The sequence below is a fragment of the Chelonia mydas genome, chromosome 10 (genome assembly GCF_015237465.2).
Source record: "Chelonia mydas isolate rCheMyd1 chromosome 10, rCheMyd1.pri.v2, whole genome shotgun sequence".
Taxonomy (NCBI): domain Eukaryota; kingdom Metazoa; phylum Chordata; order Testudines; family Cheloniidae; genus Chelonia; species Chelonia mydas.
The window spans coordinates 44752523-44822789 of NC_051250.2; the positions used below are offsets into that span (position 1 = coordinate 44752523).

The 70267-nt window shown below is 52.1% G+C and overlaps 1 protein-coding gene across 4 annotated transcripts; it reads left to right on the plus strand.

The window, feature by feature from the left end:
• Positions 1 to 1139: 1139 nt before the first annotated feature.
• Positions 1140 to 51015, plus strand: RBPMS2 (RNA binding protein, mRNA processing factor 2). 4 transcript variants are annotated; one of them, XR_005227110.2, is made up of 9 exons: positions 1148 to 1665; positions 25094 to 25171; positions 27887 to 27925; positions 29470 to 29532; positions 31431 to 31581; positions 32234 to 32382; positions 36494 to 36647; positions 49006 to 49075; positions 49750 to 49824. XR_005227110.2 is itself a non-coding variant. In XM_043523526.1 (8 exons), the coding sequence occupies exons 1-7, from the start codon at positions 1606 to 1608 to the stop codon at positions 49066 to 49068; spliced, it is 603 nt and encodes a 200-aa protein (XP_043379461.1). In that variant the 5' UTR covers positions 1149 to 1605; the 3' UTR covers positions 49069 to 49075; positions 49752 to 51015. The 4 variants fall into 4 exon arrangements, 3 of the variants coding, with proteins under 3 accessions (XP_037766975.1, XP_037766976.1, XP_043379461.1); XM_043523526.1 differs by lacking the exon at positions 36494 to 36647 and having other exon boundaries at positions 1149 to 1665; positions 49752 to 51015; XM_037911047.2 differs by lacking the exons at positions 32234 to 32382; positions 36494 to 36647 and having other exon boundaries at positions 1140 to 1665; positions 49522 to 51015.
• The last annotated feature ends 19252 nt before the right edge of the window (positions 51016 to 70267 follow it).

Here is a 70267-nt window from a genome sequence, read left to right on the forward strand (position 1 = left end):
TCCACTGGCTAAATGGAGAACAAGTCTAGCTACTTGCTTGAGCACCGAGAAACGAGATCTAGGCATCCTGGCATAACAGCGCTGGAAAAATGTATCCTCACGGATCCAGCCCTTATTTAACCCCAATCCCTGCAAATCCCCCCCCCCCCCCCCCATGCTGGAGCTGTGTTTTGGTGGTGCCGTTGTCCTGGAATATGCTGGGGTGTGTATGTGTGTGTGCGCGCACTGTTGTTGTAGCCTTGTGGGTCCCAGAATATTAGAGAGACAAGGTGGGTGGGGTAATGTCTCTTATTGGACCAACTGCTGTTGGTGAGAGAGACAAGTTTTGGAGCTACACAGGTCTTCAGGTCTGGGCAAGATACTCAGAGTGACACTGTGGCGCTGGAGGGAAAGAGTGTCTCTCCCCAACAGAGGCTGATCCAGTCAAACAATTTCCTCACCGGCCTTGTCTTTGTGAGGGGAAACCTCAGGGCTGGATCCAGGGGCTGGATGTGGATGCCCAAGGTGATGTGCTGACATGCAGTAAGCTCCCAGTGGGACAATAGGAGAGACTCCACTAGGTGTATGACACTCCCTACTTCAGGGCTTACGCCAACCTCTCCCTATGGAGATCAGGCTGGCGGCGGGATTGGGGGGGAGGGGGGGTCAGAGACCCCCTCGGCAAGGCTCTTCTCCCTTCCTCTGAAGCATCTGGTGCACTCAACTGCCCAAGCATCTCGGTGGCCCACGGGCTGACCCAGCGTGACCCCGCCTGCAGTCTCTATTTGTGCGGCTCCCAAGCTGGCTGGAGCTGCGAGGGGGGCTGTCGTGGCACCGGTGGGGGGGGGGTGCCCTGTAGGCAGCCGAGTGGGTGGGGGGCGCGGACCGGCCGGTCAGAGCCTGGGGAGCAGGCCGGGATCGGCTTTGGGCGGAACGGGGCCGCTGGCCCTTTAAGAAAGTTCAATCGTGCGAGTTCATCAAAGTTTAAAAAGTTTTTCGTGGAAAAAAAAACGGTGGTGGGGGGGGGGGGCAGGAAAGTTGGCTGCGGGCTGCGGGGATTGGCTGCGGGTTCCCCGGGAGACGGTGATGCAGGGCGAGGGGCCGGGCCGGAGCCCAGCTGAGCCCCCCTCTCCTCCCCCCCGCCCGGGCGGGCTGCGCCGAGCCATTGATGACCCTATTGAAAAGGCGCAGGCGGCAGCTCGGGGCTGCACTCGGGGCCGGCGGCTGCAGCTCGTTGGCACCTTCCCCCTCCCTTAATTGCTCCTCAGCCAACTCCATGTGAGCCCGGCCGGGTACAAATAGCCCCGCGCCGCGTTCCCCCCCCACACCGCGCACCTCGCCCACGCCGCACTCCCGTTCAGTTGGGCGGTGGCCAGCCCGCCCCGCACCCTCCCGGGCAGCACCAGGGCACCCAGCCTGGACACCATCTCCGCACCTAGCTGCACCCCGGAGCCTTTTGTTAGTTGGTCACCCACAGGCACCATTTCCAAGCCCAGCCCAGGACCGCAGCTCCCCCGAGAGCCTCCTGCCCCCAAGAGAGCCAAGCCCGGGGGAAGCCCTGCGATCCCTGGACAAAGAAGCTACAAAGAACCCAGGACCGTCCACTCAGCCCCCTGCACCCCCGCCATGAGCAACCTCAACAAGGAGAGCGAGCACAGTAACAGCAGCAACAACATCGAGGAGGAGGTAAGGGGCTGGGGAGCTCTGCCCTCTTCCTTGGAGGGGGCTGGGAGGGCAGGCTCAGGCGCTGGGAGGGTTTGGGGTTCCTGGCCTGTCTCTGTGGGTGGGGTGGTAAATTGGCTAGGGAGGTGTAGGGCTTAATGGGGAATTTGGATCCTAGTCTCCCTTGCCCGTAACTAGGTGGGATGCGTACCTGAGTATGTACTCCTTATCGGGGGTGTGGGCACAGGCTGGCCTCAAAGAGCACCTCTGATGCTCCCCACAAGTACACCCCACTTCCCCTCTGCGGGGCTGAGCCTCCTTAATGGGCTCAAAGTGTCCAAGCCCATCAGAAATGTAAAGCCCTGCTCTTCCCCCAGTGCCCACCTTGGCTGGGGCTGGGCGGCTGGCTGCGCAGTCAGATTCCTGCTCTCTTCCGGCTCGGAGTGGAGCTGTGCGAAAGAACAAACTAAATTTCTCAATTTTCTGTGTGGGATCTTTGCTCCAGCGAAAGCCAGAGCTGCTCTAAGCCCTAGCATGGCGCTGTGGACAGGTGCCCAACCCAAGGCTGTACCTTTCTGTGGGGTTGGGAACAATCTTGTCTGAGGCTGGGGGTAATGCTTGACCTTTGCCATCCCTGAGCTTGGCTAGTTTTCTGTGCCTACAGCTGGGACTGGCCCTTGGGGTCCCTGAGAATCTGCTCATGAGCCAGGAGAACTTGCTCTCTCCATTTCACCATTTAAAAACCTCATGCTGCTTTGTGCTTAAAGTGATCTTAAAAGTGTGTTGGGGGGGCGGGCTCTGCCATAACCTGGGAGCAGCAGCTTTAGCAAGCCAGGAAAAGTGTGCCCCTCTGTGCTCCGGCTTGATCTCTTTCAAAGAAACCTTGGCTGGGTCTGTGACCCCTAGCTACACACCACCCCCAAAACATGCACACGCTAACTGCTGCTGGCTGGTGTAGTGCAGCCCATTCCTGCTTGTATTGCTGGGCAAAGGGCATCTCATAGCCCCTGGAGAGGAAGGATGACACCCCTCATCCAGCCCTGATTCCCCTTCCACCCAAAGCTTGGGTGCAGGGGTTCCTGGGGGTGGGGAACATCTCAGAATTAAATGAATCCCTGGCATGCAGCTGGGTTGATGGAGGGGGGCTTGTAGGGAAGTGCAGCTGTTCAAGCAGGCCTGGTCAGGTGTCAAGAGGTGCTCTCCTCAGAGCCTTGAAATACTTGCTAGTCTGGTGGGAACTGCATGGTCCATCTCCTGCTCTCTCCTTGAGAATGCACTGGCTTCCCAGGGTGAGGACTGTTGCAGGCTAGCTAGAGGTCAGGAACATCACTTTGTCTCATTCTGTTTTGCCTGGTTTGACCTCCTGTGTGACCTTGGGAAGATTGGCTAGCCCTGCCTGGTGCAGGAGCCCTAGAGTGTGGCTCTGGGGAATGAGGACAAGGCTCCTTAGCTTCTGGGCTGGAGGGGACCCACACTGGTTGCAGTGTGCCTGGGCTGTCCCCAGCTTGGCCAGAGCAGGGCTGCCATGCTCTGCTGGAGACCTCCGTCTGCTTTCAGTACAGTGGGTGGGCAAGAGCCACTCAAGGCACAGAGAGGGTTGCCAGGCTCCTTTCCGTCTCCTCTCTGACCACTGATGGCTAGAGATGCAAATCTGGACTCTGGTTAGCTTTGTGCTGCATAGCGTACTGGCTCTGAGAGCCCTGTGCAGGGAGGGTGGAGAGACCTGGGATACTGCTCTCGGCAGGAGAAGCCTAGAACAGAAACCATGCAGCCTGGTGTCCGGATGGCATGCTGCAGGCAGCAGGGAAAACAGTCCCTCCATGTCACTGCCTCGTCCTCCACCAGAAAGTCTGTCCCCTTAGTCACCGCACCAGAGTACTTAGCACGGTCCCTGACTCTTCATGGGGCTCTGAGAAGTCTCTGAAGTAAGCCCAAGGATGCTGACCCTTTGGGCGCCAACCTAATGTTGTTCGTGTGTAGTTCTCCGCGCTGGAGGGAAGCGTGAATTCCCTGGTAGCTTCGGTTGGCTATGCTAGTCTTCCCGTCCCCTCCCCCAACTCTCCTCAAAGGAGCCGTGTAGCACTGCTGGCGCAGAATGGCGGCCGTGTTTCCACCCCGGCATTGGGCGAAATGCTCCCAGTAAGTTGGTGAAGCATGCTGAGCTCTTGATCCGTGACCTCTCAACAGCTACACAAGAAACCCCCTTAATGCTGAGGCTACCTGTCCAACCCCTCGCTGTTCTTGGGGGTGGGCAGGAGCAAAGGCTCGCACTTGCCTAGGTCTGTGGGAAGTGGGTGGGGAAGATGGCTCAAAGCGCTGTCTGGGGACAGGGTGGTGACTGCTTTTCCCATGGGTTGAGATGGAGAGGAGGGGTCGACTACCTAGTGCCTTGGCACAGCTGGAGAGAGGGTGGCGGCTGCAGCAGCGGCATTTTACAGCATGCTTGGGTTTCTAGTCATGGGTTTAACTTCAGGTCTGTCTCCCCCTGCTTGGCACTTTCCGAGTCGCCCCTCTCCTTCCCTCACCCCTGATCAGCCAAGCTAGTCCCGTTCATGCTCCTGTAACACAGGAAGGGGGTTATTACCGGCAGTTGGTCAGCCCTGCCCATGGGGAATCTGCTACAGTACAGCTTAACTAATAGGCACTAATGCCTGGGAAACCCATTGCAGATCCTTGATTTGATTATTCACTGGCCTGCAGAACTTGCCAGTGAAACCCAAGATCCTGGGTCACTTAATTAGTCCGTTGAAACAGAATTACAACTATCTAGTGCACCCTGTAGCATGCTGGTAAGTGGTGTGCAAGGTAATTTGTCAGGCTATCAGACCTCATGCTGGAGTAAGGTTTCCTATTGCTGCATTTGCTGAGAGCAATGTGGCTGGTGGGCTAGCAAAGTGGAGACTCCCAATTCTACTATCCTTGGATACACTGTGGCACTGTGACAATATGCAATTGCACAGGGAAGGAAGGAACACCTGGCCCTTCCGACAGTGATGTGTGGCGCTAAGATGGGACTTGACTCTTCCAAGAAAGCTAGTCTCCACTGTATTTCAATGTCTGTCCACCATGAGCAGGGTGAGAGCAAAAGGGTGTAAATAAAATAATAGTTTGGCATGTTCTCAGCAAAGGGGGGCAGCATCCACAATCCTCAAATTGGTAGAGCTGCACAGGTATGGAGGAGCCAGACAAATTGCAATGGCTTGTATAAAAGCCCAGAGGATTATAGTAGGTCTCCTCCAAGAGTAACTTCTAGGGCAAGGGTTGTCAACCTGGGGGTCATGGCCACCCCATTTCTAATGAGTGTCCTTGATCCATGGAAAGGGGGTGCTGGTCTGGTGTTGGGGTGGAGAGCCATGGTATGGAGAAAGCTGAGGGCTTCTGTGCTAAGACACCTGGCCCCTCCCAAGCAGTCTTCTTCACTAGAGTACAAGATCTCTACTAGTTCCTTGTTGGGTGTAGCTGCCTAATTCCCAAAGCTATAGGACTTGAATTGCAGCTTTGGGAAGAGCATTCCACAGTCCTTGTTTGTCAGACATTTTCCCTTTTCTTCTTCCCATAATTCCTTGTTACACAGGACTTCTCTGCATCACTCAAATTCCTCTCCCTTCTTGTATCTGCATCCTTCTAAGAAGACATGGCCATCTCAAAACACACTTTCGGCTAAAGTCTTTCCTCCTAGTGTTGCAAACCACACCTCGGGTGACTGAGTGGAGGGGAACTCTTTTCTCCATGTGTACTTGACAGCATGCTATAGAAAGATTCATTTCCCTTGTCTAGCCAGTTACCCCCTCTCCACTCACCCCAAGCAGCAGGGAATCTCACATCAATAGGGGACAAATCTACTTAAACAAGTGACTAAAACTAGCAGTAGGCTTGACATGACTTTGAATTTGGGGTCTTGAAACTGACTAGAATTGTAGTCAATGTTAATGTTGAACCTCTTCCCTGTCACTGGTGAGGCAAACAGTATGTTATCTAGCATCTAGATCTTCACTCAGATCTAATCCTTCCTGCCCTGCTCTGAGCACTCTATTCTCAGAATGCCCTCAAATTTCTGTTCCTAGATGCGTGCCTCTGCATGGGTGAATTTGGTCTCTCTTTCCACATCACACTGTAAACTCCTATCAAAGTTGGCATCCACAACCACCCTTTAAGCCTCTCTGCAAAACCAGTATGTCCCTCCCACTGAACACATGTACCTTGGCTTATTCTCCTTCTCCCCACTTGGCACTTGTCTGTGTATCTCCCAAATTTAACCTCACTGGCACCTAATCTCAAGGTCCCTGTCTTTCACAACCCCTCCTGATTAGTGTCCTCCATAGATCTCATTAATGTGCCTCACTCCCACTGCTTGGTCATAATGAAAACCTTAAATAGCAGGGCCTCACACTAGTCCCTGGTCTACCTCACCAGACACCTCCCCAAACTTGATACACTGCCACTTATCATTATCCTTTGTTTACATGACTAAGCCAGTCATCCGTCTACATGCCAAGCTATTCTGAACTAACTGATATGCGAAGTTGTCTCTACAGACCTTCTTCCAGCCACTAACTTTAGCTCAGCAAACAAGCTGCTCTAGCAAGCAGCACTGCTATTTGTGACATTGGCACACATGTAAACAAAACATGGCAACTTATTGATACTGCACTAGCACCTCAGGACCCCAGTGTGCCTGGTGCTGTACAAACAGAACCAGGTGAGCACCCCAGGGCAGGGACTTACAATCAATCCTCTATCAACTGCAATGCTGTTTTACCTGCTAGATGGCTGTCACCTTGCCCTCTCTCTGGGGTGGGAGTTTAACTTTCCCAGCTGTGATGGCCAGTAGACCTATAAGAGGTTCCATGTAGCTCCTAGCCTGCTGCAAATATAAAGGAGGGGAGAGGACATGTGAGGCACCTGTGAGGTTAGGGCAGAGATCTGGTGAGAAGCAAAGGGATCTGTCCCTGGACTCCTCTTGAAGAGGCTCATCTGCTATGGCCAGCCTCTGGCTAGGATGGCAGATACCTTGCATGAGAAATTCAACAGGAATCCAGTCTCCTTCTGTTCTCCACCTCCTGGTTCCCAGGCTGGCTCTGTCTCCATTAGAGAAGGATTGAGTTTAGGTCAAGCTTGGCTAGAGTGATGTAAACTCAACCACTCTTCGTAGTATGACATAATGGGGCTAGGGGAAGGGGAGCTCACACTTCTCTCACCAGCTGGTGAATGGTCATAGATGCTCTTATTTGCTAAGGCTCTTTGAGTAGTCCTCATGCAACCACACTGGCCAGCTCTTGTTCCTTTTCTTTCCTCTTTCAGAGAAACTGTAGTCTAACCTCAGTTATGTCTCTGGATGCTTAAGCTGCCTTCTACCCAAGTGGATTTTCATTTTCTCCAGCTGTACTGCACTCACTCATCTTTCCAAAACTAACTCTTCCGAAATCAAACAACCCTGGACTGTTGCGTTCAGTGCCCCATTCCTTACTATAGAGAACTTGATTAGCTAGTGGCAGTAGCTCCCATCAGTGTTCACTCTACTTGTTATACCCCTTTCTTCCTACCCTGCATTTTGTCTACTTGGATTATAAGCTCTTCAGGGCAGAGCCTGTCTGGACAGTGTCTAGTACAATGGGGCCTGTTAGCCAGCCCTTGGGCACTACTGCAATAAACACCTGTAATAAGGGTTCCTGTTTTCAATGGCTGCTTCCCAAACAGGGTAGGAATACAGTAGAGCCAGGATGGTGCCTGTGCCTTTACTTCCTGGATTGTAAAGAACATCTCTGCCAGTTCCAGACCTATTCAGCTAAAATCTGTCACTAAAATCCTGTGGGAACAGTGGCTGAGTGCCTGGATCATGGGTCCTGGAATCTTACTCCTGGTGGCCTGTGGTATGTCCACAAATGATCAATCTACTTTTGATTCCTTATCCTACCCCCCAACAGCTCTCACTGCCTCTCAATTAGCCAATGAGATCTCACTGCCAATACTTCTGATGCTCAGTGACCACTCCCACCACCTCTTCCTGGTCTAGCACCCCAGTAAAGTTTGGATCTATCTATAGTGATCTCCCAGCTAAGCCAATCAAGCATCAGTTACATCCATTGGAGCTGTCTCCATGGCTCAACATCTCTAGGCCCTGCTCTTCCATACTACACAAACAGGAGTTCTCTAACTTTTCGCTGGGCCTCCCTTTGAAAATATTTCAGGCTGTGATGACCCCCCCCCCAAAGTGATAGCAAATTACTGTACATGCTCATAGTAGCACTAAATGAAGCATGTAATCATTATCCTTGCAGTCAAAGGCACTGAAAAGTGTAAAATAGGGTGACCATATTTAAAATTTCCAAATAGAGGACACGCCAGGGGGTTGGGGAGTGTGTGTGTGTGTGTGTGGGCGGGGGGGGGGGGGGGGTTGAGTTGGGTTACAGCAATACCATACTATGCCACCCTCGCTCCTGCACTGCTGCTGGCAATGGTACTGTCTTCAGAGCTGGGCTCCTGGCCAGCAGCTGCCCCCCTCTGGCTGCTCAGTGCTGAAGGCAGTGCCTCCACCAGCAGCTGCACAGAAGTAAGGGTGGCAATACCATACCAACTTGTGACATTCCCCACAATAGCCTTGAGACCCCTTTTTGGGTCAGGACCACCAGTCTGAGAAATGGTGTTAGAACATGGGTACAGATGCCCAGATGTTAATACTGCCTGGCTTTAGAACCCAGTCTTCTGCCTCTTCTACACAAATCTCCAACAGACAAGATGGATTGTGTAGCCTTAATTACACACCCTCTCAAAACACAACCTCTTATGATAAAAAGCATAGCTCTAGGGCTGTTCTTCTCCCCAAACCCTGCTATTGCTAACACACGAGGCAGCACCCTTTGAAAAGAATCCCCAGACTCTGATCTGACAAACTTAGAGGAAACAAGACTCTTCCAGTATCTTATTAAGGAAATACAGCATAGTTTAGGTTCCCACTGTCATGCATGCCAGCTTTCCTTGCTGGCCTCTGTTTCAAGCAAAGCACTCCTATTCCATGCAGTTAAATGGGGTCTGTTTTCTTCCTTGTGTTGCTTGCATGTTGGTAATGACAGTGGCTCCCTCTCAACTCCTGGGGAGCACTGTCAAATCCTAAAACATTCCTTGGGTCTGCCACCGAGCACCACAGCTCCAAATGCAAAAGTGAAACTGGTGGGTCTAGGCCACAGCTGTGGGCAAAAAGCATTGCCTCTAATCCATAACTATGTACTGAAGCTATAGCCATCTGACTTTTCCTTGGCACTGAGCACCTGTGGCTCCCCCAGTGAGCTATGGCTGCCTGCCCTCAAAGTAGGCGTGTAGAGTCATAGTAGCTTAAAATGAGAACTCTGGCTTCTAGCCTTCAGTATGGTGCCTAAGCAAATGAAATACAGAACATAGTGGGGCCAGTTCAGTCCTGTCAGCTTTGACAAGTTCTAGACTCGTCAGAGGAAGCACAAGAAACCCTGTAATAGGAGTAATTAACAAAAGAAACCTTCCTAATAGATCTGCTCTAAGGATTACTTCAGGGAAGGTCTCTGGCCTATGTTAGGCCATCAGACTAGATCACAATAGCCTCTTCTGGCCTTGGCATCTATAAATTTGCTCCACATCACTTAATGGCTTGAAGGAGGCTTTGTAGTTGACAAACATCTGCCCTAGTTTATGTACCTGAATAGCCTTATTTGTTTGACCTCTGAATCCTACTAGCTCTTGGCCTCCATCTTATGGAAGTGAGTTCCACAGTCTTGACCAGTTTTAAATGTGGTGCCTCTAACATCAGTGGGTATTCTCTGTGTACAACAGACAAGTAAATGGGACCTCCTGGCTTAGCTACCTCTTCACTGTTCTAGCAAGGAAGAATTTAATATCTACTCTCAAAGGCTTCAACAAGCCTTACCTGTGATCTGATTTCTAAAGCTATGCACTGATTCAGACCAAGCATAACATTCAAATCTAATGCATCACTTTCTCACCTAAAAGACACATGTTTTCCTGATCTGACTACAAGTCAATGACACTGGCTCATTCTGGGTCTGAAACGACACATAAAATGGTGGTGTCTCTACAGAAGGCAAGGAAATTCCTATGCTATAAAGATACCATAGGTATACAGCAGGAGGACACCTCCCTCCCTCTTTGTTACACATCTAAACTACATAGAGGAACCAGATTTCAGCTTACCTAGAGTTGGGTCTTGGAAGGTAAATGTGCACTAGGTTACCAGCAATCTCCCTGACATGCTGGAATGAGACTCCCTGTACTGAAAAGGCTCTGCATGATGTTGCTGACATGAGAGAAACAATCTTAATGCTGGACAGGGGCCCTAAAAGTGGTAACTGCTTCCAGACATGTGCTGACAAATATTTTGTCAGACCCCAAATTGCTACTTCACCTGGAAAACATTGAAATTCACAGGTTCAGGTGGTCCATGTTCTGAATCTGTCATGTAGCCTTACCACCAGTCTGAGATCATGTGATTATGACACTTGTCACGTGTGATCCCATGTGGATAGGAGACCAAGGAAAACTCAAGCTGCTGCAGGAAGCAATGCTGGTGACACTTATAGGAAAAGGAGTGGAAGTGCCATCTGACCCTCCCTTGGCATGGTGGGAAGGGGTAACTGCATTTTAAATGAGACAAACCAGTCCTGTGCACTGAGAGCAAGTGACTAGTGCAACAGACAGAATGAGGAAGCGTCACTGCTAAAGGATCAGACCTTGGACTGAAGAACTGAACTTGCTCCTGGGCTCTGGCCTCACTGGCAATCGGCACTCAGCCAGCCACACCCACTTAAGCACACTTACAAAAACCTCTAGTCTACAAGTGACACCTGAGAGACTGAAACTACAGTAAACTACCACTTTATTACCAGGGAGGTGCTTGTGCTGTAGTGACGAGGGCCATACAAGTACCAGTTGGTGTGATGCCAGCCTGGAAGGTGAAACTAGGAGAAGCTTCTGCAGAAGTCTAATTCCTGCTCTTTTCTGGATATGCTGGAGGGAGAGGAATGTTCCCCATAGATGCTGGCTGTGGCTTAAAGGCCATAGCCAGCCCTAGGCACACACAGCCACTTGGTGGTGCCCCCTGCAGCCAATGTGCTGGAGCTGAGGCAGTGCCCCTTCAGTTAGAAGGCAGGGTGAGCAGCAGATGCAGTGTGGTGGGGGTGGGGATGGCTGAAGCAGGTGCCCCTGGGAACTCTGGCAATGGGGCCAGAGCTGCAGGCAGTGAGTGACCTTTGCCTGGCCTAGCAAAGGCCTGTGTGGAATAAATGGCATGGCCTGGTCTGGGATCAAGCAGCCCACACCAAGCCTCTTGTCTCCAAGGGTGCTGATTAGGGCAGGGAATGGTGGGGAGGTGCATGGGATGACTCAAGGTGAAATCCCTTGCAGGAGGGAGGGGAAGCGCTAATGATCCTAGCAGCTGTCAGGGTCAAGGCTGAACTGCCCCACTGTGCAGGTCTGACACAGGAGTACTACCTGGAAGCTTCCTCTTTGGCCCCATTCATAGGACCTGGATCAAAGTTTAAAGGCGGATGACCCTGTGACATGACTTCCCCTGAGTCAATGGCTGGCTACATGCCTTGCCATTCACAGTGCAGATTAGGGTTGATCCTGTCCGTAACTGGCCAAGGGAGCTCTGCAATGCCTCACAGGAGGGAGTTGCCTTGAACTCCTGCTGCCCACTGCACCATGCTAGCTCTGAGAGCACTACAAGCATAGTAGCAGCCAAGCTTGTGAGCTGGGCCTAGGGACTCCTGGGATGGGGAGGATCCCAAAGGTGCATGATATTCTGGTCTTGTGGAGATTCTGCTGCATCTTCACCTCTAACTGGGAGCTGCTTTCACAGGCTGAGTCTGTGCAGACTCAGCCCAAGCTTGGCTAGAGAGCTGTGACCAGTCAAGGGAACACAGCCTCTTTGCTGCAGCTCCCCTTCAGAGTAGTTCTCATTCAGCCCTATTTTTCTGGGGGGGAGGTGTTCTCTCCAGTGGGGTTGTCCAATGTAGTGTAGGTAGCTAGGTATCTATCTGCTCCTAGACTGGGCAGAGCTGTCGTGTGGGGCAGATACTCCCAGCATGTTGGAGTTACCAGCTGTGCTTTGGCATGGATACCCTCTTGAGCCTTCATGGAGGGCAAGGCCAGAAGGGCCCATTACAGTTCTAGTCTGACCTGGATAAACTCAGTCTAAACCAATGGTCCTTGGCACTAAGTCCACAAGAAGGTAGGTATTAAACATGGTTGCATGGCCTAAATGTACATCTACAGGGCAGAGCTTTTCCTTACCAGCCAGTGGCACCCTAGGGCCCTGCTCCCTTCTTGGAGATATGGGGGGAGGAGGGAAATGGCTGCAGAGCTGCATCTTCCTTAAAGGCCTTTGTGTCTGGCCAAACAGCTCCTCCTGGCCTCTCCAGAAACTGAGTTGTCTAGGGGCAGGATCCAGAGCTGTCCTCAGGAATGTTTCCCCAAACAAGCAATAGGTGGGTTGACTGGGCTTTTGAAGTAACCCCATGGTAGGGGGCCTGGGTCAGAGGTGTGCCTGCAGCATGTGTAGACACATTCAAGCTAGCTTTAATCTAGCTTGGGTAGCCCTACATGGGGGACATCAACACTGCAGGGGGGTAATGGCTGCACAAGTCCCTGGGTACACTGGGGGTACAGTGCATGTTGGATTTGAGGGAGGGCAAGGCTGCCCTCTCTCTTCCCCCCCCCCACCCTTTTTCCTTTACAGTAGGCTGTTCCAGGGCTCCCTTGGGCTGGAGGGGGAGGGAAGCAGTCTTCTCTCTTTCTCCCCCCCCCCCACCCCACATGGTGTGTTCTTTACTGGCTTCTTAGTGCTGCCCCCTCCCTTCCCCCTGCTCTGTCACAACTTATCGCTTGCTTAGCCTCCAGACTCTTCCTCCTGGGCTTCCTGCTCTTGGTTTGTTTTGCCTGCGTGTGCCACTCGTGCTCAGCACCGCATGTCTGCGTTCGGCAGCCATCTCTCCCTGTGTCTTGCCACAGGCTGCTGCCTGCCTCTGGAGCAGTGCAGGGGTTAGAGCATGGATGCTGGCTGAAGTCAGGCGCCCCTGGCATGTGCTGGTGCTACAGTTGAGCTGCCTATAGACCATCCCTAGCAGCACTGACCAGAACTAGGGACTAGTAAAGGCTGGACTAAAGTCATCTCAGAGGTGTCCTTTGTACTAGGGGTGCAGAAGCCAGTGTCAAGACTACAGGGACTTGGTCACTCATCTAGGGGAGGGGGGGGACAGACATCACTGGGTGATGTGAGGATGCTCACAGGCCTGTTAGTGTTTCAGGTGACTTCTGTATTCCTGCAGATCCATGGTTCCAGACATCTGGAATTCTCCCTGCTTAGTCTAGCAAAGGATGCTGCAGAGCCAGTCTAGGAGCATGCCCAAGGCCTGGCCACTCCAGCAAAAGGGCAGTCTGGGAGTGAGGCACACTGGGTCTCTGGCAGGGTGTGTCAGGGCTGAGCAGCCAGCTGCTTTGATCAGGGTGTGTTTGGCAGGGACTTCAGCTGGAGGAGAAAAACAGGAGTACCTGTTGCTTGGGAGCTAAGCAGGTGCTCCTTCAGGGGGCTGGCTCCCTGTGGATGCTAGAGGGGGTACCTGCAGCTGGTCATGGGGGTGCATGTCCCTCAAGCTAAATGTCTAGGTGTGACAGGCCTGGTATAAGCTAGGAAGAGGTGCTGGTAAAGCCAGTGCTCTCTGCAGCTGCAGATCAGGCACACACCTAGGGCTGCCCCTTGACTTCCAGGCTTGACTGGCCCATCAGCTGCTGGAAGGTGGGAGGCTGACAGACATGGATTCAGACTTTCTTGTTCCCCAGAACAGCTACAGCACATTCTGCATCAGGGAAGCCTGCACAGCATCTCCTGTGGGGTGTGCAGTTCAGTCTTGTCCTCTTACCATAGCAAGAGATGCCAGCTGTAGTTCTGATGCAGTTACTAGGACCTGGACTGAACTTTGCACATGCCTCCTAAACAAGCTACCTGGTGAGGAGAGTCCCATGGCTCAAGGTGACCACCTGTGAACTACAGTTCTTGTGGTCTTGACACCAGCTTCCTAAAAGGCCCAGTTGCCCTTCTACCACTGGAGACATGTGACCCCCTCAGTGTGAGGAAACCTTCCCTGGCTGGTTGCCTATGAGAAGGTCTCTGCTCCAGCAGCATGGCACTGACACAAGGCTTCAAAATCCAAGCAGTGTTCTGTTCCCTAGTACAATGAACACTAGCAAAGGACTGGCTGAGTGACCTTCAGGATGTTGACTGTTCCTTATTCTCTAGCTGCCTCTGATGCTGAATCCTTGTACTTGGTAAAGCAGGGGGGAAGCACTCTGGCTAGCCTAGGAACAGGCTACAGCTTTCTGGAATTGATTGTCTATTTGCTGAACTCCAACTACCTAAAAGTAACTGCTTGGGACTTGAGCAGCTGTCCTCTGCTGGAGGAACATCTCATGGCAGGCTTGTCCAGCTGGCTGGGGTAATCCATGCAAATGGGATCTCCGTTTAAAGAGCAGACTTGCTTTCCCTGAACGGGCTGTAGTGCCAGTGAGAAGGTGCTGTTTTGGTAGGTGCTCCTGCTGCTAACATGTCTAGCAATATCCAAAACACCCCCCCCCCCCGGGTGCCCCAAAGAGGGGAGCTGGTCTAGCAGAGCTGTAAAGTAGCTTGGTGCAGTGCTGGGTGACTGCACCGCAGGGCTTTCCCAGACCAGGCCAGTGAGTCTAATCTCAGGGTGCATAGCCTGGTGCACCAAGCTAATCTCCAGCTGTCTGCTTCCTGCTCCTTCAGGCAGAAACCCATGTCTGTCTCTGCTTCCCAGCTAGCTTAGTGCAGTTTTCCTGCCTGGCCCCACTGTGGTTGGGCTAAAACCCAGTTTTAGAACAGCTCCTCCACCCAGATGTGCAGGAGGATGAAATCCTTGAATAGGAGCCTTAAACAGCCTTTATTGGAAGAGGCGGGAACATCCCCTGTATATGCACATGGCTCTGCCTTGTAGCCAGCACAGCTGTATTTATATCTGCTCTCAATGGCTCCCACTGTAAACCTGACTCTCATAAACACTCAAGCCTCCATCCCCATGCCACCTTCCCTTTTAGAGATGTTGCTATACTCACTATAGGGGGCCCAGATATTGGCACACTCTCTTGGGGGCTGGCATGGGCTTCCTCTGACTCATATGTCATTCTTATGACTTAATGTCAATCATGCTTGACTGTTGTGAGTTGTAGAGGCCAAATGTGCCAGGCTGAGTGTGTCTGGCTCTGTGTGCCAGCAGGGAGGGTGGGCTGCTGTACCACAGCTGGATGGTGCAGTCTGAGGGGAAGGGATGATCTCTTCTCCTGGGGTGCTCAGAAGGAGGCTTCACCACCCTCCCATGTACTGCACACTGGGAACCTAAATCTTCCCCTTTCTCTTCCTCAACTGCCTGCTGGGCACTCTGCTGGGTCACTGATCTAACAGAGAAGGCCATGAAGGCCCTGCTGGGCTTGCCATTATAAATCCCTGTCTCTTGGTGGTGAGTACTTGATCTCCTAATCAGTGCCCTAAGGGGCAGGGTGGTCTCTACCAGCTTGGGGGGGGGGGCAGGGTGGTGGGGAGGGGGGACTCTCTTCTACAGACAAATGTGTGAAGAGATCTTTGGCTTGGTCTTCAGGCAACTGGGTTACAGTGTGGACAAACAGCAAAGAACTCTGCTTCAGAAACCAATCCAAATGCTTGCCAGTGACATAACCAGGATCCTGACAATCTGGTGTTTGGGGGGAGCAGGGGTGAACCAATGAAATCACTTTACAGCACTCCCCTCCTACAGCACTGCTGTATACACTGTTTCTCTACCTACTTCAGTAATATGGCCACTTCTGGGGTGCAGCACAGCAGCTGTTCAGCCATGCATAGCAGTTCTGTGTAAACTAGTCCTTTCCCTTCCTGTCAAGTAGCTCTCAGTTTATTGCATTTATTGGGAAGTTCATCTTTGCAGTCACAGCACCCCTACTAAGTGCCGCTGTCTTTAAATGACTAGGAGCAGTCAGGAACTCAGCATCAGGTAACCCTGTGCTGCGAGGCAACCTAGCACCTTCCCCCTTCAGAAGGGAGGAGGCCAGAACTGAATGGCTAGCTGGCAGCTTCAAACTCATTTGCGTTGGGAAGTGCCTGCCTGCTGCAGCTGTATTGGCCACAGATCTAGTGCTGTGGAGAACCCTGCTTGTGGGCAAGGGCTTGCCATTCAAGCGGGACCATGTCAGGTCACCTGACTCTCATTGGCCTCTAAGCAGGCCAAACAGCATGCTTCTGGGGTGTGATTTCCCTCTGAGAACTAAGCTTCTAACTGAGGCCACTGCTGGGCCACAGGCTTCAATTAGCTCACCCTGAGCTGGCAGCTAAGATTCTGCAGCCCTCAAGGCACTCAGTCCATAGGTGAGAGAAGTCCCTTTATAAAGAGCAGGGGACTGGGATTAAGGCATGACTCCTGTTCCCAACAGAACCACACCAGAGTTGCTGTGACTCTAGCCTCAACAACCAGCTACAGAAAAACTGAACTTGCAGGGACATGTGGTTTGATTAATTAAATTGCTTTAGTCTGGCTCTTAAAAGGGCAAAGTACTAAAGAGGGGAGGAATGCAATAGACTGGGGGCAAGAAGGGGACAGTGACCCATCTACTTGGTATGTTTGCATTTTGAACGGCGCTCCATTTCAGAGACTCGCCGAATCTGCTCCCTCTAACATGGTGCCGAAGTTCCTGTCATTAACAGGCTCTGCTAGAATATCTGGGACTGAAAGATTAGGCTGCCAGCGAATGTACTATTTGTAATCTTCATGGTTAAGATTCCAAATGTTCCCTTCCTGCCGTTTTTGTTTTGCAAGCCCCATGTTCCTTGCATCACTCAAGCCTTATAAGTCCCGGGTTTTAGAGCAGGCCGCTGCCTCACAACATTCCATCCAGCTATCGTCAAGTGGCCCCAGCTGCATCTCATCCAGAGCTGACACAACTCTGCAAAACAGCAGCCGTGCGCAGTGGCTGCATCGCCTGTGAACGGGATGGGGCTAGCAGCACACAAGCCCTGCACCACTTCCTTGTGGGCTGGGCACACAGCACCTCAGGCCTTAAGAAGAGGCACAGCTGATGTTTAGAACCACACTATGTGCCACTGACAGACCTCCAGGGCTAGCAGCAGAACTCTGGCAAAGCCAAGAGCATCTGTCTATACTGACCTCTTTCCTGCACCGTCCCTTTGTGACCGCCTGTATTGCACATGGATGCTACTCTAGAACTGGGATTGGCACAACTTGATTATCTCACAACTCTGACTTTATTTTTGACTGACTTGGAGGGGGGGCCGGGGTCAGTCATACAACTTAGTGACCGTTGAAATTCAAAGTGAAAGCTCTAACCATTCAAACCTAGATTGCATTGCCTGACCAGGGAACTTGATGTGAGGCTGTGCTTTCTGGCTTCGCTTAGCAGTAAACTTAATTTACCAAGGGAAACCTCTTAAGTGTTGATTTCGCCGTACACAAGCTTAACAAGAAACCAAATCCTTTCAAACCTATCTGCAACTTGTTGAAGGGGTTTGCTCCCTGTTGAGGTGCTCTGATTGCAAGGCTTCCTAATAAGTTCACCTCCCTGGCTTGGTAGCAGATAAGTGGAGTTGTTTGGACAACCTTGGTCTGTAGGGCTCTGTTTGCTCCAATGGGCTCCAAGATCTATCTTGGGAGTGTGTGTGTGTGATATAAAGCCATAATGTAGGGTTTTTCTGCCTCAGAGCCTGCTGGTCTCTTGCCTATCCATCCTGGCAGCCAACAGTTCATCTTGGCTGCCCTCTAGCTGTTTGAGGGGAAGACTGTAGGAGAGACCACTTTTTTTTTTTTTTCCCCCCCCTGCTCCCTCTTGACTCTTGCCTGGGAGGATGCCACAGATTACTTTCCAGGCTTCCCACAATGCTGTGGGAGGAGGGGAAATGCTGGGTAATGCCCTGTCTCTGTACCAGGCTTGCTGCTGTGGGGTCAAGCTGTTTCTGGCCTCTGACATACTCAAACCCCCTAGGATGTTTAAAATATGGGGTGATCTAGAAACTAAGCACTTCTTGGCACTACTGAAGCTGCTCGCATGGCCCTGAAGCTGGGCTGCTTCCTGCTGCTACACAGCCAAACTCCTCCATGCACAGGCAACCCCCATGTTCTGGGGCCAGGGACCTGTTCCAGTGGAACTTGCTTTGGGTGAAATTGTAACATGAAGCCACATTGCTGCAGTGTCCTGCTCTTAACCAGCCTAGGGATGCAGAGGGGCTCGCCCTGTGGAGTAAAGCAGGAGTGCGCCCATGCTGAGGCCTGAGCCAGCAGTGTTGGATTCTAACCTGATCTTGGATCACTAAACTACTCAGCCTTCTTGGTGGGAGGCCTTGCTTAATCTAAAGTAATAGACTTATCTGGGGTGTGGGGGGAAAGATCCAAGCCCATGACCACGGGTATGAGGAATCAGGAGGGCCCAAGTGATTTGGGCACTAGGCTATATATTTTTTATTATCCAGGCTGGATTTATTTAGTAATGGATGTCAAATGCCACTAAGTCTCTTCCCCCCGCCCCCACAGTGAGAAGGTGGCTGCTGTGAAAGTCACTTTCTGCTGGTGACTAAGTAGCTGTCAATGAGGAGCTAGTCTTACGCTCTCAGATGGGTTGCTCCTGGGTTAAGATGAAGCAGAAGGAAAAAGACAAACTAAGCAGACAAAAGTGTTGCCTTGAGGATTGTTGCGGGGGGGACTCTCAGCCTGCAGTAACTTCCTAGAACCTTTAGGAGTCATGTCAGCATGCTTGTCTGACACTGGCCATCAATGGTTTAATGTTGGCTGGTGTAACTATGGCTTTTGGGGGTGGGGGGGGGAGAAGGAGGAATGGCTCCTATGTGCAAGTGTGTCAACAGGAGACCACTTCCTGTAGCCCACCTCCAAAACAGGGTGAAATCAACTCCCCTCTACCATGGGCAGGGTCTCTCATTGGGGCAATTGAGAGTCCTCAGACCATGTTTTCTACTACTCTGGGGATTACTGGACCCAGAACTAGTGGAGTCATATGGCATGCTGGCCTATATCAAACACCTGTTAAAGCAGAAGGTTTGGAAATGGCAAATGACACACCTTGTGTCTTCATGCATTTCAAGTGCACAAGTGATCCCAGCTGGTGGGACAATGCCATGGCTGTCTTGTCCAAGTTACCATCTCAATCACCTGGCTGAGTGCTGGTGATATAGGAAGTGATAAGCCATCCTGCTTCCTTCTCCCAGGTAGCTTGGGTAGAGAGTTGGCGCTGGAGTGGGGAGAAGCTTCTGCTGTAGATCAGGTTGGGATGGCACTGAGTATGGTACAACAGTACAGTGGTGTGGCTGGGCTAAGCATGGACAGTGTTGGGGTGCATGCCAGGAGTGTTGGTCACAGCCTGGGCGCTCCAGGCAAGAATCGGTTGGCTTGGTTGCCTGTCTGAGGAAAATACCTTGTTGCTGGCAGTGGATGCAGGTTCCCCCAGCTGAGTCTCACGCTGCCCTCCAGCTGGTGTCCAAACAAGACTTCCTGTCATGGGCTGGTGCTTGAGACCTGGGTCTCTGCCATGGTGCTGAAAAGATTCCATTCCCACCGCACTGGTGAAACAATATTAACAATGTGGTGGGGGTGGAAGGTGGGGAGCCTCTCTGGGAGCCATCACTGGCAGTGGAGCCCTTTCCTAGTGTAGGTGGGCTCGTAATTCAGAGTGGGATACTAACCATTTCCACCTTTGTCCTGAGTCTGACAGAGCTCTCCAGTCTCCTGGGTCTTTCCTGCTCATGCTGTTCCCTGGGACCATCTCCACATCACTCTTGTCCTCATAAGCTAATGCTGCCTCTCCCTTCTAGCACCAGGCTTGCTGATAACAGAGTGCAGGGCCACTTTCAAAACCATCTGACCTGTATCTCACTGCACAGAGAACATCCCATTCTAGGCCCTGAGCACATCCTGAAATATTGAACAGGGAAGGCTGTTTCACATGGCTGATGCACATGCAGGCCTAGCACTGGTGACGTGACCACTGACCCCAAAAAATGGGCTAGTCTCTTCTGAAAATACACAGCAGATGCTCCCCAGCCTCCCCATTAGCTCATCAGCTACATGCAGGCTGTGGCTGAGCTGCTGGGTCCCTGGCTTGTCTTAGCAGCTCTGACCAGCAGTTGCATGAGAACCAGTCAGTACACCTCTCCAGTGAGGCTGCAGGATTGACTTGCACAGCTTGATAGTCCAGCTGCAGGAGCTGGCCATCACTCTCAAATGCTACCCCAGGATTTGCCTTGGCAAGGGTCCAGCCTGCTGAGACCAGGTACAGACTAAAGGAGGCCCCTGATAGGTAGAAGGAACCTAGCAGGCTGAGACCATACCTACAGCAAAGTGGATTCCACAGGTGGCCAGGAATGGAAGTGGGTTGGGGTAGGCAGGACAGGACTAGGCATTGAGCAGTTTTTAGTCACTTGCTGGATGGAATAGTCTGCTGGACTTTAATGGTTGCAGGGAGTAACTGGCTATGTCCCCAGTGAGTTAAATGGTAGTCTAAACAGGCCCCAGGGACTATCTCTTACCTGAATAAATTCCAAATTCTCCAAGCTGGTCTTCCCCCAGAAGAATCTTTGACTGCCAAAAGCCATAGTCCCAGCAAGCATCAGGAGGGCTCCTGCCTTCCCAGAACTTTATATTGTAAAAGGTATTTGATCTCAGTAAGCATCACCTGACTGTAAACCAGCTGCCTAGCCAATGGCCCTAGGTTCATTGCACCATTTCATTACATGGTGCAAGAGCTATTTGTCCAGTGCCTAGTTCCTGGAAGCTCCTGAGTGATTCAGTGATCATGGGCTCTCAAATTGTGGCATGAGGCAAGGAGACAGAAGTGCAGAACTTCAAGGTATTCCTCCTTTTAGCCAATTGCCCGTCTTCTACATTTGAGAAGCAAGGGGATTGTGATGTATGCACTGAGTGAAAGTACATGGATACCACAGTGATGGGCCTGGCATAAATATCCCAGAACTTTATATTGTAAAAGGTATTTGTTTTCACTCCAGCTCAGTGAGGGCACAGACCTAACAAGCCACTAGGATAGTGAAGTGTCATGATCTCAGACTAAAGCATCTCCTGGTGCTGGAGTAGATCTCCAGGAAGTAGCTAGGTTTGATACAGGATAACTATACCCCTCCATCCACATTGAAACACCTTTGGCCAAGGGAAGGGCACACTGAGCTGAGAAGACAAGTTAATCCTGTACCCACCTAGTGTCTATTGTGAAGCCTTGCTCAAGGGGCACTTCCTAGCATGCATAGTATCTCATCAGGGTTAGAATCCAGGTGTCTATAGCAGACCAAATGGCCACTTAGCCTTGCTGCCTGCTAAAAAGGCCCTGCTGAATCTGTCCTGGGATATGCAGCCAGTAAAACGGAGTCACAGTTCTAGTATATTTTATAGCCTCCTAGTGACTGGTCCACAGAAACTGTCTACTGCTGCTGCCAGCTATTGTAGTGACCCCTGCAGTAGGTCTGTGCTGAGTCCAGGGGTCAAGCTGCAGGGGAAGTTATGCATACATTTATATTCTTGGGGAAACAGCACTAAACATTAAGGCTACCAAGTAATAACCAAGACTGGGAGATGGAGATAGAATTTAGGTGCCCATTCCAGTGCAAAGGAAAGATAGGATGACTAGTAAGAGGCCACTATGGCTCCATCAGGTGTTCTCTAATGTCCTGAAAATCAAAAAGGAACCCTACAAAATGGAAACCTGATGAAATTAAGTACAAAAGAACACTTTCTACATGCTTATGCTGAGGCACAAATGACTTACCTAGCAAGGGGGGCACAAGGCATTAAGATCCTTTAAATATTAGGAAGAAGACACAGGGAAGTGTAGGTCCTCTACTTAGCAGGGTAGGAGAGTTTAAAAACTGATATCAAGTAAGCTGAGGTGCATAATGCCCATTTTGCCTTTCTTCACTAAAAGGTCAATATTTGTGTTGAGTAACTTACAACCAGGGGAGGAATGCAAGCTAAAAATAGGGAAAACAGAATATTTATACAGATATGTTCATCAGTAGGGCCTGATGAAATTCATCCTAGGGTACTTAAGCAACTAGCTGCAGCAATCTTAGAGCTGTTAGCAATTATCTTTGAGAATTCCTGGAGAACAAGAGAGGTCCCAGAAGACTGGAGAAAGGTTCTATGTTTGTCCATCTCTAAAAAAGGTACACCAGGAGGACCCAAGGAATTATAGAGGAGTCCACTTAACTTCAATAAATTTTTTCCAGTATCTTTCCAGGTATTGAACAATACACTCGTAAGCGCCTGGAGGGTAATAGGGCTTATAAGGATTAGCTAGCAAGGATTTGTTAACATCATGTCAAACCAACTTAATTTCCTCCTTTTGATAGGATTACTGATCTAGTGAATGGAGGGAAGCAGTAGATATGAAAAAGCCTTACTAAAGTAAGGTTTGAACAGTTTTGCATGACATTCTCATAAGCAAACTAGGGAAATATGGTCTAGATGAATTTACTATAAGGTGGGTGCATGAATGAAAGACTGAACTCAGAAGTTACCAGTGCCTTGTTAACACTTTGGAAGGGTGTATCTAGTGGGGGGGTCCCACAGGGGTCAGTCCTGGGTCTTGAATAATGGAGTGGGGAGTAAGCTTATGAAACTTCCTGATGGAAGGGGTTCTCCAAAGTGCTTGCAATTTTAAACTTGTCCTCCTTGAGTTGGTCTGTAAGTGTCTTTATGACTTTCATCTTAGGAAGGAAAAATCAAATGTAAAACTATAAACTTGGGGGAATAACTGGCTGAGGGTAGAAGTGCTGAGAAGGAGCTGGGGATTAGTGGACCATAAACTGATTTGTCAATGTGATGCAACTGCAAAAAGGCTAATGTTCTAGGTTGTACTAACAGGACTGTGTGTTTTTTTTTTTTTGTGTGTACAAGACACAGAAGGTAATTGTCCTGGTCTACTTGACATGAGTGACTCCCCAAGTGGAGTACTGGCCAATTCTGGGCACCACACTCTAGGAAGGATGTGGAGAGAGTCAAGAAAGAAAGCAACAAAAATGATAAAAGGTTTAGAAAACCTGACCTATGAGGAAAGATTAGAAGTGGGGAACTCCATGTCCAGTCTGGAGAAGACTGAGGTGTGACCTGATAAGCCTTCTAATACTTCAAGGGCTCTTATAAAGAGAAGGGTGATCTTGTTCTCCATGTCCTGTGATGGGAGGACAATTGAAGTAATGGCTTTAATCTGCAGCAAAGGGAGGTTAAACTCGAACAGGCCTCCAGGTAAGAGGTTGTAGAGTCCTCATTGTCCAGCTTCTTTTTAAGAGCTTCCAAACACCTGCCAGAGATGGTCTAGGCTTCCTTGGCCCTGCCACAATACAGGGCTGGACTTGATGCCTTCTTGAGGTCCCTTCCAGCCCTACATTTCTAAGATTCTTTGACTCTTCAAGGTCTCAAGATGCTGGACAGAAGACCAAGGTCCAGAACCTTGGTGCAGGTAGGGTTGAGCACCATGGAGAGTGCTACAGTTTCCACTCTGCTTGCAGCCTTGGTTGATGAACTTGTCAGCAAACAATGTCCTTTGACAGCCGGGTCTTACTGCCTCCTGCATGATGTCCACATCATGCCTATGGATGTAGAAAACATCACAAACTGTCACAGTGTAGAATCTAGCAGATCTATGGACTGCCTGCATCACTATATGGGTCAGGAGTCTGGATCCTGTTACAGGCAGATCTGGGTCTGTTAAAGGTATTCCATAGGCACTGTTTGTGCCAAAACCTGAGCATAAAGTGTGCAAGAGTCAGTCAAGCCAACCTTGCTGAGATCTGGGCTTCCTCCAATTGTTACCACATTCAAAAGTGGCATTGTATGCTCTTCAGGTATGTTGCTGGGAGGAACACAGACCTCAGCATGCAGTGCTCTAAGCTGTCCATTGAGGCATGAAGGGGTGTGTGCCCTGAGCCTGCCTGGTATTGTCTTCTGGGTTGCCCCAAGACTTACAGATTTGCAGGGTTGAGCCAGAGATGGAATGTCACTCTGATGCCATCAACTCACTCCATCAGTGGACTCTGCATGTGGTGTGACACTGAAAACCCCAGTGGTGACAAACAGTCTCCATTGGTTGTCTTGCTGTCATTTGACTTTGAAGTCTGTACCCAGAGGCCTAATTCTGGGCCCCCGCACTTTGCAGGGAGTTCAGTAGGTTTCTGAGCATTGGAGGGAAACAAGCCCTCTGGAGAAATCTAAAATCAATAGCCATAGCTGCTTTGAGACTGACTGGCTGGTGTGGGAGATGTGGGTAGCATAGAGCACTCCTCTGGAGAACAAAGTTAATACACCTGAATGGAGATGTACTTGAGATGGTACCAAGAGGAAGACAAAAGTGAGGAAGGAAACTTCTTGATGAATGACTGGACTCTTGTTGAGAGAGGCTGCTGGAAAGGTTCAGCAGCAGGTCTTTGAACAGCCTGGCCTTTACAAGGGTCACGACTTGTTCTGTAGCCCACTGAGCACTTGGGACTAGATAGCACCCTACACTCTGCTCAAGAGAGCTGAGACCAGTGTGGCTAGACCCTTCCTGCCCTGGTGATAGGGATGGAGCAGGTAGAACTTCTGTGACCCAGCAGGATGTTCTGGGGCTGTGTACTCATGCCAAGATGGGCAAAGATGGCCTCTTGGCTAGTGGAAAGCTGCAGTATGTCAATCCCATTGTGTGCTCGTGCAACCAGCAAGATCTTTGAGGCAACACAACCTATCAAATTTACTAGCCAGTAGACCTTAATCCATGCTCATGCATTTCTGAGCAATGTCTCAGGCCCTGCTCTAGTGTCCAGGTCATGTTGAGGCCCAGGGTCTGGGCCTAGTAGAGCCATAAAGGAGCACATGCAGCTCTGTTTTGGGTGTGAACAGCGATTGTACATGGTTCTGTAACTTGCACCCCCATGAGATGCTGGCTCAATGTACAGCTCTGATAGGCCCACCTCATCATGAAGGAGGATTTGCAGTGCCTCTGAAAGTGAGCCAGCAGTTTGAATGTCCTCTCTAGCTACACACTCCTTCCCACCCCTCCTCCCAAATCTAGGAAGCTTGAGTGCTAAAGCAACATTTTCCCCCCATGACTGGTGCCATAGGCATGATGCTGCACACACCTGCCCTCTAGGGCTCTGCAGCGATCATACACCTTATCCCACCACCTAGATACTTAAGAACTGCCTAAGGGAAACTGAGGCACCCCCACACTATTCAGAGGAAACATTAAGAACGGTCCCACTTCGTCACACTCTTCTTCCCCATCCCCCAGGGAAAGGCCTGGAATGCAAAGGGTGATGTATTGAAGCCATGTCTCTGAAATGCATCTGGTATCTAGCACTCCAGTCTCTGCCTGCCAGCACTCAATGTGGGCCCCTCTCTTCCAGGTACGGACACTCTTTGTCAGTGGCCTTCCTGTGGACATCAAACCCAGAGAGCTCTACTTGCTCTTCCGACCGTTCAAGGTGAGTAGGTGCAAAACCAACCTAAAATGGGCTGCCCCGCTAGCAACATGCTGGTTGGTCCTCCAGCTGGCCTGCCTCGGCTGCCATCTGCTTGAGGGAGTTTCTTTGGGGGCAGGGGGGAGATGTTACTATGTCTGAAAGTCTAATGGGAAGAGGGAAGGGACCTGGGCTGCTGCTCAGTGGGGTCAGGGAGGAGCCCTTCAGAGTAACCTGCTCAGTCACAAGAGTGAGGCATCTAATGCTGGTGGCAGAGTACTCCCCAGCTGAGGCTTCTGTCAGAGGCCATCCCCTCTGTCCCAGGCACTGCAGGCCATCAATCCCTCACTGTCCTGAGCCCAGGCTTGATGGGAGTTTGGCACTCACCATACCCCACTGATAACCCAGAAGGTGCCCTTGGGGCCCTCTGGTGGTTCCTCCCTTTCACAGGAGCTCACACCAATGTACTGAAAGCCACAGCAGGTGCTGCTTGCTCACTCCTCACTGCACTGGAGAGCCCTAGGGAGAAGGAGGTCCCCTTAGAGCAGCAAACAGCAGCCAGAGCAACATGGGAGGTGAAGAGTTCCCCTGTCCCTAATGTGCAGGGGGTGAAATGTCTGACCCAAGTGTGAGTCAGATTCCCTGTGACAGCTGAACTCTTTGCTGGGTCATCACAGAGGGGCTGGGGAGTAGCTAAGCTGGGTAGAGCTGCTGAACCACTACCATGACAACTTCCCCCTCCAGTGTACCTGGAGAACAGGCCTGTTCATGGGAGTGGGGGGTTGTACCACCCTTCCCTGCTATGGCGCAGACTCCTCCTCTTTCCAAACCCTGCAGGTCATCTCTGGATGAGAACCTGCTGGGCCTTGCCCTAGGCCATGGGGTTGGGGCACAAGCAATACTGCCATAGACTTCTGCAGAGGTGTCCAGGCTTGCTTGGGGCACTGCCTCTAGTGCTAATGGCCCTGTGCACAGCACTGCACAAACCTGACCACTGGTGGCACAACAAACCATCCTTCCTGGGCAAACACAGGTGTAGGGGTGTGTGTCTGGTCCAGGAAGCTGTAAACCCAGACTATGGGCTGAAACTAAACTGATGCTGGTGCCCTGGTCTGCAGTCTGTATAGTCCAGGCCAGTGGCTTTCAACCTATGGTGTCTGGACTCATAGATTCATAGATATTTAGGTCAGAAGGGACCATTATGATCATCTAGTCTGACCTCCTGCACAATGCAGGCCACAGAATTTCACCCACCACTCCCACAAAAAAACCTCACACCTATATCTGTGCTATTGAAGTCCTCAAATTGTAGTTTAAAGACCTCAAGGAGCAGAGAATCCTCCAGCAAGTGATCCGTGCCCCATGCTACAGAGGAAGGCGAAAAACCTCCAGGGCCTTCCAATCTGCCCTGGAGGAAAATTCCTTCCCGACCCCAAATATGGCGATCAGCTAAACCCTGAGCATATGGGCAAGATTCATCAGCCAGATACTACAGAAAATTCTTTCCCAGGTAACTTGGATCTTACCCCATCTAAAACCCATCACAGGCCATTGGGCCTATTTACCATGAATATTTAATTACCAAAGCCATGTTATCCCATCATACCATCTCCTCCATAAACTTATCGAGTTTAATCTTAAAGCAAGATAGATCTTTTGCCCCCACTACTTCCCTCGGTAGGCTATTCCAAAACTTCACTCCTCTGATGGTTAGAAACCTTCGTCTAATTTCTAATCTAAATTTCCTAGTGGCCAGTTTATATCCATTTGTTCTTGTGTCCACATTGGTACTGAGTTTAAATAATTCCTCTCCCTCTCTGGTATTTATCCCTCTGATATATTTATAGAGAGCAATCATATCTCCCCTCAACCTTCTTTTAGTTAGGCTAAACAAGCCAAGCTCCCTGAGTCTCCTTTCATAAGACAAGTTTTCCATTCCTCGGATCATCCTAGTAGCCCTTCTCTGTACCTGTTCCAGTTTGAATTCATCCTTCTTAAACATGGGAGACCAGAACTGCACACAGTACTCCAGGTGAGGTCTCACCAGTGCCTTATATAACGGGTGTGCAGAGTGCCTAAGATTTCCAAAGGGTCTGCACCTCCAGTCCAAAATTTCTTAGGACTCTGCTAATGAGAAGGTTGAAAACCACAGGTCTGGGCAGTGCTGCTGCTCTAGATGCATGGGGACCAGAAACAATAGCTGACTGACTGGGACCAGGATACCCACTCCAGTATCCTACCCTTCTCCACCCCCTGCCCCCCCCATTCAGTAATCTCTTGTTCATCAGCTGGCAGTAGCATCTGCTGCTGGGGTTAATGTGCTCCAGCCCCCTAGCCATGCTGGCATCTAGCTTCCTGAACAGACTCTGAATCAAAATGAAGTTCAGATGCCTCCTCTGTGCATCTTCCTAAAGACCTAAATTCTGCTGTGAGCAGCCCTGGGGAAGCTGCTTTTGCTACTAAGTAACTCTTCTCAGGCTGTCCAGCAGGCACAGGTGGGAGCCTAGCACTTGTGGTGCCTGCCAAGTTCAGCAGGGTGGGAGGTGAGAAGAGGGACCAGGCTGCCCTTGCTTGGGAGGAGAGGCTAACCTAGCTCAAACACAGCTGGATCATCCAGAGTTATGCTTCAGGAACTAGCTGGGGCTGGTGGGGGATTCCTGGAGTCAGTTGTGTTGTCGTGATGCCTCACTGTTGTCTTGCCTTTAAGGAGTCTTAACTTTCTGGTTTCTCTCTCTCTAGGGCTATGAAGGGTCACTGATCAAACTAACATCAAAACAGGTAACTCTTTATTCCATCTCTTCCCCCGCCCCCACAGCATTAGTTCCATGGCTTCTGGTGTAGCAGGGATTAGGTTCCCAGGATGGGGCTCAGGGAGGATCCCACAATCCCTGCAGGGTGAACTGCCATCCTCTGGTAACCTGGGTGCTCTCCTCAGTTCCTGCTCACACCTGCATCCAGACCCTGGCCCCTAGCCCATGATACAGCTTTCCCAAATGCCTTTCCAGCCACCTCTGCTGCATGGTTGGGCAGCAGCAAGCCTTGGAGTGGGACCACCAGTGACTCCACCCTGGGGAGTAAAACACTGAGCCCACCTGGTCTGTTCCACTTCTCATCCAGCTGAGCGCAGCAAGCATCTTACAGGCAGACTAGACCAGAGGCCATTTTGATGATGCAGGCTTTGAACAGTGGTGGGCTAGAGGCAGTCTAAGGCTGTGGAGAGATTCTTTGGATGAGGGTTGCCCAGCCTAGGTGGGGCACAGACCTGTGTTGAGCTTATGGGACCAGCTCAGCGGGTGCTGCATTGCCTCTGCCTCAGATGTGGGAGCTGTCACTCCAAGCTGACTGACATGTCCCTGCTGTCCTCTTACTGAGAGCTGTGCTTCTGTGTGAACAAAGCTGGCATGCAGTCCAGTGCAGCCCCCCTCCAATAATGATGGGGAGGGGTAGCCACAGAACAACCCCAGTCACCTGCTTGGGAGGCAAGTGCTAGCAGGAAAGCCTAGTAACAGGAGGCAGAGCTGTGAAGCTGCCAACTCCAAGCCTCTTAATGTAAATCTCTATGGATAACTGGGGCCCTCCTGCCCTAGGTACTGGGAGGTGTCACACCTCCCTACAGAGCTCCCTGGACTCCACAGATGGGGGAGGCAGGGGGATGAAAGCTTAATCCATGACCTGAGCTGGCTGGCTGCATGGAAGTGGTGGTGCCCCTTCACAAAGGCTATATGTGGTATCCCCTCCCACCCCCAAGGCTTAAACACGTGCTGCTCTTGCAGAGGTAGGGCAGTTTGCTGCCCCATGTCCATGCAGCTCTCTGAAGATGTGAAATGACCAAGTGAGAGAGGGGCTGGGATCTGACCCTTAACCCAGTGACTGCCCTGCCCTTGTCTGCCCTGACAAAACTGTCCCCCAAACCCAGACAAGCTTGAACACCAGTTGGAGCTGCAATTCAGACACTACTCCAAGGCCAGAGCTGGGGGTGACTGGATCTCAGGGCTCTTGACCAAAAGCCCTGTGGTGTCTGGCACTGTGACTGGCCTAATGATCCATCTGCAAATTCCCATGGTGCTAACAGGGCAGCCCTGGGCCCAGGCCAGAAGAAGCACATTGGAGGTGGTGGGTGGGGAATGGAAGCATAGTATGAATCTTGGGCTTCTCTCTGAATTCTCTGCCTCTGCACAGATGCCTCTAAGATATGGGTTAGAGCAGCCACACTGGCCTCTTGCCGCTCTCTGAATGCTGCAGGATTCTGGTCTGGCTGGGGCTGGCAGCTTGGGGAGGACTAGCATGGGAGGTGCTTGGACTTAACCTGTTGTCTCCTCCAGCCAGTTGGTTTCGTTACCTTTGATAGCCGAGCTGGTGCTGAAGCAGCAAAGAATGCCTTAAATGTAAGTACCCATCCATGTCTCCAGCTGGGGCCTCATGTGGCTAACCAGCCCCAGTGTTCATTTGGAGATCTGTAACCCCCACCTCTAGCAGCTGATGCTAAATGGATGCTTGGCTTGTCAGCAGCATGTGAAGGATTCCCCACCCCTCAGCTGTACCCTAAAGCATAGGAGGGCAAGGATCAGTAACTGCACTGAGAAACCAGCTATAGCCAATGCAATGCACTTCATCTGGTCAGAACTCCTCCACAGCTAGGTAACACCTCTGGCATTATATTGTGAGCTGGGCAAAGCAAATACTGGAAGCTTCCTTCTATTCACTACCAGCTTGTCATTTCCCTTCCCCATCACACCTTTCTGCTGAAGACTAAAGGCCTCCCATGTGTGGGTCTCTAGCTCTGAGGTGAAGGGTCTTCACTGCATGATCACAACAGCCTGCCTTATTCATAACAATGTCTGAAATGAGACACTAACTGTAAAACCAGCTTGTAAGACTGTGCAGTGTAGGGTGGGGGTGGCATAAAACTTGGGTGAGTTCTGGCTCCCCTTGGTTGTGGGACAGTCAAACAAGCAGAGGGTGAGTCTTCAGTTCATAGATTCCAGGGTCAGAAGAGGTCCCTGTGATCCTCTCATTGGACCTCTAGCACTGGTCAGACTCCCCACAATTCCCTTTAAAGCTAGAAAAACAGCCAATCTTCTCTGGAGAAGCTGCTGCAATCCTTGAAGTTGTTCTGATGGTTAATTACTTTCACTAGTAGAAGTGTACACCTTATTTCTGGTCTGAATTCATCTTGCTTCCCCATCTAGTCATTGGGTCTCATACCTTTGGTGGCTAGACTGAAGAGCCCATTACCAAATATTTATTCCAAATGTAGGAGCTTGTAGGCTGAGCTTGGTGATGCCTTTCATGCCCTAATTTGCAAATGAATATGTGAGGACTACAGACCCTAGGTTCCCCATTGCAGGGTAGCAGTTTGCTACACCCATGTCATGGCCCTGCCAGAGGAGGGCTGCCTTACTGTTAGTGCTGAATGGCTAGGTGCCATCAGGGAGGGAGGGTGACAAGTCAGTTCAGCAGGAAGCATCATGGATGGAACTTCTGAATTCCCCCCGCACCTGGCTTACAATGGGCCCTGTAGATCTGTGGGGATTTTTTTATGGCTTCATTTCCATCACCATGGCATCTGGGTGTCTGCCAGGGACCAATGAGCTTGCTGGCTCAATACACTGAGCATTATCCTTGCTGGGATGTGATGAAGTGCACCTGTCCAGCCATGTGTGCCCCCACCCGTTACATAGCATCCTGCCCCTAAGCCATCTAATAAAAACCTTGCTAAGGCAACAAGCCAGGCTACTGCATGTTGGGGAGCACATCTTGCCTCCCCCTACTTGAGCTGAGCAGCTGCTGCCTGTGGCTTGCTCTGGCTCACGCTCCTGTCTTTAGTGCAAGAAGTTTGCAGCCTTTTCCACACTAGTGCATCCCCACCCAGGTTTACCAGGAGTCTAGCCACACCCACTGCCAAAAGGAGGAAATGCCAGTGTGGACAGGGCTCTCCAATCTCCAGCACAGTCAGATTTGCTCTGAGCAAAGCTCACCCACTCTCTGAAAGATAGTGCTGTGTGGGGCTTGGAAGTGTGCACATGTGGACGGGACCAACACCAGATCAGCTGTACCTGTTAGCAAGGTGGAAAAATTCCCTAGTGCACAGAAAGCTGGAGAGTCAAGCAGTCCATTTCTGGTCTAGTGTTCCCTGGCCTCACCTCACTCTGCATAACTGGTTGTAGTCACAGGTTGGGCTCTGGTCCCTGGCTGGGGAGAGGTGACTAGTCACCTCTCATCTGAACCCACCTGGGGAATGGCATGGGCTTCAGTGCAAGACTCTGTGCTCCCCCTCCTGCAGGGCATCCGCTTCGACCCAGAGAACCCCCAGACCTTGCGGTTGGAGTTTGCCAAAGCCAACACCAAGATGGCGAAAAGCAAGCTGATGGCCACACCGAACCCCACCAACATCCACCCTGCCCTGGGCGCACACTTCATCGCACGGGACCCCTGTGAGTAGCCACTGGGGCCACATTGGGGAAGGAGGGGCTCTACAGTGAAGCAGGAGCAGGCACTGCAGCTGCTTCCCTTGTTGCTGTCTAGGTGGCCATTAATGCCCACATCAGGCAGGAGCCTGGCCTCAGATGTGCAGTGTCACTGCTGGCTGTTGGGAGGGCACTGAAACTGGGGAGAGCAACTTGGTCCTTCACCCACAGCTGCAGCAGGGCCCACCTGTGGGCTTTGCTGGGGCAGCCTGATTCACATATAACAAGGGGTCACCAGGTGTAGATAGCAGCATGAGTGCTCTGAACTATAGAGGCTGTCAGGGTTAGCCCCTCCTGCTCTCCCCAGTAGCTAGCCCACCCCTTACCCCCCCAGGGCAGGAGAGGTGGCATCAGCACATCAAGCCATAACTTCCCTAAGCTTGATCACTGATGGCTGAGCTGCACAGGGCTCTGGGTGCAAGGAGCTATTCAGGGCATGGAGGCAGAGGAGTGGCTCTCCAGAGGAACTCCAGTTTGGTTAGATCTCTCATCTCCCCTCAGGCCGGGGGGGACTCTTGGAAGCAAAGCAGTGCTGAGCCTTGGTCTTACTGCTGCAGTCAGCTCTGCTCCCCCTTGGCGCACATCTCAAACGCTGTCACTGCTGTTTCTAAACCTCTAGATGACCTGGCCGGAGCAGCTCTTATTCCAGCATCTCCAGAGGCATGGGCTCCCTACCCACTGTACACCACAGAGCTAACCCCTGCCATCCCCCATGCCGCGTTCACATACCCAGCTGCTGCTGCCGCCGCTGCTGCCCTTCACGCTCAGGTGAGTCTGCCCAGCTGCCCTGCTCCAAGGGAAGCCCTCCTGCGCCTTCTGGAGAACCATTAACTTGGAGCCTTATTTGTTCCTTCTCTGTATGATTGGCTGGGCCATTGGCTTCTGCACCTTGACCCCCCTACTGAGCAGGGGAGAGCATTCCTGTGCTGGTGCTCTAAGTGAATGGGCTTGCTGGGGGCCCTGACGAAAGCCTGAGTTCACCTGCCCCACAGGCGGCGAAAGCCCAGACACTTCTGGCACTGCAGGTTCAGTCTGCCTGGCTGCCGACAGCAGGGGAAGCCTGCCCTTGGGACTTGGCTGGCTGGCAGTGCATCGAGCCAAGCAGAATCCTGTTCAGCAGGGCCAGTGGAAGGAAAGGCTGGCAGAGCAGTGAGCTGTGCAACCTGCTTATGGAGGGGCCGGTCACAACTCTGTCGCCGAGGCTGAGTTCTGTGTGCACATGAGGCAGGGGTTCCACCTTCATGACTCCTGAAAGGGAAGGTGTGCTGCCAGATGGCTGCATGTACACAACTCAATACAAGTTAATTAATTAAATTAGGTACCTGAGAGATTTGGCTTTGTTCTGAATGGTGCTTTTCAAACTTCTCATCGCTAAAACTAATGGGAACTTTGTGCACAGGCTGCATTTGAATCAACTCAGTAATAGCTAGGGAGTTAATTATTGGTTATGCTATAGGCTATAGACAAGGTCAGGTCAACAGCTCCGATGACCACTCCAACCTCAACCAATTCTTGCCCTTTTGTAGCTTTACTGGAAACAGGATCACTGCATGCAGGCATGAGGTAGACTGGTTGTGTGTCAGGTAGATGACTCTGCCTACCTGTTACTGATCTCTGATGTTCTGTGGCCATGTGCTAGCTTGGGGAGCAGTGCTTGAAAGGCTCCCTATGGCTCTGCTGCACCAGGGCAGCCCTAGAGGGGAACTGAGGCAGAAGCCTTGGAGCCCATAGGGAGCCTGGTCCTCAAGCTCCATGTCCTAGCTCCAGTCTCTGGCAAGGACCAGATTTACAAGCATGCTGTAGCTGCTTTGATAAAGCTTCACAACTGGAGCTTGCAGGCTGCTTTGGCATGCCCACAAATCTGCCCTTTCAAAGTTAAAATAAGACTTAAGGCTGTTGCATCAGCTCCATAACCAAAAGCTGGTATTTTTGGGCTCCTTGCTAAAGGTTAGTGTCTGCCAATGTCCTGTTTAAAATCCAAGGAATTCCAAGACCACCACACTAAAATGGAGCTAAAGTTGAGTTTGAATCCCTAAGGACAATGTTGTAATGGTCCCCAGACCAGTGACTGACCCCCCCCCACCTGTTGAGAGTTGCACTGAAAACCCAATCCAAACACATTAAGGTTTTGGATGCTTCAGCTTCTGCCTGTGGTGATGCCCTGTGCAGGAGGAGGGATAAGAACCAGTTGTATCTTAAACAAGCTTTTAATTCTAATCTGGGACCCGCAATGTGCTAACTTAAACCTAGCATGGCCTCACCATGGGGAGGCAGAGGAAGGAAGGTTCAGTGGTTAGAGCCCTGCCTGGTCCATGGAAGATCAGGGGGGTCAATTCCTGCTCTGCCACAAACAGCCTTGTGTGACCTGAGCAAGTCACTGTGGCTCTCTCATTTTTCCATCTGGAAGTGGGGATTAACAGCCTGGCCCTTCTTCCCAGGGTGGAGCCACAGGGCTGTGAGGCCATAGAGGTACCATGGATAGTTAACCTTGTCTGGGAGCCTCCACTGTGTATTGCTGCATCTTAATGTGTCTGGGTTCAGCTGATGTGCAACAAAGGGCCATGGCTAGTTGCTCTTGTTGTTGCCATGTAGTTCTGATATCCCTGCTTGAGGCACTGGCACATGCAGGCTTGTGTCCTGTATCCTATCCATCAGGACCCCTCAAAGACTGAACTAGGGAAAGACCATCTCTGCCCAGCCGGGCCTCTCTTTAGCCACTCTCTTTTTGGCACTCTGCTACATAGGTGAGAGGTCCAGCAGGCCAATAAGCTACATAGGGCTGGAATGAGCAGTGGCCTACCCTTGCATTGACTGACATCGCTTGGTTGCTCAAGTCCCTGCACTGCTGTTAGAGATCTGAAGTACGCATGCCCATCCTAAATGGGCAGGTAGTGACTTGGGATACTGCACTCTAGAATGACTAGGGCTCTACATAATGAGACTCCTTTATCCAGGTTAGTCACCAAACCCATGCCTCTCTATACAGCCCTAGGCTGCTGGGAGATGGCTAGAGGAAGGGTAAAATGTAGTCACTGCAGCTGCTTCAAGAATGGCCTTGAAAGGGAAGGCCAGTTGGAAGCTTACCTGGACCAGAAGCCTCACCTACCCTTCCCTAGGACTTGAGCCAGAGGGGCACAGGCACTGACTTTCTCTTGTGCTGGGGGGTGCTCAACCCCAGGCCCTGCCCCCACTCCACCCATTCCCTGTGCATGCCATATCCTCGCTTCTCTCCCATCCCCCCTCCTGCATGCTGCAAAACAGCCAATTGTAGGTGCAGGGAGGGAGGGGGAGGTGCTGATTGTGGGGGGGCTGCTGGTAGGTGCTCAGCACCCACCATTTTTCCCCAGGGGTGCTCCAACCCCAGAGCACCCACAGTCAGCACCTGTGCAGAGGGATATTAATGCACTTGCTTGACAAGATCAGCTCTGCCCATCTAGCTCGTGAGAGTCACTCTAAAAGCTTTTTGGTTTGCTCCACTTCCAACAGGGCTGGTCTGTCTAGAGTTCCTCTTAGATGCCCTACAGGAAGCAGTATTCATTAGAGGGAAGCCCATGAGCAGGAGGTCTGCCCTAGGCAGTGCTGCCATGTTGTGCTGCGTGGCTGGGCAGATGGCACTAACTACAGTACAGCCCATGCAGCCAGAACAGTAATGGGTTAACTTCTTCAAAACAGTAGAAGTCTGTACAGCTCATCCACATGCCAGCAGCATTCACCTGGCCTTTCCCACTCCGGGGGCAGCGAGGGAAGAGGAGGAGTGTCTTGCCAAAGACTGTGGTTTGATCAGGTCTTCTCATTAAAGTAGCTTTGGGACAAATATCCTCTCCTGTAGCTCTGAGTCACTACCAGTTTTCTCCCCATGCTGTGATCTCTAGCTGGCATGTCCTCAGAGGCATTCCCGCACAGGTGCTCAATAAAAATGTATGGAGTTAAACATTACTTAGCTGCTGCCAGTGCTGAGCCACTTAATCCATAGGCAGGTGCCCTCTGCTGCAGAGGCCTGGCTGGGTGGGGCTGCAGGGTGGGGTGAGGACTAGTTCTTGAATTGTGGATTAAAATCTTTGCCAAGCAAGTGGCCTTCAAACCCTGTTCTCAATATGCAACAAAACAGACCACTGGCCAAGTCCTCCATCCACACTGGCTACGGTGGCTAGAGATGGCACTGTCCTCCTTTCTGTGATGCAGCATACAAGCACATGCACCGTTCCACAGGTTCATTGCTGCAGCTTCTCCTTCCCAGGAAATCCGGGTGAGCAAAAATGCTGGTCTGCCTGGATGGTCCCCTGCAGTGTGGGACCTGGTCCCCCTACACTGGGCATCAGCAGCTTCATAGCCTGTTGGAGGGACTCCTGTAACTCTTTGGGTCTCCTTGCCCAAGACAACTTGCCCTATGAACCCCTAACCAATTGTTAAACTACCCCCAAGTAAAGCCAGACCTGTGACATGTAGCTCTTGTCTGGGCACATGGCTCATCTACCCATCCCTGAGGGACCCCATCCCCGGTGGTGTGGCAGCTGGAGGGGTGCATACTGTTTGCCGCCTTGACTAGAACTCTAGGAGTGACTTAGTGTTATAGCTCCAGCCAGGCTTGCTCCATGGGATTGGTGCACATGTCTCCCGCTCAGATGGCAAGGGGTGGTACAAGGCTGGTCCAGGGTCTCTAGTAGCACTGAAGCTTTCAGTAACCTGCTCATTGACTGTTTCCTGTCCCACCACCAATATCTCTGGGAGGGCCACAGCACAATGGGCTGGCATACTTGACTGCATACTGTGTGATGCTGCAAGCCTCTGCCACGGGGACTCCCACAGTGGACAATCACTGACTTAAATGATCCCGTCTGCCTTCCCTCCCTCTCTCAAATCCCTCCTTTGATGTCCCTAGTGAACGCCAGCCATGATGCCAGCGCAGGCTAGCCCTGAAGCTCAGAGCTGTCCCTGGAGATGGGACACCCTAGTGATGCCTAATTGCCACTAGTGGAGTGGCTGTCCTACAGCTTCATTCCTAAGCATGATGGCCCCCACGTCTGGAAAGACTGGTAAGGTAACCATCTCTTCTCCAGGGTGCACAGCGGGATTTGCAAGCTTCTGCCCATCTCTGTAGCCCATATCTCCTTGGCGATCAGTGCATGGGCCTCACGCTACCCACCCACCAGAGCCTGGGGAATGAGATGCCAGGCATTCTTTCTAACCCACATCTCCAACTTGGCAGCACAACATGGCACCACAGCATGGCACCATCTTACATTGAACTTCTCCCCAACAAGCTAGGGTTTACTTAGCTCTGTCAGGGGCAAGGGGGCAGGAACCTCATTGAACCATGGCAGGGAAAACCTGCTACTTGGTGTCAAAGGAGTTCATCTCTCCCCAGCCACCCCCTCCGAGCCATTGGCCACACCCTTGTCTCACTCATGTCACATGGTGGGGGAGGCGAGCAATGTGATGACGGAAGCACACAACTAAATTCTCTACTGTGCACGTTCGAGAACAGCACTTGTCAGGCACTTCCTTCCAGACTCTCCGAAGGGGCTAGACCCAGACCCACGACATCAGGTCTAACCTTCACCTTTCCTCCCCAGTTAGCACAAACAAAGCCCATTCCTGCCTGGGGCTCAGCTCCTCTCGGCAGACTGCCGGTGTTGCCAGGAGGCAGCTCCAGAGAGCCCCAACTAATGTGGTGGTGGGGAGCTGCACAGAGCAGCACAGAAGCTGCACAGAGCAGCACAGCAGTGCACTCCCCAGTGCAGGGGGAGAACATGGGGTCTGAAGAGGGGTCTTCACAGAAGAACATCTGTCACTACAGTGATGCTCCACTCAAGCAGAGGGGTTAGAGGTGCCATGCAGGGACACTCTGGCTCTCCTGGCCCAAACTGTAATAGGGAGGAAGAGGTGCCAGGAGGCTCTTCCAGCTCCTGGAGCAATTTCTGAGTCAGTGTGGGGACCAGGACCCTTGCTTCCTGTGGCTTGGGAACTTCTGTGGGCATGGCATACCAACATGGCCCTTCAGGAAGGGGCCAGGCTGTCTGGCTCGCACTAGAAGTGCAAGGTAAAGATCTGCTATAGCCCCTACCATTGCAGGGTCAGTGTCACTGCTGCAGCGTCTTGCCTAGGATGGACCCTCTGCATGGGGGAGTGTGGGGCTCTTGTAATATCTAACTTGTTCAATAAGCATTACATTCCTGTGCCTGGCCCCTGGTGGCACAGCTCTCCCACAAGGGAGCACCTCGTTGAGCTCAGAGCAGGCAGACTGGGTGAGCCAACCTGCTTCTAGCAGCTGGCTTCAGTGACTGAAGCCTTCTCCAGCTCCCCCATGCTTTACCCTGGCTTCTTTTAGCCACCTTGTCCAGGCACACGGCTGCCTTGGCAGGCTCTGTATGTAGCATCGACCAGAAACGAGCCAAAGTATTCCCCATGGACATGGATTGGATGCAGGTGGAGAGCGGCGCACAAGGGGATATACTCTTCCAGCAGTGTAGCCTGTTGGCGGCTGCAGCAGGCGCACTGCAGCCTCTGCATCCAGCTGCAGAGCTACCCAGTGACGCATGCATGGCTTGCTGGTCAGCTCCCTTCCCCGAAGGGGTGCCGTCCCCCGAGTGAGCTGGAGGTGGGAAAGGGATTCCTCCATGCAACATTTGGCCCTCCAGACTTGGTGAGGAGGCAGCAGAACCTGAGGTTTTCCAGCAACTGGAGGCAGAGCCCATCGATGGAAGGGGAGGTCAGTGACTAGCTACATGCTTTCCCCCTCCCAGCTGGTATTTCTGCCTTGCCCAGGCTTAATGGGAGCAGGCTGCTCACTTGAGGGCTGGCATCCTGCCAGAAATGACAGTGGTGGCTGCATCTGTAGGGAGAAGCTGCAGGTGACTGCCCCAGCACTCACATTCCTGGTGACCTGCCAGCAGGTAGATGTCAGTGGGTTGGGGGGGCAGGGTAGGTAGGACAGATCCCGGGGGACTGCAGGTGATGTATTTGCTCTTCTCCAGAGACTCAAATAGCTCTGGCTCCTGCTGGAGAGGAGTGATGAGAACCATTGTAGTGTTGCACAGGTGACGACTTCAGCTATGCTGGGTGTCTGGCTGGCAGAAAGGCCAAGTGTGAGCACTGAGGTGGCCTCTAGCAATTGGTATTTTAGGGGAGCAGCTTCCAGGGCCATAGGACTGTTGGGGAGTCCTGGTCTGGAGGGCATCTAAGATGTTAAATGTCATGTAGGAAGCCAAGCCCATCTGATTCTTTCCCAGCAGAGGACAGCCTGGTGCTGGAGAACTTGTGTTGGCTTTGAGGGTCTGGTGCACAATTGTCCTTTTGACATGAGGTCCAGCTTTCTCCTCTGGAGAAGGTGGTGACTTTCTGTTACCAGTGAGCAGTTCTGACTTTCTGCAGGGAATGCAGAGTGGCTCTATACTTGGCTGGGAGCCAACATCTAGTCCAACATAATGTCCTGCCTTTGCAAGTCCATAACATTCAGTTGTTACCTGCCCAGTAGGATGAGAGCACTTCAGGTTCCCATAGCTTGGTGCCCAAGTGGGATTGTCTGAAAACAGGCTTCGTTAGTTGCCTGATGCAGGCTAGGGACTCTCGGATGCCTTCAGAATCTATTGAAAGGGGGAAGCAGCTACTTCTCCAGCTACAACCAGCTTGCTCAGGCCTAGCTGAATCTCATTCTGACTCCCACCCGGGTATAGATGCCTTTTTAAGGCACTGTGTGGGTGAGGCCTGAATGCTCATTGAAATGCCTCTCCTGAACACCAAGCTGTGCCCCTGCATGCACCTTCCAGGGCTGGCTTGGTAGGGAAGAAGCTCTCCTCACCCAGCTCCTTCCTGCCTCCCCAGAACCAAGGCTGCTAGGAAGCCTGGGCATGTGTAGCAGGTGGCAGGCTAAGCTGTCTCCATGCTGCATGTTGCAGTCCTAATGCCAGACCCTTCTGGCCAAATGCTGCTTCTTACACCCCAGCCCTCTGGAACACCCTGGGAGCAGATGGGTGGAGTCAAGTACCTGCTGCTGCTTAGTGGTGGGAGGGCTGACAGAACTTGGCTAGACCACCCTAGTGGGGGGCAGTCACTTCCTTGGATGGTCACATCTGCATGACTTCCAATCTAGATTGCTCTGGCCCCAATGGCAGGGAGGCAGCGTCAGCTGAAACCACTCCCCCAATCTCCTCTGTGGCAGAGGGCTCCCTTTGGCTCTTGCTGGGCTCGGCTGCCACCTCCTCTCCCTCTTGTGAAGACCTCTGCCTGCAGGGCAGGGTGGTGGCTGGCATGTTGACCTAGAGCCTGCTGGAAGTGCAGCCACTAACCGCCAACGGCCGGCTCTCTTGGCAGCCGGACAGCACATTCCTGCCTGCGCCGTGCCGGGGACTCAGTGTCAGGGCTGCAGCTTTTCTGTCGAGGCACAATCTGAAGACTGATTCCAGCCAGAGGCTGCCAGGTCAAGTCTGACTCCAGGAGACTCCTCCAGAGCAGTGCTGGGGGCTCTGAACTCATGCTAGTCCACCCCCACTCCCTCTGCACCATGCCCTGGATGCCAGACTAGCTGGCAAGTCAGTCTTATTACTGTGCACAAGGGGCCAGAGGCTGACAGAGCTTGGATATTTTTTTTTGGTTAGCAAACTTTGGTCACCTAGAGGCTGCAATGGGTGCCTTTGATTAACCTGAACCTGCCTTTGAGAATTGCTAAACTAGCTCTAGTCCATGCAAGGTGGCAAGCAATGCAAAGGACAGTAACTAGCACCTCTCTGAGGTACAGGAGTGTAAGGGTATGTCTACACTGCAATTCAACCCATGGCTGGCCTGTGTCAGCTGACTCTAGCTCACAGGCTGCTTAACTGCAGTGTAGATGTTTTGGGCTCTAGGACCCTGTGAGGTGGGAGGGTCCCAGAGCTTGCAATTAAACAGCTCCTTAACCCCAGTCCTGGGAGCTGCATCACAGGTAGGCTGCAGGTGTCTAATTGCTGTGTAGAGACCCTAGGTGGCTGCCCTGGGCCAGCCTTCCTTTTGAGGGACTGTTTGCCCTTGGGGCTGAGTGGCAAGAGTCCTGCACAAAGAGCAGGCGGAGGATTGGGTTGGCTCAGGTGACTGAACTCCCACAAACATTCCAATTCCTTCCTGCAGGCTGGAGCAAGTCTTCAAACTTCCTAATATTTCCATGGTCAGAAATCCAGGGACCAGCCTGGCTGGGTTGGAGAGCAGTGGCCTGACTGGGTCCTCTTAGCTCAGCCTTCTGGCTTTTTACATGTTAACATTACAGCTCCCAGATGACTTGAAGGGTCAAACTACAGCTTGGGTCACTGTCTATTACCAAGGAGTAAAGCCTCCCTGTGAACAGAAGGACAAGGGGGGGAACTCGAATCCTTGTACTCTGCAACACGGGGAAGCACTTGGAGCTGCTGCAAGTGAGGTGCTGGTTGCTGGCTCATGAGCTGTTGGGTGGTAGATTCTCTACCACCTCTGCTGATACAGCCCTGTGCTCTTGGAGAAGACCCTGAAAACTCTCCCTGCTGATGTTCTGAAGTGGCAAGTAGCTGTGGTGTGCAAAGCAAGCTTGAGAGAACACTGGTCTTTGTGCTCAGACAAGAGATGAAGAGCTGGGTGCATGAAATGCTCTCCACTAAATCTCATCATGCAGAAACCCTTTTGGGACAAAGAAGCAGCAAAAGCTTCCACCTGAGATGAGATCCCATTGTACTAGGTCCTGTGCAGACATAGGAATATGTGGTCCCTGTCCTGAAGCTCTCCCAGTATGAGTTGGGTGGGCTCGCAGAGGAAGACTCCACAAAGCTCCTGTGTGGCTTTTTGTTGTTGGAATCCTCTCTCCCAGTGGTCATGGTGTGAACAAACAAATCCAAAAACCCATTGTTCACTCTCCTATCCAGTCCATTAGGACCTGAGCCAGCACTGGGGGATGAACAAGTGCCAAAAGATATTCTAGACAAGAGAATCCCAGCTGGATTTGTGTCAAATGCCTAGTTGTGAAGGGCTACCTCCTGAAGTAGACTCATCTAAGTCCCATGGCAGGCTCTTTGCCTTGTTCCAGTAAGCAGCTCACCCTCTGGACTCTGTATTGGTGCCTGAAGTCTCTCTAGAGCCTGATCTGATGTGACTCTAGAGATGACTGAGACTGCAGCATCACTTTGCTGCCTTCAGGAAACTCCTTTATCCATTCTAGCCTCCCGCCACTGGCTCAGGTGTGAAGTCTGAATTTTTCTCCTGTCAGCTGTACATCTGACCAGAGCAGTGGCTTGGGTGCACTTGTAGGCCCCTGAATCTGCTGTCACACACAACTCCTCCATTTGCACTTCCATTTTCTACAATGGCAGAAATTGGTAGCATCTTGGAATATACCTACAATTTTCTACCTCCCTGGCTTCAGTAAGCTTCCCTGGGAACTGACAGTGTCCCTTCAGGTAAGGAGTCTGCCTCAGACTACCCACTGGGCTGCAGCCCTCCAGATTCTACGTGGTCAGCCTGTCTGGCCTTTACACATGAAGATGGCATGAGCATCCTTGCTGTATGTCTGTTCTAACCACAGCCCAAGAAACAACCTGAGGTGTTCCTCATGGAGGTTCCTACAGCCTTCCCCACTCCAAACGGGAGCTAGACTTCAGCAATTCCATCTTGGAGGCAGGTGCAGGCAGTGGTGGCATCTTTTTGCCTGGCCAGGAGGGGGCTAGTAGGTGCTCAGCATACAGTGCTCCCCAGGCTAAAGCTGGTGTCTCTTCCAGTCCAGTAGTAACACTGTTGGTTTCAAAAGCCCATCTAGCACCATAGTGGGGCTCTGCTCAGGGCAGCACAAAGCACCTGATCAAATCCCTTGGAGTAGGGGCAGGTTGTTAGTTGTCAAACTGTGTACTGCACAGTGGGTCAGTTTTTTTCCCCCACATTGAAATCCCATTGGGTAATGGCTGCCTTCTGCCAGCTTCTTGGAGACCTTTTCTTACATGTGCTGATTTTTTTGGGGTACAACTCCCCAAATGATTCCTTGCTGATGCCACATCAGAGGCTGCCCTGCCCACCAGGATGCTTGGGGTGAGCCTCTGGGCAGCAGGCAAGGAGGCAGATGTCCCCAGTGCTGTGCAGGCAATGTGGGGTTTAAACCCTGAACTGGTGGATGTATAAATGAAAAGATGGCTTCTGGGGCAGGAAAGGGGAGTAAGTAGAATGGCAGGAAAGGACAGCCCGGCAGGAAGAAGTAGAAGACTGTTCACACCACAGCCTGTAGCCACATTTCTAACTGGCTGAAACCCACTTGCTTTGTACAGAACCTGGGTTTGAACTGTGGCCCCCTGCTGGGCCCACTTAGGTGGTTTTGAGGTGCTTTAAGTCAGGCAACGTGTGTGGATGCTGGGAAGAGTTAGGGGTGAAACCTGGGTAAGAGCCCAGGTTACTTCTGCAGTGAGGACACCCTACTAGCTGCTAGAGACTAAACAAAGGCTAGACTTTTTTTTTTTGGACCCCCCGCCCTTTGGCAGGGATTGCAGCCTTGTGTACTTTGTGCTTGGTCGCTGCAGCCTGGTTTTACAAGAGCCGTCTCCTTGGTCCCATGCAAAGGAGGTTCAGCTCTGGGGCTGGAGCCTCTCTGCAGCAGAGGCTGCCTGCCAGTGTTAAAGAGCATTACACTGCTCTGTAAATGGGGATTTTCCATTCCTGGTCAGCTGGGCAGGATGGAAGAAACTAATTCCAGATGGTGTGGGGGAGGGACAGAGGACATGGAGTATGGGAAACTTGTATGAACTCTAGCTGTCCCTGTGTATGGAGGGACATTTGGGGGAGGAGGACTTTGAAATGTGACCATCATAGTAACTGGGAAGGAGCAGCAGTGACTGGCCCTAATCTGAATCTGTAACTGGGTTCAATACCTGTGGCTCACAGGGCTTTCCTCTCCCTGGGGCAGTGGGACCAGGAGAGGGCTACTCAGAGGGAGAGGATAAGCACAAGGGGGAATTGCCCCAGGTGAGGGCTCCAGGAAGTTAGGCCCTTGTGGCTTACCACAGCAGAACCAGCTCCTCCTGAAGAGGATGGGCATTATGGTCTCTAAAGTTACATCTATCCTGCATTGTAAACCAGGTCTGTGGGACATGGGCTTGGATACACCTGGGTTTCCAACTGCTGGACCTAGGTGTTTCTGCTGTGCCAACACACCATACTGCACAACTCAGGCCTTCTGACTCAGGTCTGCTGCTTGAGCTGCATCCACACTGCAGAATGATGGGTCTTAGAGCCCAGGTCCTGCTGTGACTCAGGCCTGTCCCATAGCAGCAGGGTCCTGAGTGCTTACGGATGTGAGTCACACTTTGTGTGGACTGAGGGGGTGGGGTGGGCTCAAACCTGATTCAAGCCCAGGCTTGGTGTGCAGTGTAGACTGTCCCTAGTGGGCTGAGGCTTGGAGTTCTAATTCCAGTTCTGACTTGCTGTGGCCTTTGTCCTCTCACTGGTACCATGGGGGCAGTGCCAGAGACACCCAGTTATTTTCTAGCTGAAACTCACTCCCCACTGTCCTTTGGCAATGTCACTTAAGCCAGATCCCCTGGCTGGAGGGGCTCTGCATCCAGTCAAGAGCCTATGGTAGGTTGAAGGGGATAAGAGGGGAGACCCTACCATTATACAACCCAGCAGTGCATGACATGGCTTCTACATGCCCTGGGCTGGTGAGCTTCCTGCAGCCTGGGAGGGACTGGAGGGTTCAGGCTTTGTAACTTTCACCTGTAGTCCAGGAGCCAAGTCTGAGTGGCTGCCATATTGTGGATGCCAGTTAGCCTTAAAATAATAAATGGGCGCAACATGAAGTGACCTGAGTACCAATGACAGGTGGGAACAGAGGCTTTGATTTCAAACTCATTGGTGCAGAGCCGGTCCTACTGTATGTTTGAAGCACCATGCATGTGACTGGCATAAGAAGTCCACTTGGAACTGGACTCATCAGTAGTTTCAAAGGGGGCTAGAGACTAACAGCCATTAGCCTCAGTGATCCCACTAGGCTAGATTGGGGGCAGGGCTTTCCCTCCGCCTCTGCTGTTCCTGTCCTGTAAACCCACAGCACCCCAGTCTCTGGCTGTCAATCCAGCCCCTGAACTCTCAGACATTGTGATCATAGCAATTCTATAGCTCTGACAATCTCAGCTTGTTTTAGCTACCATAAAAGGTAACTCAGACCAGGACCGTGTGGCTGCCTGCAGTAGCTCAAGTCCACTTCCATTGCATCTCCTGGGAGTGATTTTTCTCTTCTCAGAAGAAGGCTGTAGGTGTTACAGCTCAGTCAATGCAGAATGCCCTGTCTAATAGGCTGTGGAATTCTTGGCCCAATCTCAGAAAACCCCAGACATCCCATCTCCCTGATAGGCCAAATGAGTCCCAGATCCCAATGCTGGGAAGGCTTGGTTCTGAACTGCACTTCTTGGGCTCAAATGCAGCTTGGGTCTTCTCACCCTGCCCCAGCCTGTACCAACCTTTAAGCTTGAAAGGCTGTTCCTGACTGACCCAATTTCTGCCAAGTAGGGTTGGGAGTGAGGCAGCAAACGAGTGTCAAAGGAAAGAAACGGCATAAAGAGACACAGCTGAGCCCCTTGGCCTCTCTGATCAGGAGGAGGAACTCCACCTGTAAGAGGACTGTGCCCAGGTCACCTAAGCCACAGGGTGGAAGACTCCTCCAGCTTTCTTGCTATCTAGCTAGAAGATGCAATATGCTCAGTTACTATCTAAGCAGGGGTCTGTCAGCCAGCCCAGTTGTAAACCCCTCCCACCAAGGACACTTCCAGCACAGCCTCTGAATGGCATTTTTCTGCAGCAGTCCACTGGATGGTTGGAAAGGAGCTAATCATTAGGAATCCAGTGTCCTACCTGCACAGTAGGACTTGCTGTACACATGGGACTCAGGCTGTCTTGGAATCTACTTTAAGAAGAACTGAGTCTGTTCCATGAACAGCTTGTTCCTTTTGTGGAGAGGCCACAGCACAGGGCAGGTTTATTGTCTATACCACTACCAGGCCTGGGCCCTCAAAACAACCTCCAGGAAGGCCTGTGCAGTTGGATCAGCAGGACGGAGGCGGCTGGCTTTCCAGCCCGTGGGTTGGAAAATCCACAGTTATCTTTACCCACCTGCAGTCAGCCTCGTTCTCCCAGCATGCCAACACCCTCCTAGTGCCCAGAGGTGCACAGCCTCTGCTTGCAGAGCTTTCATTGAACATAGACTAGCTTTCTTGATGTACTTCCTGTGGCATCCCCCCGCCTGGCCTGCATGAGAGCCAGCCTAGTGACTAATACAAACTACTGCTTTCTAGCACGCCTGTTGCAAGCACTTGGCTGTAAGGGGTTATCTGGGAGTAACTGTTAACCCCTCACAAGCTGCAGCTACAGCTCTAAACTTCAAGCAAGAGCCCCCCCACTCACTCTTCAGACTGTCTGGAGGCAGAACTTTATTGCAGACTCTTCCAAGGTAACTTCTCCTAGTGGTGTCAGCCTAGAGCCTCTCCCACAGGGAAGGTATCATTTGCCAGCAGCCTGGACACAGTCATCTTTCTGTAACTCTGCTGCCATTCTCAGCCTAGTGCTATAAGAGGCCCAGTGCACTGAGTTCTAGCTCTTCCTTGGCACTGAGGCATGGTCAGTGGTGAGGCTGGCACCTTGCAGGGCTATGTGGTGCCAGCTGTTAGCAAGTGAATGAGCATTTAACTAAAACATGGAGGGATATGGTGCTGCCCTTTAATGGAGGGATCAGAAGGTAAGGGACCTTCTGCTAACCTGAGCTAAATCAGGCTTTCTAGCTTTGTAGTGGCCTGTGCAGTCTCTTGGCTCTTCATCTGCCAGGATTCTTGCCTCATTTTCCCCCAGTGGAGTTGGGATTATCTAGTGACTTTCTTCTGAGAGCTTCAGCTCTAGGGCCTGTATACACTTGGCTTAGGTATGTGGCATCTCTGAGGACAGGCTGAGAGATGACCAGCCCAAGGCAGTGGGGCGGTCACCCTTGAAGCACAGGGAATGTTTCTGCTTTCCCTATTTGCTGCATCATGGTAATGCCTCCCCACTTCTGACTGCTCCCAGGATGCTGGGAGCACCCCCATTCTCTAGGGCTGACACCACTAGGCTGGTGCTGCAGAGTGTCCCCCTGCTGGGCAGAAGCTCTGGGACATCAGGTCTTGATATTGGCTAACGCTCCCAATCATCTGAGTAGCAGCTAGCCGCCAGTGGCAGTCATGGCTGTTCCAGACCACCCCTCCTTGCGCTATGGACATGTAAAATTCAGTCACAAGCACCTCTGAGTCTTAGTGATGCTCCTCCATACACCAGCAGCCTCTTCACTGGGTCAAATACCCCTGCTAGCAGGCTGGATGACAATAGTTGGCCAGATGCCTGTTCTGCGCATCTTATTTCTATTTCCTTTTTACTCCAGCAAAAGCTTCCTCACCTGGCCTCCCAGCTGTACTGAGCCAGTGACTGGGAGTGGGGTTGCAGTGCTGGGTCTGGCCCACTTAGTGAAGGGGAAAGCAACAAGTGAGCCCTGTGACTTAGCTGTGCCAAGCTGGGCATGTCCCTGTCTTGTACCAGCTGTTTGCTCAGGTTGATGGAGTCAGGCTTGTCCTTCAGGTTTCTCTCCTGGGGGCAGGATTGCAGGTCCTTGTGAAGCAGATGTATGGGCATGCATTGCCATAGAGAAGGGGGACTTCACAGGAAGCAGAGATGCAGTAGCAGGTGACCTATGGGTTCCATGTGCCAATCACCAGTATAATTACTGTGATGTACCCTGCTGGGGTAGTCTTAAATGTCAAATGGCTTGATGTCCCCCAGCACCCTTGCTGGTGGCTTGAGTGTCTCCTGACCAATCAGTGTTGCTCCTCTTGCTGAAGGGATTTGCAAGCAATAGGGAGTCCTCTCTTCACTTTCTCCATGTGCTAGGGCTAGTTGTGTGGAGGAGGATTGGGACATAGGTACTAGCTGCCTCTGGCCAGGCCCAGGCAGAGAGGCTGAAGCCATGTTCTCTGAAAGGTAGCACACAGCACTGCCAGCATCTCCCGTAGGGGATGCAGTGCTGCTGGATTGTGGATGAGATGTAAGGCTATGGTCCTGAGTTGGTCTGGACACTAAAGATCCTATGCCAGGGCATGAGACCTGGTGTAGGCATATTCTCTTCCCCCCCTCCCCCCAACACACACACACCCCCTATTTGGGGGACAGAATGGTTATGGCCTGTGACTTCCTTCCAGCTGAATACGCCAAGATCCCTTCCCTAATGCTAACCAGGGCTGCTGGGCATTGGTACTCTGCTTCCTTCCACCCAAAGTACTTAGCTGAAAGTTTGAGTCAGTGAGAATTTGTGACTAACTTGAGGTCATAGCTCTATCTAGATAATCATAGGGGAAACCCCCTTCCCCTCCCCCCCAGCTTCCTCATGAGTTGCAATGTTAGACACTTCCTGTACAGCTGGAACTCAGCAGGCCAACTTGAGAAGCTTTCTACCCCTGAACTCTCTAGCCTGTGTATCTTGTAACAACCTGTGGGTCCCCTCATGACAGTCTGTCTTGCTGCTATCAGATGTACTTGCCCTTAACAGTGACTCCATGGGTGATCTTTTCAGAGGCGTGCATGGCAGTCAGCTGGTGGCTCCCTCTTCCTTCACAGGAAATCTTTCTCCCTAGCTCCATTAGGAGAAGTGTGTGGTGTGAAAGGACCCCCTCACTCTAATAGGGTTGGAGAAGTGCCACACTTCCCAAGCCCCCAGATAAACAATTGCCGGGGCTCATGGTATGCAGGCCTAGAAAGACACTGTTATGGTTGGGGTCTTAGACTCCAATCTGAGTGGTGTGAACACGAGTACTCCGGTTAATGATTCATCAGTGTGTTAAGACAAGGATTATGATGCTGCAGGTTTGACAGGCCAGCTATTGTGGGCTCCTCCTGAGATGGCTTCTAACAAGCCTGAATGCCAAGCTATGCTCCTGTTGTATTGATATACTGGCAATGCTAGCCTGTGTGCCCTTGGCAGGGGGCAGTTAAGTTCATCCAAATCCAGACAACTTCCAGATCTTGGGTGAACTCCACATTGGCCCCATTCCTAAAGCCAAATCTTAGGTGCTAAATGGAGGAAGAGGCTTCCTTCGGCTAAAGAGCATAAAGGGGGAATAGGAGTCTCCTGACTCTTATCTCAGTTACTTAGTTTCAACTGTGAAAGAGCCCTTTGTGGTGCTGGGGTCTGGATTTCAGCATGTGGAGCAGCATGCAGTCCAATGGTAGCCTGGAGCAGCAGGCCCTCCTGAGGGATAGCATCCAGGTATCAGTCTAGAGGCCACTCTTCTCTTCTTCCCCCCCCCCCCCCCCATACTGGGTGGAACTGCCCCTCTGTGGCACGAAGGGGTGTGCAATTCCTAGTCTGTGTTAGCAACGTTATCACAGTAGCGGAATGGCTTTCTCTTTCAGATGCGCTGGTATCCTCCCTCCGAAGCTACCCAGCAAGGATGGAAGTCTCGTCAGTTTTGTTAGTTCTTCAGTAAGTATGTCTGCTTGGAAGTGGGCGTAGGCCAGTGCTGTGGGGACAGTGCTGCAATCTGTTCTGGGTCCTTGCATTCCTGGCCTCTGGGCTGCATGAAAATCTGGCCTGGCCTTGAAGTGCTGCCTTGAGTGGGACTTGTATATATCATCGTGGGGGTGTGGAGGGAAGTCTCTCTCTCATCCAGGCAGAGAGTGGCAAGCATTCTCAATAGCCCACACGTCATCTACTACTGCATCCTGCTTAGGTGATGCAGGGACTGGAGTAGCAGAATTTCCCCTTTTTTGTCTTCCTCTACTGAGTTCTGGGGTCCTCTTGTTCCCAGCAGCTGATGTGACTCCGACCCAAAGACTGCATAGGAAACTTTGGCCAAATTAATGCTAAACATTGGCCTGGGTGTGTTGCATTAAGGGTCTGAATGTCAGATCTGTTCACTCACATTGCAGCTGGCATGGAGAATCATTAAAGGGAATGAAGAGTAAGTGTGTAAAAACTGAAGATCCTGGTAGTAAACGTTGAGTCCCAACTTTACCACCTGAGCAGGAAGGAGGCAGCCTGTCACCTGCTGTGTCCTATGGTGAGGGTGAACACATTATCTGCCCCGCAGGTAATCTCAATGGCCTGGTAAATGAATTAAGAGCAATGCTCAGTGTGCCCTGTCTCTTATGTTCCAGAGTGTCTCTTCTTGGCTTGTTCCCTTCTTTGTCTCTCCATGGAACGATGTGCCAGGGATGAAGTAATGGATCCAACAAAATCCATTTTGGTTTGTGGACACTCCGCAGTAACCTCACATTTCTCCCGGTATGGAGTTGTGGGCTTCCCTGTTAGACTGTGAATATATCCATACCCACCCAGCTCAGTGGACTGCATTCTGCCTGTCCTCTCCCCCGCTTCCCCTCCCAACAGATTCCCAGACTGAGTTTCTCCTTCCTGTGCCACTGAAGCCTAGATGGAGGGACTCAATCCTGGTGGTAACAGACGGGTTCATCCCTACCAAGACACTGGTGCCAAATGAGGCCTAGCTGTACAGAGCAATACCCAGGCTGCCTTGCCCTCAACTTTATGCAGCTCTGCTGAAGGAAATGAAAGACAATCAGTTTTGCATGTTTTCTGGCATGAATTTAAAACACTTAACTTTGTGTATGTGTGAGTGTGTAAGTTTGTTCTAGCATTTGTGTAACTGTAGCAACAGGTCTTGGCCTAACTCTTGATCTAGCAAGGTTTTTCATCTTGCTTCTGTGAAGACTTGGCTTTCAAAAATACTATCCTTGTCTCACCCCTACTTGTCCACCTCCCCAGCCCTGCATTCTCCAGTCTGACCAGAAGATTTGAAAAATGTTTGTTTAGAGTACAATGCACTGGGTTTCTTTTCTTGTCCGGTCTCTTCTCTTGTTTTTAAAGTCAGGGTTATCTTTTTTTTCCCCTCAGACTTTATATAGAACAGCTGTAAAATATCTAACTTTTTTCTTCCCTCCCCTGCCCCCCCATTCTTCTGATTGGAGAGATTCCAGTGTTGCCAAATCAACTATCCTTATGGGAGTTCAGAACAAAAAGTACGAGTATTTTTGTACCATCTGTAATAAGGAAATATTTATGCATCATAAAGAATTTTTGTGTGTTTTTTCGTGTGCAATTATTAAAGAGAAACTGTAATCCGGTAAGATAAGTTAATGTTTAGTTAAAAGCTTGAAAGAAAAGTTTTTTCTGTAACAATGATTCCGTCAGGCGTAGTAAACGAGAAACTGTGCAATTTTTGTTTTTTATTTTAGCATCTTATTGCTTGGTATTGAAGTGCTTAAGTATTCTATACAACCATGGCTGTCTTGCTTGTATTAAGACTTCTGAGAATAAGTTGCTATAGAATTGCTGATCCTATGAGAATGTGAAACTGGATAATATATGAAATGCAAAAAATATACCCAGAGGCTGCTGTGACTCTCTTTTCTGTCTGTGGTGTCTTTTCTTCTGAGCACCAGAAATCTCAAAGCACCTCAGCTTGAGAAGAGCCCTGCACCACCCCAGGAGGCAGGTCTGTCATATGCCCGTCATAGGTAAGGAAAGGGAGGCACCAGGGTCGAGTGACCTTTCTAAAGTCACAGAGCAAGTCAGTGGCAGAACACAGGCATTCTGGTAGAAATGTACAAACTTTCTCACTCACATAGTAGAAAGTGCTTGGGTTGGCTTGCAAACTCAAACAGGCACCAACTTGACTTTTTTTTCTCCTCTGAAAAGTCACAAACTTACCAGCCCTAAAATGACTTTCTCCCCCCTACAAGCTAGGAACCTCCAGTGTCTGTCACCTTAAGTGTCTCCGGGCTCTTGTGATCACATGTTGTGACCTCCCTCTTAGCAGAAATCCTCCAGCCTGCCCCTCCTAGTCAAATTCAGCATGTGGTGTGTCAAGGCAAGGGCACTGAGTGGGCACCTTTCTACCCACTCTGGGGCACCCCAGCTGATGTCTACAAAGGATTATGACCCTGCTCAGTCAGTGACTTGTTCCTTCACTCTCAACAGCTACTTGAGCTTCACCCCGTGTCTGAGCCTGCCTGGATGGAGATGCTTCACCTTACCATCTGCATTGTCTTCACAGGCCTGTTAGGGCTGTGATCAGCTATGTATACAGTGTGGCTTTTCCTAGGCCATGGGCTTCCTTGTTCTCTAGGCTCTTCCCCTCTGGTTTTGCAGGAGCAGCACCCTGTGTGGATGCTTCAGGCCCCTGACCTACTTCTAGCTGGCAGGGGAGGGGCTTCTTTCCCAGTCATTTAACATGCAAGAGGCTCTTGCAATGCCTTCCTCTGAAGAGGTGGGATGGTGGCATGTCTGCATGATGTGCTGCCTTTACACTCCCTCTATGCCTGTGAAATAAGTGCCATGAAACTCATAAGGGGAGAGTTGAGGCAGTGACTTCTGCAAAGTAAAACAAAATGGCAACCTGCATTCAGTAGGCCCTGGTGTGCAAGTGTAAAGTGCAGGCCTCATTGAATGTCACCATGTACCCCTGACCAGGTCTTGCATAGAAGCACTGGCTGAGACCTTTCTTTTTGCCCTTCAACCGATCTCAGGATGACTCTAGGGAGCTTGGTCTGTGTAGCCCTGAAGCTTTCAGGTCTAACTTACACCCCAGTCAGAGGCAAAAGGAGCCAGTTCCTGTCTCTGCTTCCCTGTCCCTCTGGAAAGACACCTTGCCATACACGAGGCCCTCTGCTCTTGGCATGGGTTGGATGAGGGCAAAGACTTTCCCCCAAGCTGCTTGCTGTGTGGAGGCCTAAGATGCAAGCAAAGGGGAGCCTGCCCCTTTCCAACCCCAAGTCATTCCCTTTGCTTCTAGGAATCTGTGCCTCTTCCCTGAAACTCAGTGGCATTTCCTAGGGCTAGAGTAAGAACCGGCCCTAGATCTGTTCTCCCCAGAACTAAGGGCTTGGGTGTTGTCCTTGCCAGGTGCTGCTTCTGAAGTATTTCCCTGGTTGTAGACATGCACATCCAAAGTGCATCATGCAAGCACTTTCCCTGCTGCTCAGCATGAGCTGCCCAGGTCCCCTTCTCTTGCTCCGCATCAGCGGGGGCTCTCGTTTTAGCTTCCATTGACTGCTCCCCTCCAGCAATGCCTGGCTGAAATGCTGTCTGCCTGTAGCTATCAGATGCAGTTTTGTAACCTTCTTGGTCCCCAGCTAGTAGTGAATGGGGTGGGGGGTGGTGAGGTAAAACCTTTTTTGGGGCCAACTTCTGCTTGTCACCACCTCTAGGTTAATCAGTCAGTGGCTTTCTTCTATCTCGCTGCCCCCGAGTTCCTACTCATGAGGTGAGGCTGCCCTCCAGCCTTCTGCTGAGGCTGGGAAGGGCTCTCCCTCTGCTGTCGGAATGTTTTGCTGTTTTTCCTGCGTAGGACGGGGAAGCCGAGATCTCCATAGAAGGAAAACCTCCTCTGCCTGCGGTTGTGCTCCTCCCGAATACTCATGTACGCTCCTCTCTGCTGCAGTGAGCTGGCTGGCTCAGCTGCTAAGCCCTTGCTCCATGCCATGGTAATGCAGAGCTCCAGAAGGCAATGCGGGGAAGAGGACATGAGGCTCCAGCCATAGCAAGGCCTGTACAAGGCAGCATTAGTCTGGCAGCCTGGGCCCTGTGCTGGACCTAGCCTCCTGCTAGCAGCCGCTCACTTCAACCTTTGCTGCTGGCCCAGCCATTGAACACTGACTCGGGTGTGACCTACAGCTAGACTAACCCGAGAGCTTAGCCGAAAGTAGAGCTACTGGAGCAGAAGAGACCAGCCCACCCTGGTTGCTCTGGGATTCCAGCTACTGAGGGCTGATGCTCTGATCAGCTGCCAAGAGGGGCTCGGCTGGAAGGCTTCCACCCCTGTATTGCTGGGCTCCTGACTCAGGGAGCAGAGTGGGCTGGGTGGCTGGCTCTTTGCAGCAAGGTTCAGCTTGCTCTCCAAGCTGTCACCTGGCAGGGCCATTCAGTGTTCCAATATTTTCTATCTGCTCCCCTATTTAAAGAGTTGCTGTGATTGCAGAAGCCACCTGGCTGGGTGCTCTAGGAGCTAGCAAGGGAGGGGCCTGCTCTGCACGGTGGGCCTCCAGTCAACACCAGCTCTTGCTGTTAGGCTGGCAGAAGGGGCAGCCCTCCCGCTCTGCCTGCACAGGCTCAGGCCCGCTCTGGTGGCCAGTGGAACATCACACCAATCTCTGAACAGAGAGGCAAGTTCCTATGAATAAATGATGAAATAGCCAAGTGTGTAGAAGCAACCACTCCAGCTCCCTTTGGCTGGAGGAGAAACAGGCCCTGCAGCTGATGGGCGGTGGCCTTGCTTGCCCCAGGCTGCATTGGACTTACAAGCCTAGCTGTGAGCAGGTTCCCAGCTCTAGGATGGCTCTCTGGGGTGGCTGTGTTCAGCTGGACAACCTCCTTCCCTTGCTCCTGGAGCTGCTAGAATCCCATGCTAGGTTGGGCCTGTGGGGGAGGGGGGGGCAGCCAAGATGTCCCAACAACAGTGATGTGGGGCAAAAGGAGGCCTCCCATTTGGTGAGTTAGGTGGTGGTGGGGTGGCATAGCTGGCTGGGGTTGGCCTCCCTTCCCCTTTGCTCTGGCATGGCTCACCAATGAGCAGAGTGGCAGGTGCTTAGCCCCAGCAGGGGAAGCAGCTAGTGCCTCTGGGTATCTTCATTGCTAGAGCACAGCAATAGTGTTGCCACTACTAGGCCGAGTTGGGAGGGGGCATTTAATGGCCGGCCGCAGGAGGAGAGGGGACCCTCCTGGCCTTTCGTTTGGCTAGCTCCTGCTGTGGGCCCTATGCTGCCTTTGAGTGGCTCTAGGTGGCTCTGTGCCAGTAGCCCATGCAACCTTGGTCCCCAGCGGGCCATGCAAGGGCTCTGATCTCACAACCCACTGTGCCTGCTGGTGTGTCTGCTTCCTCCTGCAAAGGTTGTGGCTTCTTGGGCTTGTTTTCTCTCTCTCCCGGAGCAAGGCCCAGTGCTCCAACGGCAGAGCTAGGCAGCTTAATAAAGGCAACAAGCAAAACCAAGGAGTTTAAAAAGTCAGCTCTAAAAATAGCCCTTCTGGCTACGGTGCCTGGGAATTGGCTCACGCTGACGTCCGTTGGGCAGGAGAAACAGCTCCGAGCAGGGCAGCCTGAGCAAACCTCCCTCTCTGGCTCCCTGCTTGGCTGGGGCTTTAGAGTTGCTTCATCTTTTGCTCTGGGCCGGAGGGTGGGACTGGGGGCAGCTCCTTGCAGCTGAGATCAGCATCCCCCAGGGATGCAGTAGCTAGGCCAAGCACTAGGCCAGGAGACTGAGTCCCTTCCCTCTGCTGTATCCTCGTGAAAGCGAGTAGCAGCAGGGATGTAGGTGGGGGCCTGGGCTGGCAGTGCTGGGGGAAGAGAGCTCTGGGGAGCCTGCAATGGGCCCCTTCCATTCCAGGAGCAAAGTGCTGTGTTGGCTGATGCTGGCAGCGTGCCTCCAGCTGCTGGAGCCTGGGGCTGAGCTGCCATTGTGCGTAGGTGCTGGTGGTTGATGCCAGCACCCCATGCACCATGACCTCTCTTGCTGCATTGGGGGCCCCATGTCACTGATTCAACCTCCTTCTGTTGCCCTGGGAAGCTGCGCCCCCAGAACCTCTCCCAGGGTTGGCTCTGGGGCCCCTAGCCCTGCCCCTGGAATGGTCCAGTTTTGTCACTGCGCTGGGTTCTACAGCCTCTCAAATCAGCCCCCAAGCCTGTGTCTCAGTGCCTGCCTCAGAGCCTCCCCCCCACACCCAGAGCTCTTCCCCGCTCAAGTCTCTGGCTGGGTTTGTGGTGAGCCTTTCTCTTCACCTCCTCTTCCCTCCCACTGGCTGCCAGATCCAGCCACATCTCAGCTTTGCTCACCTAAGTGGAAAGCCTCCCGGGGGAGAGCCGGGGGCCAGCACAGCCGGGCTGTGGGGCTTTAAATTATAGAGAAGATTTTAAAAAACCTTTAGCACATGCATTAACATGGCCTGGGCCATGAATAATTGACACCCAGCGCTAGTCAGCTTTTACACAGGGACCCAGTCCAGCCTCTGCTGCCGCCAAAGTAGGTCATGGCTGCTCCAAGCACTCCTCGGCCAGAAACTGAGAGAGAGAGTGTGTGTGTGTGTGTGTGCGCGCTGACCCTGCCCTTCCTTGTGTGTGCATGCTGACCCAGCCCCTCCCTGTGTGCATACGCATGTGTGTGCGGATCACAGGCCGCCCCTGCCTGTCCTTGTCTCTGTATGGCTGGGCACTGACCCTGTCCCTGGGGCTGGATACAGCTGTGGCTGTGCAGTCCCCACCCCGGCCCCCCCAGGGGTTTCTCCTGGGCAGGAGCCATCCTAGCATGTCTCAGCAACGCTGGCTCCTCCCATCTCCCCTTCCCCTGCCCTGGTGGTGGTGCTGACTCCTGCCCTGAAGGGCTCTGGCTCAGTCTGCCCCCACAGGAGGCTGTGATTCCCAGAGGGTCTGGTCTGGACACCAGCTGCGAGAAGCTGCTGAGGGGCTGCAGGGGCTGCTCTCCAGCTGGGTGCTGGGGATAGTCTGTGAAATCTGGACCATGGAGCTTGGTGGCATGTCCCTAACAGCCTCCTCCGCTCCTCCCTGGGCTCAGCTAACAGTGGGGCTGCAGCACACAGCTGGCAGGGGAGCTCTGATGGGCACAGCTCTGGGAAGGTCAGCAGCGGTGCCAAGGGGAAAGCCAAGACTACTGTCTCAGGCTGCGAAGAATCTGCTGCCAAAGGGGGCTTGGCAAGAAAACCTCCACGTGCCTAAAACTCATGAGCCAGGGCCCCAAAAATCACACAACTGGCTAAACTCACAAGCTTTCGTAACTACAGTGAGTGTGAGGCTCTCATCCGTTGCCAGCTGGTTTCTGAGCCTTCAGGTCACGTTTTTCAAACCTTTCTCTGCAGCCACCAGGGCAACGATTTCTGTTTTTTAACGGGAAAGCTGAGATTCTCAGGTCATCATGTGCCTCCAGGAGCTGGGGATTTAGGAAACACCTCAAATATTGCGAGAGTCACACTACACTGGGGAACACTGTCAGCCCTGGGGGTTGGTGTCTGTTTCTTGCCTTGCGTCCTGCCTTCGCCCAGTGTGTTAGAGATGGGGTGTGTGTGTGAGAGCAGAGGTCTTGTGGATCCTGCTGCCTCCTGCTGGGGGCAGGATGGGGGCAGAACCATGGTCGGTGCAGTGCTACCTACCAGTCCCACCCAGAGCCACACTGGCACTGCAGGCAGCTGAGTTATCCAAATGGCCTGGCATGTGTGCTGAACGAAGGAGTCGGCTGTGCCAAGGGCTCATGGAGATGCAGTAGCAGCCTGGCTGCCTGCTCCTTTGCTGGGTGTACACTCCAGGCGGCACCCCCTGACTGGCAGCACCCCGTTTTGCTGCTGCTCTCGTGCTGGGCACCTCCCTGTGCCATGCGCCAAGCTGCTGAGTAGGGTGGGTGTGGTGGCGGCTTTGCCTGTGAGCTGCCCAGGGCCGGGTGACAGGGTGCGGGGCAGCGATTTGAGGGTGGATCAGCATCAGGCACGGCTAGTGCTATGAACACCTCCCTCAACACAAGCCCCAGCCTGCCCCACCCCAGCCCCATGTCTGCTTTCTCTGTCCCAGCCCTGTGGCTGCCCAACGGCTGAGCACCCCCCCGACCCTAGTGCTGGTCAACACCCTGCAGTGAGCACTAGGGGGACAGATGCAACCCAGCTCACTTGACACCCTCCAACCCCTGCTTGCTCTGAATGGACTTCAGGGCCCCACATACCCGCCTGGCACCTCCAGGAGGGCTAAGGGACAGTAGCAGCCTGGGCTGGGCAGGATGCAATGGGACAAGGAGACTTTGTGTTGGTTTGGGGCAGCTGGGAGAGGGAGCTGGGTCCCCTCACATTGGCCCTAGGCTGCAGGCCGCCTTCTGTGAGTGCGACAGAGGCTGCCTTGCCCCTCCGGGAGCTGCGGGGAAGGCAGTGGCAAATCCCTGGGTTCTTGCTAGGGAGGTAGCAGATGGGCTTGGCACTGGGCACATGGCCCCAGCCCCCAGTACTGGCTGCTTGCTGACCATCTGGCTAGCCAGACCCAGCGGCATGTGCCTGTGCATCAGGTGGGCCAGAGCTGCCATCTGTTGTATGGGAGCACGACCCTGTGTTCACCTCCCTGCTGCAACCTCCGTGCTCAGGGAGAACCTTGGGCCTCAGCCAGTCAATGTGTGACCACAAAAGCTGGGCCTGGTGCTGGGACAGCCGGCTCTGGCACAGCCCACTAGCCCCCATGGCAGGGGAGCTCCCGCAGGATTTTGCAACAGCTGTGTTTGTAAATTGCCTGAATAACAGTAATCCCTAGCAGTCCCTGAGCACTCACCAGCCGCGGACCTCCGCGTGCTTTACAAAGGAGGGCAGTAGCATTAGCCCTGTTCTTCACCTGGGAAAACCGAGGCACAGCACAGGGAAGTGACTTGCCCCAGGTCACCCAGCAGGAGAACCAGGAATAAAACTCAGGTCTCCCAAGTGTTCTATCCACTACTAGGCCCCAGACCCTCATCCACATAACCCTGTGCTGGGGGCGGGGGGCAGGAAAGCATTATTACTCCCCAGAGTTGGCCAGGCGTCACCTCTGCCCCATGCCCCAGACCTACAGCAAGGGACACAGGGTGGTGCTGGGGCTGCAACCAATATGGAGAGTGTGTCTGAGGGCAGGCACTGTGCAGGATCACCCAGCGAAGAGCGGGAGGGGACGGAGACCACAAAAGAGCCCACAGCCCAGAATAGCCAATAGCCCAGTGGTTGGGACCCTCACATAAGATGCTGGTATCTGAGCTGCACGTCCCTGTTCTGGACTGGGCAGAGCAGTGGCTAGAACATGGGTATCCCCCCCTTCCCCCCCCCCCAGCCCCACTGGGTGCCTGGGCTGTTGGCTGGTTCAGGGTGTGGAGCTCTCTGTTTTTTCACACAAAGCCTTGAACAGTCTCAGTATCATCTGGATGGGGAAGAGGAAAATCAGAACGATTTGTGGGCTGGGGTCAGGAAGCCGTTTGCCACCCAGTGCGTTCGCCAGAGACCAGAGCGAAGGCGTCCACCTCCTCTCGGACTGAACTGGTAACAGGTTGTGCATTCTGTGACAGCTGGTTTGGTACTAATACAAATGGGCTGTTATAGTAAAGGGGAGGCAGGAGGGTGTTGTGTGTAGGAATTGGGAAGTAGTCCTTTCAATAGGTTGTGAGCCATCTAGTGGGTCTCACTGTGGTCTATGGGTTAGAAACTAGCAGAATGTAAGTAGCTAGTTCTCACATGATATTGTGTGCTGGGCAAACACAGTTCATTGGACACTACTGGGCCTGTGGGCTTTCTACAGATTATTTTGTTGCATCCGGAGCAATACACAATGGGGAGCTGCCCCTCTCGCCCTGGGAATTCTCAGATGGCCAGTTACATCTGAAATGCAGCTCCTTGTTGCCAGCTGAGTAGTACAAAGGAGACAAATCTGGCCCGGTCCCTCCACTCAGCTGAAGCCAGTGCTTTCCCATGGGGTGGCCGTACTTTACTGCTTGTCATGGAATACAACTCCTGGGACCATAAAGCCCCAGATGGGTAACAAGAGCCACCAATGGGATTGAGGTGCATTCGCCAAGTCAAGCATGTGCCGAAGTGCTTTGTTGAATCGGGGCCACTCTCCCCCGTCTCCTAGCAACATGCTGGCACTAACACTGACCCGCTGCCTTGTCAGGATGCAGGAAACACCCTGTGATGATCATATTTGCAAACATGTCTGACACTAGTTGTTTAAAAGCCACAAAGGGAGGCGAAGCTGCAAGGGGGAGGAGCCAGATAGCAGTTTTCATGCAGTGATTTCCTCCTTTTCTTATTGTTCCTTTAGCCCATTTTGGCTTCCAAGGCGTTGGCACAGGATGGCTTCTGCCAGCCCTCTCAGCGCCCCAGAATGTTTTACGTAGTTTGTACCTAGTTAGTGAGGTGGCTGTCACCGACATGGTTTGTGTCTGCCTGGTCCATTGCTAATGCATGATTAGCAGCCATGGCAGAGCCCCAAGAGGCCTCCTGCCAGAGACCCAGCTAATGGATGGTGGGTTCCTGGAGCCGCGTCAGCATGCTCTTTTGCTGTGAAGCCAGAACCCTTTCCCCACATCTGTGTGATTGGTCTGGTAGGGCCGTGTTGCTCCCAGTGTTCAGCGGGTGAGGATATCTCAGAGGGCATTGCTCCATGTTCTGCTGGTACCATCTGTTGGGGTGGCCTTCTAGGACGCGAACCCTTGCTGAGGCAATAAGCACTATGCTTATGCAGCCTGATCCAAAGCCTGCTGTAGTCTGAGGTCCAGCTCCTCACAGGCACCTAACTCCCATTGATTTCAGTGAGAGCCAGGTGCCTAAATACCTCTGAAAATCTAGGCTTGAGTCCTTCCACTGACTTCAGTGGGTTTTGCATCAGGTCCAGCATGAGGCTGGGGCCCAGTATGGGGTACAGAGACCAGATATACCTTGAATGACTGGTAACTATTCATTCCTCCTGCTGGCCCTCAGAAATGAGAAAAGCGATCTGCCTTTGTTTAGCCCCAAATAGGACCCAGCTGGGAGAAAAGACAATGATTCACATCATGTGAGACACTTTGTCTAAGGAACCACAGATCAGCTAAGGTTGGGAGTTCCACCACCAAGAATAGAAACTAAAATGGCTAAATGAGGCCTGGTTTCCATCTAAAACTTAGGTTGATCTAGCTACATTGCTCAGGGGTGGGGAAAATTCACACCCTGGAGAGACGTAGTTAAGCTGATCTGATCCCTGGTGCAGACAGCACCAGGTAGATGGACAAGTCTTCGGTCAGCCTAGCTCCCACCTCTTGAGAGTGTGGGTTAATTACAGCAACAGAAAAATGCCTTCCATCGCTGTAGCGAGTGGCTACACTACAGCGTCAGAACTGTGCCACGGTCGAGTCTGTAGTGGAGACAAACTGTTAGCCTATTGTTAATCTCTTAGGCCAGAATCTCTCATAATTTGCATATGGATAAAACCTCTTTCTCCTTCCAGCATAATTAAAAAGAACGACAAAAAGTTACCAAGCAGGGGAACACCCTGCTTTCCTAAGCAAACCGGCCCATTGCACACTGCAAGTGGATCCAGAGATGGGGGGAAGCTGTGAGTTAAACCAACTAGAAATAACTTGGGGGTGACAGGCAGTTTGCCCTATTTGCCCTTCAGTCTCCCAAGAAATCCAAACCATGTGTTTTTGCCCCAAATGATAAACTCTGCATTTGTTTGCCTTGTGAGTCAGATCTACATCTGGCTATATGTGGAGAGTATCTCTTGTTCTGTTGCAAGCCCTAAACACATTAAATACTTATGTACAATCAAAAATGTCTGAAGTATGTCCATTAGATTTGGAAGATTATAAGGGATTGTGTTGGTCTTCCCTGTAAATAACTGCAGCACTCTTGAAGTAACAGGAATTGTCTGGAACAAGGAAGAAGGAATGCTGAATGATATAAACCAGGGGAAAACTTTGAATTATGAAAAGCAATTGCTTTAAAAGGAGGAAATTCCAATTCACAGTGTGGGCTAATGTTGAAATACGACTCTTAAAATGAACCAAACAAAAACCCTCCCATAAGCAAAAGAGTGAAGACATTTGTTATACACGGTTGCCATCTACTGGATACCAACAGCAGCAACAGCAGACAAATGGAGAGTGCTGAGCACTCATCTGGGAAATGGGCAGTAGAAATCAGAGGGTTGCCCCCCACAAAAGCCCAGGAATCAGGGTATATAAAACTGAGGTCACCATGTAAGACACTAGTGCTCATTAAACGGCTATGTGGACAAGACTCACCCTTGGGCCGGAGGCACAGGACCAAGAGTTGACTGAACCTATGAAGAAGTTGCAGAATCCAGGAATGCCTGGATCAGCTGTGTGGACAGAACTCTCCTCCCTGCACCCCAGGGTTAATTAACAGATGAAGAAGTGGTGAGATATCATTTCCAAGCTTATACTTCCCTGTCTGTTCTTTACCAGGATAACTGGTGGTTATCTTGGTGAGTCTGCACTCTCTGGTGAGATCTCAAGTCACCATATTTTAGATTTCAACTAAAGCTACATACATGATGCCCTCCTTTAAAAGTCCAAGCAAACTGGCCTACAAGAGATTTGAACCATAACTTTAAGCAATTGCTTTTGATATGCTAAACTTGTCTCTTTGTGGCCAATCCATTCAATCATTCTTAAGTGGGCCTTAAAGACAAGCATAAACTTACTCCTTGGAGAAATACTGGAAGCACAGGCACTGAGGCCCCGCACTTGCACCACCTCTTCTCACCCTGCTCCAACCCCACCCTCAAGGCCCCTGCCGGTCCACCACTCGCTGCTCTCCACCTTCCCCCCAAATGCCTCTCCCAGCCAGCAAACTGCTGATTGGTGGCCCTGCTGAACAGCTCTGGCTGGGGGGTGCTGAGCACCCACTATTTTTTCGCCATGGGTGCTTGAGCCCTGGAGCACCCACGGGGTCGGCTCCTATGGCTGGAAGTGTGATAAATGTGTCAGGTACTAAAGAATTGACGCTTGATAATCATAAGTAAATGGCATAGAGAAATCGGGGTGATTTGCATTGTTCCTTGGTATAACTGCTGAGCCTCAACCCTCGTCCATGACAACTGCTTGCAAGACTGGATGGTGGTGTATTCAGTACAGAACTAGAACACTGGCTGGTCTACACTTGACTGGTGAACTGTTGATGGTATGTTGATGTGGTTCTGGGTGTTGATTGGTTAAAAATAACCAAGCAGGATGCTTTGAGAAACACTGTTGACCTGAAAATAACTCAGATCCCACCCCATCTAATATCCCATCATAGGCCCAATGGCCTGTGATGGGATATTAGATGGGGTGGGATCTGAGTTACCCAGGAAAGAATTTTCTGTAGTATCTGGCTAGTGAATCTTGCCCATATGCTCAGGGTTTAGCTGATTGTCATATTTGGGGTCGGGAAGGAATTTTCCTCCAGGGCAGATTGGAAGAGGCCCTGGAGGTTTTTCGCCTTCCTCTGTAGCATGGGGCACGGGTCACTTGCTGGAGGATTCTCTACTCCTTGAAGTCTTTAAACCACGATTTGAGGACTTCAATAGCTCAGACATAGGTGAGAGGTTTTTTGCAGGAGTGGTGGATGAAATTCTGTGGCCCACGTTGTGCAGGAGGTCAGACTAGATGATCATAATGGTCCCGTCTGACCTAAATATTTATGAATCTATAACCTAGTGTTAAATCAGTAAGCTAATGCTCCCTGGACTCAATAAACAGGGGGTTACCCTATGAGATTCCATTCTAATATTGACTGCAACACTCATCCAATTGGCAAATCTAGTTTCTTAGATTTTAGCTTTAAAATTTAACTGGCACTTTGGCCAGTTCTTAAAATTCACCTCTTTCATGCTTGCAGCCTTACCCAGTGGGACCAATTTCCACTGTCCTCAGATAGCCTGAAACTCCCGGCACAGAAGGAAGACAAGCTCTGTCTGTCTTAGTGCCTTGCAATGAGCAAATGAAAACTCTGCTTAGAGCGACGGTGTTCAGTGGAAAAGCTGGCTTTGCCAGAGTGCGGTCCCACTGTAATACTTGTTCATCTCCATGACTTTGGCCTAATGGTATGAAAGTGAAAAAGAAAGCTTTCAACAAGGCATGGGGTGGGGGGTGTCACAGAGTTTAAGCCCAGAAGGGACCATCTAGTATGTGCCACAGGCAGAGAATAGGAGGCACTGAGGTGCCCAGAACCCAAGGCCCCCACAGTGGCAGAATGTGACATTCCCCTGGTGTTATCTGGACCGGTGATCTGCTAGGTCACTCCCATCCTCAACTCTGGGAGCCAGCCTTACCCTGCTCTGCTGTGAGAACCCCCACTCCTGGGCTGTTCATGCACAGCCTCTAGCATGTAAGATGCTTGGATTGTGCAACTGAATGACGCTAGCTAATATGTCCGGTCCCAGACACAACCCTAGGAACCCCCGTCTTGCAGTGTCCAGTTATGCCCCTTGGACGCTGCAAGCTTATATGAGTACGTCAATTTAACAAAGAAATTGATATATACCAGGCTTGTTATCCCAAGGGGAGTCTCTGACACGCTTCAAACCAAATGCATTGCTATAGGTAGAATAAACTAACAAATTTATTAACTACAAAAGACAGATTTTAAGTGATTATAAGTCAAAGCACAACACGTCAGATTTGGTTAAATGAAATAAAAGCAAAATGCATTCTAAGCTGATCTTAACACTTTCAGTGCCCTTACAAATGTTGATGCTTCTCACCACAGGCTGGCTCGTTGCCCTTCAGCCAGGCTCTCCCCTTTGATCAGCGCTTCACTCGCTTGGTGGTGGTGTCTGTAGATGGAGGTGGAAGTTCTGGAGAGAGAGGAAGAGCATGGCAAACATCTCTCCCTTTTATCATGTTCTTTCTTCCCTCTTGGCTTTTTCCCCCCACCAGGGACAGGTGAGCATTACCTCATCGCAGTCCCAAACTGACCAAGAGAAGGGGGGTGACTCACTCGAGAGTCCAACAGATCCTTTGTTGCTGCCTAGGCCAAATCTGACTTATGTTTTGACTTATAATCACTTAAAATCTATCTTTATAGTTAATAAATCTGTTTGGAATGACCTAGCAGATCACCGGTCCAGATAACACCAGACGGGAACACCACATGCAGGTAGAAGGAAGGTTGCTGGGAACAGAGGCAGGACAGGCTGAACAAAATTCCCCAGACTTTGAAAGCAACCATCAGCATTTCAGCCAGGAAGTCTGAGATGGGAGCAGAGCATTTAGGAGTGAAAGTTGAGTGTAAAAGAGAAATTGGATGGTGTCAGATTGGGGAAGGGGCCTCAGGTCCCAGCCATGCACCTCAACACAAACACCACCCCCTGCCCCACTAAGGGGGCTGGAGTTAACCGCTGGAACAAGCCCCACACTTAACAACATTACAACACTTTTATCTAACCCGGGCCAAGCCAGGAGCAGACCCAGATCATGAGCTCTAGCAGGCTCCCCTGCCTGGATACAGCACATTATGTCCCCCACACCTGGCTAGACGCACACAGACTCTGCCCCACACCAACATGACCCTCATCCCCCTTGGGTCAGCCCCAATGGTCCACGCACTCTGCTGCTGCTGTGCTGTGTGAGCTCAGAGTGGTCAGTCTCGCTGTGTGGGCTCAGCATCCATCCGGATCCTCTTTCCCCAGCACCAGAGCAGCACCTGGTTCTTCTCCAAGCACCTCCTAGTTCAGACTCTGCATCCCTGCACCCTGGTGTCTCTGCCGCAGCTCAGCACTGCTGCTTCTCAGCCCTGTCTTTGGTTGCTCTCCAGATCTTCCTGGGCTTGTTCCCTTTTCGCCCCCTGTCTGTTCATTGACTCAAACACTCCCAGTGGTCCCTAGTTCTTTCTGTGTCCTTGTTTTAGAGTGGCACTCCACCTCCCCCCAGCCAGTCAGCTTTGTGCAGAGTGGCGGGGGTGGGAAGGGCCGGGGAGAAGGGGAAGGGACTCTACTCAGCCCCATGCCCGCCACCATATCAACACACGTGTCCCCAGGTAGCGGGCATGCCCTGTGGCTTGGCCACCCTCGGCACTGCCATATCAGTCAGGTAGAGGGGATTCCCCTATCTAGGGTTGCCAACCCTCCCGGATTGGCTGGGAGTCTCCCGAAATCGGGCTCAATCTTCCAGAAGCTACTGAAGCCAATCCAGGATATTTTAGGCTGCTAAAAGTCTAGCGGCGCAGCGGGGTTAAGGCAGGCTCCTCACCTGCCCTGGCTCTGTGCCACTCCCAGAAACAGCTGGCAAGTCCCTCTGGCTCCTAGGCACAGAGGTGGCCAGGGGGTCTCTGTGCCCTGCCCCCACCCCGAATGCCGACTCTGCAACTCCCATTGGTTAGGAACTGTGGCCAATGGGAGCTGTGGGGGGCAGTACCTGTGGGCAGTGGCAGTGTGTGGAGCCGCCTTGCTACCCCCCACACCTAGGAGCCTGACATGCTGGTCACTTCCGGAAGCAGCCCGAGGTAAGCGCTGCCCAGCTGGAGCCCACACCCCTCACCACTTCCTGCACCCCAACCCCAGCCCCCTCCCGCACCCAAACTCCCTCCTAGAGCCTGCATCCCATACCGAATCCCACACCCCAACCGCCTGCCCCAGCCCAGAGCCCTCTCCTGCACCCAAACTCCCTCCCAGAGCCTGCACCCCCTCTTGTACCCACTCCTGCACCCCAACCCCCTGCCCCAGGCTCAGCCATTGACTCACGACCACCAGGCACAGCAGCAGTATTTTTACCCCCGAAATACCCTGCACAGAGGCTCGTGATGGGGAATAGGCAGCCCTGCACCAGGGTCAGAACTATAGTCCAGTATCTCACGGTCCTGCAGGGCCAGAGGCAGGGGATCTGGACCACTGCAAAGGCTTCCAAAGGGATCTCCATCACTTCTTTCTTGCCCTGGTACCTCCTGAAATACTGACCTTGGAATGGTGAAATCATGTGTGCTGTGTTGCTCGCCCCGGGCCCTCAAAACTCATGGGCTGGGTCCCCAAAATCATGGGATTGGCTGGAAAATCATGAGAGGTAAACAAATTCACTGTGGATCTTTCTATTTATCTTCTGGTCATTGAGCCTTTGGGGGGGTCACCTTTCCCACTCGTCCTTTTTTATTTAGACCAAAATCCCATGACTCCAGGAGCTGCAGCTTTTTGAAAAACACCAAATATCAGGACATTTGTGATAACATTGTGTGAGCTGGCAGGAGTGTGTGTGAGATGCTACCGTAGTTCAGTTCTCAGTGTTTGCCATTCCTGATCAGCTTTTCTGGTAGTTCTCTAGGGTTTTTTCCTGTAACTCAAGATGGGAAGCTGTGCATATGGGGCTGGACGGGGGGACTAAACTTGCTTGGGGATGTCTAGCAGCCTCAGGCTGGTAGACAGGGGATGGCTCACTCAATAAATTGCCCTGTTCTGTTCACTCCCTCTGAAGCACCTGGCACAGGCCACTGTTGGAAGACAGGATACTGGGCTGGATGGACCATTGGTCAGACCCAGTGTGGCCATTCTTACGTTCTTGGAGCCACCCTGACACACTCCAGGGGGTTCTCTTGGAGCGAGTGTGTCAGCTGCACTGCCAGGAGCTGGCTGGACGCAGAGAAGGGAACCGGGCCATGGACCTGTCTCCTTCCTGATTAGCATCCCAAGCAAAGCAAGCCCTGTGCTGTTCTGGAGGGGATGAGGGCTGTAGTTTCCCCGGGGCACTTGGTGGGGAGGGGTTTCAGGAGCAATGGAGGCTCTTCTCCCTCCTCTCATCCCCCAACACATGCCAGAAAGGGCCACACTCCGTCTAGCCTATCGTGTGATGCACTGGGTTTTCTATGTGCCTTCCCCTGCCTAGGGTGACCAGGTGTCTGGTTTTCGACTGGAACACCTGGTCAACAAGAGATCCTGGCACTGACCGGGCTGTTGACTGTCCGGTTGGCGGTGCTGCACAGTAGGGCTGGCAGGATTCCTGTGTAGCTTCCCACATGGCTTCCGGGAAACAGCTGGGGAGCCGGCATGTCCCACTCCAGCTCCTACGCATAGGGGAAGCCAGGGGCCTCCACACACTGCCCCCGCCCCAAGCACTGCCCCTGCAGCTCCCATTGGCTGGGAACCACAGACAATGGAAGCTGCAGGGGTGGCGCCTGCGGACGGAGCAGCATGCAGAGCCGCCTGGACACACCTCCACATGGGAGCCAGAGTGGGAACATGCCAGCTGCTTCTGGGAGCTTTTTGAGGTAAGCACCACCCAGAGCCTGCACCCCTGACCCCCTCCCGGGCCCAACCCCCTGCCCCAGCCCTGATCCCCTTTCTTCCCTCTGAACCCCTCGATCCCAGCCTGAAACACCCACCTGCACCCCAAACCCCTCACTCCCAGTCCCATCCCAGAGTCCGCACCCAAAGCCAGAGCTCTCATTCCCCCTCCCAGCACCCCAACCCCCTGCCCCAGCCCTAATCTCCCTCCTGCCCTCCAAACCCCTCAGTCCAAGCCTGGAGCACCCTCCTATATCCCAAACCCCTCATCCCCAGGCCAACCCCAGAGTCTGCACCCCCAGCCAGAGCCTTCACCTTCCTGTACCCCAACCCCCTGCCCCATCCCAGAGCCCCCTCCTACACCATGACCCCTTCATTTCTGACCCCACCCCGGAACCCACACCCCGAGCCAGAGCCCTCTCCCACACCTCAGCCCCCTGACCCAGCCCGATGAAAATGAGTGAGTAAGTCAGGGTGGGGAGAGTGAATGACAGAGGAAGGGGGGGATGGAGTGAGAGGGGGTGCGGCCCGAGAGAAGGGGCAGGGAATGGATGGGGCCTCACAGGAGGGGTGTGGCAGGGGTGGGGCAAGGGTGTTCATTTTTATGAGAGTAGAAAGTTGGGAATACTACCACAGGGAAAAATTGGTGGGTGCTCTGCATCCACCGGCAGCTCCCTGCCCCACCGCCCCACCCAGCTCACCTGCACCTCTGCTCTGCCTCTTCCTCCTCCTCCTCAGCGAGCGCACCGTGTGCCCGCTTTTCCCCCCTCCCTCCCTGCCCTTGCTGTTGCAAAACAGCTGTTTCGCGCGGCAAGCGCTGGGAGGGAGGGGGGGAGAACGCGGTGCACTCAGGGGAGGAGGTGGGGCCGGGGCAGGGATTTGGGGAGGGATCCAATAGGGGCAGGGAGGGGCGGAGTTGGGGCAGGGACTTTGGGGGAAGGGGTTGGAATGGGGGGGGCGCAAGCACCCACTGGCGCCATGAGAAGTTGGCGCCTATGCTGGTGACCTCTGTTCCTTGTGGTTAATTCCAGTTTTTTTATCTGCTCTAGCTTAATGGCCCCAGTAGTCACAGAGCCACCTGCAGCTTCTCTGGCTATAGCCATGGGGCCAATTGCCAGAGGCCAGCCTTAGATAGCTGCAGCTACTGGACAAGGGAGGGGTAGCAATTCCAAGGCTGATCATGCTTGAACCTTGCAACGGCAACACTAGGGACTCTAAATCTCAGCGCTGGCCCTAGGCAGCTGCAGACTCTGCAGTTAAGCGCTTCCCTCCTCTATGCCATGGCTTTAAGTACCTGAGATGCCCATCACCTGCAGCAGAGGCCACCAATTCCCACACGCCCCTAAGCTAGCACATAGTCAGGCAGAAAGTGCAGCCTGAATACTTTTGGAGGCTGGGGCCCCAAGAGGTTCCCATCCCTGATCAGCAGCTCTGCAACAAGCTCACATGGCCCCCCTCCGCTGTGAGACCAGGACCCTGTGAAGACAGGGGAGTTACCTTGTGTATAACCAGTTCTGTCCAAAGCCTGTTGAAGTGAGTGGGAGTCTTTTCATTGTCCTTAATAGGCTGCGTACAGAAGCAAAGGACCCCATTCTAGACTCTCGGAGCAAAGTGCATTCTATGCTGCCCTGGTTTACTGTTGTACCAGGAAGGTCTCACATTACCGAGTGAATAAGCAACACTTCCTACAGCCCCGAACTTTTTCTGAGAGGCTTCCCACCCAATTACTAAATATAAACCTACTTGGCTTCCAAGGTCTGAAAATATCAGGCCGTATGGTCACAAAAGCAAGGCACTTCTGACTTCAGCAGGAATTTTGGATGTACACAGAACACAGACAGGACTGGTTCCCACCTGGTTACAGAACTGCAGTCAAGTGGAACAATTTTCAGCTTGTGTGATTGGAGGATATCTGATCCATATTGTGAGACTGTCCTACATCAATGAGGAAAAGTTGAGGTGCCTTTGTTATTGTTTTGTTCCACTCTTTGTTTCTATGGGGAATTTGCCAGTGGAATATTACTATCTTCCTTTTAAACAAACAAAACTAAAAAAAATGGCAATGGCTGTTGAAAATAGCAATTCCAGTCCTAGTTAGCACTGGGGAGATGCCAGCATTTGTTGCTCAATTTTATCCTACTTTTTCTATAGCAAGTTACAGTGGATCAGCATATTTGATTCGGGAGAAATGAAGTAACAGCAGCCTAAACTGAGCTTGAGAAACTCCTGAATTTTGAGAATGTTCAAATCGGGAAGGCAGGTGCTCAATACCCTTTCTGAATATTGGATAAATCTGGAAAGGAAAAGCCAATTTCTGTTTCCATGGCTTAGAAGCGGAAATCCTCCTACATGCCTGGTACTGTATCTAAAGCTGCCCAGGTCCTCTAATAGACCCTCCCTTTCCTTACTTTTCATTTTAACTTCTGGTGGGATCCACATACTTCCCCTGCTAAGCTTCAGATAGAGAGGTGCACTGTCCATTTAGTCCACCCAATTCCTTCTTTGGGGGCTGCCAGGCGAGGTCACCCCAGCATCCCTAAGACGGGGGGAAGTCTTCTGAGGGTGATGTCTGGGCCAAAGCCTTCTACTCCTTGGGCATACTTGTTCCCCATTCACAGTGCCACCCCCTTCTTGCAGCCAGTTCCCCATTCACAGCAAGCTGCAGCGCATGGGGTCTCAGCTTCCTCACTTCCTCCCACATCCTTTCCTGTTGATAGCGGCCAAGGAAATGCTGGGAAATGTAGTTCCTTCCCTGCTCCAGGGCCGGCTCTATAGGCAGGGAGCTGGCCAAGTAATTACAGCTCCCAGGGCCCCTTGGGTTCTCAGCTCCCATGCTGGATCCCTGCTGCTTCGAGGCTTGCTCTCAGGGCCTCCGCTTCTGCAGCGCTGTGAGAGGGGAGGAAGTGAGT

Coding starts and splice junctions, on each gene's coding strand:
- RBPMS2 (XM_043523526.1), top strand. CDS start 1,606: ATGAGCAACCTCAACAAGGAGAGCGAGCACAGTAACAGCAGCAACAAC. Junction 1,666..25,093: donor GCAACAACATCGAGGAGGAG/GTAAGGGGCTGG, acceptor CCTCTCTTCCAG/GTACGGACACTCTTTGTCAG. Junction 25,172..27,886: donor TGCTCTTCCGACCGTTCAAG/GTGAGTAGGTGC, acceptor CTCTCTCTCTAG/GGCTATGAAGGGTCACTGAT.